The following is a 72,089-nucleotide window of genomic DNA, read 5'->3' on the forward strand; positions in this document are numbered from 1 at the left end:
TAAGAACTAAACCAAGCGAGCACGGTGCCTGTAAGCCCAACATCATTTTCTAGCCTGTGCAGTAAAATAGAATGGTCAATGGTGTCAAATGCTGCACTTAAGTCTAACAACATAATTACAGTGGAGTTTCCTTCATCAGAGGATATCAGAATGTCATTTACAACCCGCGTTAGTGCCGTTTCTGTACTATGACCAGTGCGGAAACCAGACTGGAATTTCTCAAATAAATTGTAATGTGTAAGGTGTGACTGAAGCTGATTGGCAACGACTTTTTCTAGTATTTTAGAGAGAAATGGTAAATTTGAAATAGGCCTATAATTATTTAGTATGTGTGGGTCTAGGTCTGACTTTTTAAGTAATGGTTTAATGACTGACACTTTTAGTGCATCAGGTACTGTGCCATGCAATAATGAACTATTGATAATGTTTAGAATAGGCTGCAAGAACATCCATTGCACTTTTACTAGTTTTGTTGGCACTGGATCTAGGGAACAAGTAGTGGGCTTCATTTTAGAAATTAAAGTTAAGACTTCCTGCTCAGTTACAGGATTAAAATTACTAAAGTGCTGAATGCAATGTGAGACAGGGTCTGCTAAGCTAGTATTTGGTTTGTACTGTGATGCTGAGATCTGGGATCTTATATTTTTAATTTTCTCATTGAAGAAGTTCATAAAGTCTGTACTGCTAATATCTGTTGGTATTTTGCACTGTTGATCTGAATTCCCATTTGTTAATTTAGCCACTGTTCTAAACAGTACCCAAGGATTTTTATTATTGCTATCTATTATTGTAGAATAGTATTCTGAGTGAGCTTTAAAGAGGGCTTTTTATATTTATTAACACTTACTGTCCATGCAGTTTGAAAGACATGTAGCTTTGTTGTTCTCCATCTGCGCTCCAGTTTTCGACACTCTAATTTAAGAGCAAATGTTTTCATTAAACCAGGGAGAGTTTCTATGCGCTTTGATCACTTTTGTTTTAAGAAAAGCCACTGTGTCCAGAGCATCTCTCAAGGTCACATTATAATATGATGTTTGCTGATCTAAACTGTTTTCTCTAAATGACACGGGTAATCAATGTAACAACAGTAAAACTGAAGACATATGCTCAAATTTTCTTTTTATGGTTAAGATTCTGCTGCATTCTGCACCAATTGCAGTCAATTAATGTCTTTCTTATGTAGTTCTGTTAGGAGTGCATTATGATAATTTAGTTGACTGAAAACAGAAGTATGAATTAATTTTTCAGCGTCTTGTAAGTTTACAAGAAGTCAAACTTTAGCTATATTCCGTAAATGAAAAAATGCAGTCCTAGTAATCTAGTTAATATGTGATTTAAAGTTTAGGTCAGAGTCAATGATAACCCTTAAATTCTTTACCTCTGTCTTGACTTTATATTAAAGGGATCATGTTATTTTTAATGCGCTCACCATATCCACATTTGCCATTCTCTAAGATTTCTGTGTTTTCCTTATTTACTTTGAGAAAGTTACTAAACATCAATTCAGAAAATACTGCTATGACATTGGATCAGAGAGCCAAGAGCACCAGGGCCATCAGGTGCTATCAGTAAAACAGCTGTGTGTCATCTGCATAGCTGTGGTAGGCCACCTTGTGCTTTGAGATAATCTGACCTAATGGACGCAAGTAGATTGAAAAGAGCAGCCGATACAGAATAAATCCTTGTGGTAAACCATATACCATATCATGGGTCTCCAAAGCACAATTACCATAAATTACAAATAATTTTCTATCTGTGAAGTAAAATTAAAAAAATTAGATGCTGCCAGGAGGTCCACCCATTGTCTGAGGCAATGTATATTAAAACTGTGGTCTATGGTGTCAAATGCTGCACTCAAGAGAACAAGAACAGATATACGGTCACATTAACCCACAAATCATTTACTACTTTAACCAGTGCAGATTCTGTTTGTTCTATAACCTGAATGAAACTTCTGAAGAATAGAAAGTTTATTCAAGTAATAATTAACCTGTTTAATAACTGAACCAACGGCACATGATGGTTTAGGCTCAGCAATGCACACACTCACACTCAGTCAGTCACGTAATTTCACAGCAGCTAATACTATTTACTACAGCGCTGTGCAGCCAGCTTTACTTAATTAACTTAACTTTACTTAATTAACTTAACTTAGCTTAACTTTAATTCTGTGTGCCCGTCCATTTCTCCATTCTATACTGCTCTTTTTAGAAAGGACTCTTACCACTTCTCCATTGGAGGGCAAGATCTCTGTGGAACCGACAGAAACAATTTCACAGCGAAAAAGTATTGCTTACCCTCTATTCAGGTGGACAGCATTTGGACCAGCACTTGGCCTTCTTCTATCAACATCGGGGTCACCAATATATCTGTTGAAGCAAATTAGGCAGCACAGGCACCCTCAGCCCAAAAGAAGGCACACACAGTCTCAGGGCAGACAGCAGAATCAAGCTTTATTATGTGACCCCTACTTTTGACACCCACTGCACGCCCAACCTACCTGGAAAGGGGTCTCTCTTTAAACTGCCTTTCCGAGGTTTCTTCCATTTTCCCTACAAGGTTTTATTGGGAGTTTTTCCTTGTCTTCTCAGAGAGTCAAGGCTGGGGGGCTGTCAAAAGGCAGGGCCTGTTAAAGCCCATTGCGGCACTTCCTGTGTGATTTTGGGCTATACAAAAATAAACTGTATTGTATTGTATTGTATTGATGCAGACACGGTCCCAATTTAGATGAACTGAGCCCTGAGCATTCAGTGAGCTTCAGGTTTATTGCAATTCTTACCACAAAATACCCCACTTCACACAGTTTCCCATCATCTGCTTTGCAGGGTTTCTAATAATAATGACCTTATTCAGTATCTTTTCTCATAACAATCACCAGGTCTTGCAGACTTTCTCATAACAATTCACCCTTCACTCTCTGTTTCTTCATTAAAATCCCTTTGGCTCACAGGACGTATTTGCCGCCTGGAGGTGATCATCACCTAACCACTCCTCCCTAATCCTGAGCTGTTAAAATTGAGGGCCTTTAGTTAATTAGTTCTCACCAATACTTTGGTCAGTTGAACCAACTTGTGAAAACTGGACTGCTTAATTAATAATTCAATTAATATTTACTCATTGCACTAGCATCTCTTAAGGCTGACATAATAGACAGCTGTGCCACTTTGGCGGCAGCATGCAGCTTCACTGATAATGGCTAAGCTGCAGACAGCTTGGCATGGTGCCTCTTGACTTATTGAAATAAAAGTACAGGTTCCTTAACATTTAACTTTTACATAGTTTAAAACTGGTTTAGTATACTCTTCTGTAACTTTATTATTATTACTCATAAAGAGACACAAACATATGAACTTAAATGCACCTTTAACCTATTGTTTTGTCTTGGTAGGGTAATATATTGCTCTACTTTCCCTTTTGTATTATTAATAAGTAGCCTTTGTCAGAATGCCTCAAATCTCACAGACGTACCACTGTTTATAAGGTATTATAGTATATAACTTCTCCCTCCTTCCCTTCTACATCTATAACCTCAGGCTGTTAGATGTAGTAAAAGACAAGTAAGAGTTAAGTTACACATAAAATAATGTATTATTGATAATATTCATAAATAATAACAAAATGCAAAGTACATTTGAATATTGACAACCATGCAACCTGATAAATGGTGATGTTTAATTTCAGGCGGCACACAGACTTGTTAGTTGCTTAAAATGTCTCTAGTTAAGGCATCACTTGTGGTCAGCTTTCTTTAGAACAGGCCGTATGCCTGTCTCAATATGGCTTTCGAGCTGTGCTCTTCATTGTGTTGTCCTTTAAGTTCATGGATCTGTATGGTAAGAGAGAGATGCTCTTTCACCAGATGTTAGTAAGAGAGACAGAGTGTGAGGTTAAGCAAGTAAATTCATAGAGGTCCAACCCCTAGGGCCAATAGGACATCATGGTACTTAAAAGCTTTTGATACAAGCCAATTCCAAACAGCCATACTTCAGACCAATGGGGAATAGAACACCTCCACACCTGCCCTCCTAAAGGGGGGTAAACATGAATGCTTCTCACTAATGTAACACTACATTATATTGCTTTACCTAAATTACAAATAAAGACATACAAAATATTTATCAACATGTATGCAAAATCTCACATCACAACACCTATATAAATTTGAAAGCTTGCCTATAGTGTTCCCATAATTAAGCCATGAATGCTAAGAGAATCTTGTTTAATCTATTTCAGGCAACAGACCCACCACCTCTGTTTCTAAAACAAAATCTAGCTGCTTACTAGCTCACCTCCCTCAAAAACACAACATCCTTGATTCAAAGAAATTCAAAACAAAGCAAGTAAAAGAGACAGGCTTTTCTTTTATGCTAAAATCAATTGTGACCTTTCTTATTTAACTCCTTCATGGTCTAAGACTAACTGTAACTCTTACTATTTTAAAGTGCACCATGATAAAATGCTTATTTTAATATATGCTCATGATTCTCTTTGAATATATACAAATCATCAACTTTAAGAATATAGTTTTCTATACCATCAATCAAATCATTAACTTCAGAAAAAACAGCAATTTGCTTTAGTATTACCTCATGTTGAAAGGAGTGGAAATGTTTAATTCTGCATATTACTTGTTGTAAAGGCATTCAAAGTTTGGTGCAAAATTCAAGAAATGGTTGGTTGTGACATGCCCAAATCCTTGCTATTGAAGCTGCCTTTTTCCCATGAGCAAAAATGTAATGTTACCAACACTTTAATTTTGGCTAATAGTGCATGTCTTGTTATCATAGATGGAACATATTACTGTACATTTGTTAGATATTTTACTGTAACTCAATCAAATTGATTTTGTGTTATGAGTTCCTTCTTGTCCTTGTCCAGCATTTCCACAACATTCCACCATTCCCAGAATGTGTGTGTCAATCACTGCCTGAATGCCATCTTCTGACAGCTCCTAACAGATTAGGACAAAGCATGAGCTCTTCTAAATACTGACAAACTTAGGAGAAGTTTTGTAAATTAAACAAAATAAGGATAAAATGCTTTTTACTCCTATCATAAGAGTAGGACTAAATTCACATGACTCTGAAGTTTTTGACCCAGATAGGACCATTTTCATACTCTGAGATGCTTGTTAAATACAGACACAAGTTCAAAAATCACAAAGAATCTCTTAAAATATGGGTCAAGCTCCACAATAAGGAGGATGACTGTAAACCCCAGTTTGTAGATGAAGGAAAGAATTTTTTAAAGAGAATATGTATTAACAAAAGACAAAGTACTACAAAATGCTCAAAAGATAAAAAGGAGTTTCCAGAATAGAAGTTGTAAAATGAACAACTCTCAAAAACAAAATCCAATAGAATAGTCAAAAAGCAGAGCAAAAATAGTCAAAAGAACAGAAAATCTAAACCAATGAAAATACAGCAATACTTTTGTTATCCAAAAACTCACTCAATGAATCACAATCTCACTTTCCTACCTGCCTTTTATGGACTGGGGAAGTCCCTAGCAGTGATGCAAGAAGTGGCCCCTCCCTCACGGGTCCACCCACAAAATATAAAGAACATAGTAGAACAAAATGAATCACACAGAAACCAAATAATAAATAAATTAAATAAAATTGATTGAGAATGCAAAATTGGCAATTGTAATTAATTGTATATTTATATAATCACATTGATATATTATTGATATATATTGATATAGTCATTGTAATAAATGAATCAAACATGAACAAAAAGACATAAAAAGAAATTTAAGCATAACCTGTGTTTTGTATCTAGCAGTCAAGTTTTTGGAGTGGTTGGCTAAGAAAGTGCTAGAGAAAACAATCAGGTATTACTGGAGGTGAAAGTAAAATACAATTTGGTTTCATGCCCGATAAATAACTAAAATGCAAGGTGTTAGGAGGCATGGAAAAGGTGAGTGCATATGTGGCATGTGCCATAGAAGTGTTGGGATAAATTCAATTCACTGCACAGACTGTTGGAAGATTGTGTATAAACACTGCAGTGACGTAAAGGGCAGTCTGAAGGTACTGAGGTTATATAAAGTGTTTTCTTTTTCATATTTATTATTTATATATTTAATTATTTATTAATGACTCAATTGACACATAGTGAATCCCTGAGATATCACAACATCAATTTTCAATTGATTATTACAAATTGCTCTTTACTGGCAATTGTTTTTCTGTCATGATTATTGAAAGATGGTCAAAACTTGGGTCATCTTTACAAGATGCTCTGCCACGAGCAGATTCTTTGCCTCACCTCTTGACTGTGGTATATAATTTACTGATCCTAAAAAAAAAAAAGACTAAGCAAGAATAAATCTTCAAAGATGTATTATTTTCTACCTTTACAAACCTAGTGATAACATGATACTTTATTTTGCATTGTTTAACATTCATGATGACTTTGTTATGAAAAAACACACACACCAACTATATGTGTACAAATCTGTCAATACAAAAGGAAATGGTAAATGTGATTTAATTTTGGTGCATTCATGTTTTAAAGCTAATTTCTTTGTGTATAGACATGTGTGTGAATGGTGCGTAATAAGTGAGCCTACCCTCTAAGAATCTTATTCAAAGTGAGGCTCCATCCACTTCTGCTACCACTATAATAAAGAAACTACAATAATATGGGATGATTATAGAGAAATAACTGAGTCCTGTTTTTCTTTATATTGTAAATGTGCAAACAGGGTTGATGGAAAGTGAAGACATTTGTTCCAATATGAGGTCTCAATTCATATTTTTTCCTTACACCATCACAAATTAGCCTTAACTGTCTCTCGATTCATCACAGCATAACTATTCACAGTTAATTTTGCAATGTCATGTTTCTTTTATCAGTTATCTTTTTACACCACACCTATTTGTGAAGGTTGCTTCTGAACATTTCCAGCTGTCTCTTTAAATTATAATTTCTATACAAAAAGGGTGTCCAGCATTTAACAAAGTGTTTACACACCACTATGAATTTCAAAGTGTCCCAGTATGGCACGTGTGACTCAGCTGACCATCTAAAGGAACTGAATATCTCGTCTTCTACTTAACATATTTTCATGTCTGAAATGAAACAGCTTTATATATCCATCCATTATCCAGCCTGCTATATCCTAACTACAGGGGGTACTTCTGGAGCCAATCTCCGCCAACACAGGGTGCAAAGCAGGAAACAAACCCGGGCAGGGCGCCAGCCACGCAGAGCTTTATATATGTCTTTCCTAAATAGTATTTCCTTAAATACACAACTAAAGCTAAATTCAGATTTAACTGAGGTATAGATAAAATTCTACTTTAAAAATTAGAGACAAAAAGAAGAGCAAACTTAAATTTCTTCAGATTCTCCATAATGATAAATATACATTATATTTATACCAGCTACAATCTTTACGTGTGCTGATGAAGTGAACAACCTAAATACTAATATACAAAAGAAAGAATTTTAACTTAAAATAAAATGTTAGCTATTATAAAGATAAAAGCATTTTAATCACTCCCTCTCTCATTAAGAACTTTTTTTTACAGAACAGCTACAAGAAGGTTCCAAAAAGAACTTTTTCTTTAAATCCATAACAGATTCAATGAATACCCAGGAAGAGATGATTACAGATCTGTGAAATACCAAAGGGTTTCCTAAATTTAAAAGGACTCTTGCTGCATTCAGGTTTTCTTGATCTGTCATATCCTGCCTGGTAGCCTTCTATTAATTAAAGATTTCTGTTTTGTGCAGAATTGTTTCAATCCCCAAATATCATGTTTTTTCATATTTTAAAACCCTCCCAGAATGAAATAGTTCGATATCAACCAATGGTTCTAGGAGAAATAACACAACTCAATAAAATGCCATTAAAGTACCAGTTTAGGTGTGTGTGTGTGTGCAGGTGACCTGATCAGAATTAGAGACCTAATTCTGACTATAAAACTGTAAAGTCAGTTAATCACAAGTATGCTTTGCATGAAACTCTGTAAAACATATGGGTGTGCACATTCAATACATGACACATCTGGAGCCTAGATGGTGGCATAAAGAAAGCATGAAAGAAATCTGTAAAATAAATTTTCAGATGGAACTGATTTCACAAATAGGCATAACAATCCAATTCATCCATTCATTATCCAACCGCTATATCCTAACTGCAGGGTAGCGGGGTCTTCTAGAGCCAATCCCAAACAACACACGGCGCAAGGCAGGAAACAAACCCGGCAGGCGCCAGCCACCGCAGGGCACACACACACTCACACTTCAAGCACACTAAGGGACAATGTAGAATTGCCAATGCACCTAACCTGCATGTGTTTGGACTGTGGGAGGAAACTGGAGTACCCAGAAGAAACCCACGCAGACACGGGGAGAACATGCAAACTCCTCATCAGTGAACCCAGGTCTCTAACTGTGAGGCAGCAGCGCTACCACTGCGCCACCGTGCTGCCCTAACCATCCAATATTCAAGGAAAAAAGGTTAGAGGTACACTAGACTTGTATGTCCATGTTGTCGTTTTTCCAGTTTTCATGTAATCGCTTTTTGGTTTTTTTTTTACCCTTGTAAATACATTGTGTTCCATCTCTTCACTAAATCTAATACGCATGTTAAGCGCCACTTTTAAAATAAAATCCCCGTAAACCAAAGTGTCAATCATCAGGTAATCTTTACTAAGCTGATGACGCCATTACAAAACTGTCACAAGGAACCGATTGCCGAAATGAATAAATTAACTCTAAAACGGTAGATATTTTACGAGTATTTAAAAAAGGTTTAAAGCACACCTTTTTACGTTTATTAGTCATTGACTGATTCTGAGAATGTTATGACTACTGTTCAAACTTTAATTTCTCCATTCAGTCTTTAATTTATACATAGCCTTTAATATCGCAGGGCTATAATAATAATAATAATAATAATAATAATAATAATAATAATAATAACAGACGTGTTCGACAAGCTTAATTCTAATCACATCGCTCGCACTTGGAGCCTTTTCAAAGTAAACACACAAAAATACAAAACCTTACATTCGCAACTAAACATACTACATACTAAAACACCGTAATTAAAAACAAGTCCGCATTTTTTCAGATCTGATGGTGGCTCTTCCGTGTTTTTCCACTTCCCCCCCTGCCGTGTTACTTTCACTTCTTAGAAGTCACCGCTGCAGCTACCAGTTGCCGGTCCGAGATGGAGTTGCGAATAAAAGCCGCAGTCTGTGCTGTTCTGTCCGTGGCTCTCCATTCAAGTAAGAAGACGTTTATAATTGATCCATGTGCTCCGTTTACACTTTTAGTCACACTGTGCCAACTTATTGTAAAACTTATTTTAAGTATTACTTTTTTCCTTTCCCACAGGCTGCTCCAGTTTGAGTCTCACTATTCCCACAAGCCCCGTTTTCGGACGGGTAGGCGGCGATGTGACATTAAACTTTTACTTAATCCTTCAAATGTCGTGTTACAGGCTGTGACCTGGAGGTTAAACAATACTAACAATGTGGCGACTTGTGTGGGTGGTGCAGTTTCATACGGAGTGGGGTATGAAGGAGAGCCCATCTGAACACAATGACGGGATCTCTGTCGCTCTTTAGACTGACACTACATGACTCGGGACAGTACAGCGTGAGCATCACTACTGAGGGAGGGAGTGCAAGTGGAAGTGGAAGTGTCACACTTCAAGTGTTAGGTAAGTAAAGTGCAGTTTTAATTTGACGGCAGATCATCCCTAACACACTGTAGCTAAACATTATTTTAATTGAATTTGTTTTTGTCACGAAGCTGTGAAATCTGCGGAAGAGTATTAGGGCCATGGAGAAGATAAAAATTAGGGACATATTTAGGAAAATAAAAGTTGTGTTTAGTGATTAAAAGTCTAAATTTCATCTTTAAAGTGAGAACTTCGAGATTAATCTTGTAGTTTATTTCGGCATTAAAGACGAAATTTCGTCTTAATCTCGAAATTTCCACTTTGATCTTGTACTGTTGTTTATTTCATGATTAAAGTAGAACGTCGAAAACTTCTTCCTAAAATCGACATTTAATTTAGTAGAGTTTTGCAAAGCCTATTGTAATTAAAGCAGCACGTGCTCCCCGACCTAGTCTACAATCGCTATGTGCTTCTTAAACGGGTTTCCTCTTGCCCCGAAAGGAGCCACATGCAGCGATTGCCACACAAAGTAACATTAACTTCATGATATAACAGGATTTCAAAGGTTCAGAGAGCTAAGCCTTGGTATTATTTTCATGATGAACTGAATTAAAGTATATGTTGTACATTTTAAAGATAAATTGTTAACTTCATCTAAATTGGTGATTCAGTGGTAGAGCTGCTGCCTCTCAGTAAGGGGTCATGTCCCTGGTGTACCCTGCCTGGAGTTTACATGTTTTCATGTTGGGTTTCCTTCTTGGTGGGCTTTCTTAATTGCAACTGTTCTGTCCCTATGAAACTTACCGATTTCTACTTCCTATCTTTCCATTTTCTTTCTCCACTATCACCATAAGATAAATGTGGACTGTAAAACCAGTTGCAAACTTAGAACAATGATTCTTCAAAACCTTGAAGGAACATTGAAAAATCTTTGTTATACATGTTTGATTATTCCAACCATGAATGCAGGGTTGTGCCGTTCCCAGCAAGCTTAGTCTGCTAGACAGGAGCAATCCTGGACATGGAGCCAGCTCATCACAGGGAGCAATATGTACACACACATAGACTTGTGTCAATATTGCATCGACAGATCCCCTAATAAGCATGACTTTGGGTGGAAACTAAAGCTAACTGGAGAAAATCACCAGGAGAACATGCAAAATCCAGGCAGGGAACACCTGGGACTTGACTCCATTACTGCGAGACAGCAGCACTACTACTGCACCACCGTACACCCCAAATGATTAATTATTAACAGTATAAATTATTTAAAAGAAGTTAACAATTTAACTGTAAAATGTAATATATGATACCTAGTATAAATGTAAGGATTCTAAGATTAAAGTGGAAATTTTGAAGTTAATGTGGAAATGTCATCTTTAATAACAAAATAAACAACAGGATTAAAGTTGACATTTCGACTTTTAATCAAAAATAAACTTTTTTCCCTCACTGTTTCCCTTTTTCTGTCTGTGACCCAAATACCCTTCCCTAGAAATCAGTACCTATTACCATCATATCGTATTTAATCACGATGTAGGTTTGCTCCGTAGTATGTGATGAAAGCAATCACAGACATACATTTAGAAAAAAAAAGTTTAAAGTTGTGTTTATCACCCAGAAGAGACTGCGTTTGTGTTTAAATAATAGATGAATTCTATACCCTGGCAGAGCGAGTTTAGATTTATTTATTTATTTGTTTGTTTGTTTGTTTATGTTGTGCTGTATGTAAATGAACCATATCGTGTCATATTTTAGATATGCTAACTTTGCGTATTTTTGACAATATATATAATAATAAATATACCTTTATATTTTCAATATTTTGACAATATAAAGGTAAAGGCGAAAATAAGCGCCAAGAGTACAATACAGTTTATTTTTTGTATAGCCCAAAATCACACAGGAAGTGCCGCAATGGGCTTTAACAGGCCCTGCCTCTTGACAGCCCCAGCCTTGACTCTCTGAGAAGACAATGAAAAACTCCCAATAAAAACCTTGTAGGGAAAAATGGAAGAAACCTCAGGAAAGGCAGTTCAAAGAGAGACCCCTTTCCAGGTAGGTTGGGCGTTCAGTGGGTGTCAAAAGTAGGGGCCAATACAACACAATATACAGAACAGAACAAATCCTTAATACAGCATAATAATAAAAATTTTAGAAGTACGGTTTAACAGTAGATGATATGACATAATTAGGTTTAGAGTGAGACAAGATCCATGAGGGAAATAGAAATATCAAAACCTGTTTTCAGCTTGGGTTAAAAACAAAGCATCACTACTAAGTAAGTGTTTTGGTTACGCAGTACTAGTAATATCAGTCATAATTCTTGTTTTTATATTAATATGCAATACATCACAACTCTGCCGCAATATTTTATTTTATTGAGCTGAATTGAATGCACAAATGTGCTTAACAGAGGTTCTGCTTGGCTCTAAAATTTTTAGTCCACTCTGGGTGTAATACTACATGTTTCTTTATGTCACTGTATCTGGACAGTACTGTTATGAGTTTTATTCACATGTGCATGTTAACTGTGGCACACAGAGGCTCAGCAGTTAGAATTGCTGACCAAGCATTGGATTAGATAGCCAAAGACAACTGGAGGCTTGTATAGTCAGCTTAAACACAGGTTAGGGTATTTCTGTCCTCTATCAGCACAAACCTTCTTTCCTTCTTGGGAGAATGAGAATCGACATGTAAGCACTATGATATTTCTGTATTTTGTGGGAGAGGAATTCAGCCCTTGTTTGGAAACGAGAAGACCAGCAAATGAAGCAAGAACCATATAAAAGGTCTGGACAGTGGCCAGACCCTTCGAGGCTGTGCCAACATAGGTGTTGAAACCTCCCAGCGTAGGGACGGAAAAAATGGCTGACTGTGTTGATCCAGATTCCCACCTGGATAAAGTCTGTCCATATGCCTCCCCGTCTGTAACTGCGTAAAACGTCAGTAAATGTAAGCTAAAAGATATTTTGTCTCATGTGATTCTTGTACCGTAATCACTATGGGAGGGATATCGCCTTTTCTGGTATATTATGATATTGTTTAATTATTTAATAAGCCACAATATTAAAAGAACACATTTCCAAGAGAGCTAATGCCTCTGCAGGAAACATAATGGCGTAGTCGGCAGGATTGTGGCTACATTAATAATTATTATTATATATTAATTATAATATTTTATATATATATTAAACATATGCTTACACTGATGAATGGGAGGCTCGGTAATAATATTTGATATATATATTTCGGATTGGTTGCGCGACGGTCATGGACTCCGGCCGAGAATTAAAAACTGCCTTAACATGCCTGGCCTGATTAATTTATCCCATCAAAAGACAAGAGGCGGACTTGTCAAACTCGGCACAGTGCATGAGGCTGGAAAGAAAGCCCGACATCTGTCGGCGAATCGTGTAGCGTCTGCTACCTACGGTATGAGAGTGAACTTTAAGGTTGGACTTTTAAGTTTAACGCATAAGTGGGACTAAAATTGGACAAAATAAATGGAATACAACAAGATTGAAACTGATGGCACGAGACTGGCTGTCCAGTAAAATGAAACGGCACTCACAGGGGCAGCACAGATTAATTAATGGCCGTCGAAGCCCAAAATCTACCTAGAAAAGTAAATGCCGTGTTGGGAAACACGTATTTACAATAAATTACATCGCTAGCCTTTAGAAAACAATATTGAAGGCTATAAAGAACGGCGCGTTATTGTATATTAGTTGCGGCAGGCAGACAAGACATGCAGGCATTGCACTCACCTTGCCGTTTGCGTGGTAATTCAGCGGAGCTGAAAAAACTTAAAGATGAAATCAAAGCAACAGCGATAGAATCCATAACGTCTCAATCACGATCGCTAAAATAATTTGTAGAAATCTTTAATGGCATCCAAGCAGCTCGATGCAAAAATACAAGCTTCGTCCACGTGTTACAAGCAGTCTAAAAGACGCCAGCTGTTTCTATCAGTCTACCTACAAGGGTAAAGGTTAAAGGTTTTGGCAAAACCCCACCTATTTTGGTACTTTTAAGAAATTGCCGTGTGTTTAAACACACAGAAATAATTAAATTACCTTTTAAATATAGCTTAAATAACGAACATACTTTATAAGCTAATGTTTAAAAAGAATTTGTAAAACGGTGTACACATATAGCTAAAATGCAAAAGAGCTCGAACAACAAAGTGGAAAAGAATAAATACATTTGGGGTTAAAACTTACAATAAGAACAATTGGTTTAAAGCAAATCAAAAAGAATGTCTCCACTTTTGTTTAAAACTTATAAACGTGCAAAACATTTTTTCTTTTAAACCCTGATCAAGTTTAAAGGAAAAATACTCTTTAATAATACTAAATAATAAGGAGACAAGTTCTCACGGATATGTAGCATGTGCCCGATTGTGCATGAATGGAGGTTATGTATTTTGGGAACTCTTAAGGGAATGTATGGTGGCGCAGTGGTTAGCACACTTGCCCGGTGATATGAGATAAAGGTTCAAGCATGTATGTTTTCCTTGTTAAGTCAGAATATTCTTTGTGACCGCATAACTTTTTCTGGGAACACTTTCTTGTTGTGGAATTGTGCTGCGTGATTTCCTCGCGTGGATTTTCTTGTTGTCGCAGAATTTACGGATCGCCAACGGGTAATACGTTACCCTCGTTTGACGCTGAGTCGTATGTTCGCCACGAAAATTCCATGATCTGGAAAATAGCGTATGAAACTGAGGTAAGAAGCATTCCTAATATTTTCAGTAATATCAGCTTGCGGCCTGAGATGTTGTTTGATTAATAATAAGCATGAAGGAAAAGACGTGCTTAAGTATGTTGCATGGTGAAACCCTATAGATAAACAAAAAAGCACAACCTCGAGTGAGTTTATAGCACGTGTGCTAGAAATCGAGAACTTTATTCTGTGAATGAAGTATTGTTGTAAAGAGAACGTGAGTATGTGAATACATGTGAAAGAATGAAGCAATTGCCAAATACTGTGTGTAGAAATGACTGAAACGAGTGAAGGTTGATTGTCTGTTCTCTAGTGAACGAATTTCTGCTTTAGCTAAGTAATTCTACTTGGACATGAAGCAGAGTTTAGAATCTAGAAAAGAAAATAAAAGACGAATAAATTATTTTTATTCAGAGTCTGGGGTGGCAGATGCGTGTTTATGTCATTTGTAAGTCTGTCTTTCTATGTTCGTCAGCTGACTAAGAATGTTAAACTGTAGAAATGGGAGACGTCCCATATAAGAATATTCAAAGTTAAATGTAATACATGTGAATATCAATAGTGATCATGACTGGTGATTGATAACACAATCTGTGCCTGGTCTGTGTTTTGAAGCCTGCAAACAGATGCAGAGTTTAAATAACGCCATGACTTATTGACCTCGACGAATCTCAGAATAGCTTGTAACATGGTCAGTTAAAGAGAAGAATTTTCAAATCTGAATTTCATGAAAAGTGTTATAAGCATAAAAGTTGCATTTAAAATCTATAGATGTTCTTGTTCTCCAGATTCAGCAAATCCAGTGACCAACGGATGGAAAACAAACTATGTTTTATACAAGTTGCAAAAAAAATAGCTTAATAGCAAGTTTGGGCATAGCAATTAGAAATAATCTAATCGTAGGATAGTGAATATTTATCAATCATAAATTAATGAATAGCAGCTATTAGAATAATTTTCTTGCATGCTGATTTAGTGCAAGTGTTAAATGTTTTAATGAAATATGCAAACAAATGAACACTAGACTGATTTCATTCTTTGAAAGAACAGTATAGAGGGTTTACATATTTTGATGTATGACAAATGATTATTATTATTGTCACTTCAGTAATTACAGACTGTATTAGAATTGAAATACATTTATTGATTTGTCTCTGTAAGTGATTAATTTTAGGAAGAGTTGTTATTGCATCAATGTATTAGGTTAATGCTCAGTGATAATGCACATAGCAAAATGGATTATTCAGTTATACATTAGAACCATTGTATATAACATCCTGTTATAAGTTAAGACACTTGGATAACTGAGGCAATGTGTTAATTTTGTGTAATGTATGATCCTACTGAAGAAACATTGTCACTAGCATAGTTTAAATGTATTACTCTATTTCTTACTGTTATTTTATGAGACTGAACTGCGGGTCTAGAATTGTCATTTATAATGCTGCATTTGTATGATACATATGATTGGGAAATAATTGCTTTATGTTATGTATTTGCTCTACCTTCCACCCTTCGCTAGTTTAGCATAGCAAGTAGCTTAAGTTTATCCACTAAATTTAGTGGTTAAAGCCTCTCCATTCAGTGGTAAAGTTTCATGAATGAAGTAACAGGTGGTGTATACACAAACGAAGATTTACAGAGACTGTACTGCGCTAATGACTTTTAATCTGTTGCACATACCTGAGAATAGCTGGTGAAGAAACACTTGCTTTCCAGAGGAACGGAGTAAAGAACTAAAGAAAGATTGCAAGTCCAGCTACTCAGATTTGATGCCATGAACTAAGACAAGTTTTATGGACTGTGGCAGGGACAGGCTGTAGCCACTGAGGTGATGTGACAGCTGTTGAAGGCTCCCATGAATGACCACTGAATACAGTGCAAGCTTAGAGGGAAGTGCACCTCTGCTAAAAGGGACAGTCACCATGTGTTCATCTTATGAGCTCCCTAATGATAAAAGGACTGTTTACTTTCTGTTCCAGTAACAACAAACTTTAGTGCCTTGAAGCAGTCACACTTTGTTCAGACGGATCTGCAAAGTTACCAATCTGCAAAGCCACCAAGAAAGAGACTTTGTTAACAAACCACTGAGTTGGACAAGGCATATATATAGCAAGTCTAGGAATATACTTGAAACTATTATAAGAAGGGCTCAAAGGTATGAGGATATGCATGATTTATCAATGATGTGAACTTGTAAATTGGTAACTTGGAATAGAACATCTGATAGTGAAGTTGGGGAGGATAACAGATAGTGAATGAACAATTATGCAATAATACTAGTTAAGAACAATTAATAATCATAGCAATGAAGCTAGAATAGCATCTGAGTTATGTTACAACTATTGTAACTCATAAAGGGATCAGACATCAAAGGGTGGGCACATCTAGCAACATATTGAAGCTAGAAATGATAGAAGTGCCAAAGAATAGTGTAATCCATCAAGATGCTATATAGGATTGTAATATAATCTGATGCTATGACACCCACTGCATGAATTCAGTAATATGTAGACACAACACAGACTATGTAAGAAATAACAGGGCAAAAATCTCCACTAACACCATTGATGAGATATCACTACTTGATAACAGCATGTTAAATGTAACTGTTTGTCCATGTTTACGCTGGTTTTAGATGAATGGTACAGAAGCTATAGTGATACTACATCTCACATGTCCAAAATGACTTGAAATATTGACACTGTGATGGGGGATCAAGTACCTTTTGTTTTGTGGATATGACTTTCAAATATTGTTTTTTGTCACAGATCCAGTGACAAAGGGTGGCTTGTAATACTACATTTTCTTTATGTCACTGTATCTGGACAGTACTGTTATGAGTTTTATTCACATGTGCATGTTAACTGTGGCACACAGAGGCTCAGCAGTTAGAATTGCTGACCAAGCATTGGATTAGATAGCCAAAGACAACTGGAGGCTTGTATAGTCAGCTTAAACACAGGTTAGGGTATTTCTGTCCTCTATCAGCACAAACCTTCTTTCCTTCTTGGGAGAATGAGAATCGACATGTAAGCACTATGATATTTCTGTATTTTGTGGGAGAGGAATTCAGCCCTTGTTTGGAACGAGAAGACCAGCAAATGAAGCAAGAACCATATAAAAGGTCTGGACAGTGGCCAGACCCTTCGAGGCTGTGCCAACACAGGTGTTGAAACCTCCCAGCGTAGGGACGGAAAAATGGCTGACTGTGTTGATCCAGATTCCCACCTGGATAAAGTCTGTCCATATGCCTCCCGTCTGTAACTGCGTAAAACGTCAGTAAATGTAAGCTAAAAGATATTTTGTCTCATGTGATTCTTGTACCGCGTAATCACTATGGGAGGGATATCGCCTTTTCTGGTATATTATGATATTGTTTAATTATTTAATAAGCCACAATATTAAAAGAACACATTTCCAAGAGAGCTAATGCCTCTGCAGGAAACACTGGGTGACATTCAGGTGGAAATATTAAGGTGAGTAGTTTAAAAATCAGAAAATCCCGGGTTTAGTGAGAAGGTGAACAAGTTGGGTTGAACGGTTTCCATTTTTTCTAGACATTCTTGAGGTCAAAGAACACATTATGAAATTTATTATCTTGGCCACATAACCCAATTTATTTATTTATGTAGCTAATGCCTTTTGGTGATTGTAGCAATGAATCAATTTCAGTTTGGGATCAACTACTTTTGCATAAGCAGTAAATCCAGTTATTTTCCCTGGTATTTCTTGTGCTCCATCTATTTTGATACCTATACATTTCCCCATTTCATATTGTTTTAATGAATTGACCACTCAACGCCTGAAACATTTTTTGTTTAATATGCCTCAAAACCTAAAACAGCAAATAAATCCTTATTTACCTGAATTTTCAACAGATTCTGCACAAATGCTAACCTTTCTTTGCTTGCTTTATCAAATTTGAGCTTTCATGAAGCTACACAGCACAGAAAGTTGCACATTTGTTTCCCAAAATGAAAATTGCTTGAATATTTAGTGATCCTCCCTTTACAGTAGATGAGAATAAGAACAGAATTAGAGGAAATCAGTGACTGTTTTTATTATTATTAAATATTCATTTTTAATACATTATGTTAAAGCATCAACAAGAGGAAAACTTTCTCTGGATTTAACATTTTGCAGGAAAAATTCAGTTGGTAGAAGTGATCAAACCATCACAATATGATGATCATTACATAACGTACTTCACAGTGTTTTGAGATGGTGTTCAAAAACTAAAACTGTGAAAAACTAATTTTAGTAGGATTATTATTATTATTTGTGAGAAAGACTGAAAAAGATAAACTTGGACAAACTTCTAACTGAGGTGACAGTTGAGGAGCAGTGGATCAGGATTAAAAGCATTTTACCTGCTCTGCAGTGCAAGTCCATCCCAAAATTAAAAATAACTCTGAAATGCATGAATTTAAAGGTGGAATGGAAGTCACAAAGGTAAAAAAATGTGTGAAGTTTACAAGGTAAATAATTTCAACTGTGACTTTTGGGCTTATAAGAGTAGTAGTCAAAAGGATACAAAATGATCTCTTCCACAGACAATTTATCAATTCTAAACATTTTGCTTTCTTTTTAAACACACTTTGTCGTTTAACTTTCTTGACTACATGTTTTTACAAACATTATATATACAACTTTGTAAAATTCAGCAGTTAATACTAAAATCATTCCATTTATTTTAGAAAAACATGCAATTATTTTCAGTGCCCACTCAAAAACCTCAACTAGCTAACAGCCTGGTTTCCCAAATCTTTTAACAATGTGTTTGGCTCAACTAGTTTTCCATTTATATTAGTAGGTGGGGACTACTTCTTTTTCTCTTGAAGTCTATGATTATCTAGACTATCTTATTACTTTTCTTCACATTTACTTTGGGAAGGTTATCAAAAGGTTATTTATTAAATAAATATGACACCTGATTGTTAAAACATTCGTAGCATAAGGTGTTGGATTTTAAAACTCCACCAGTGCAAAATTATCAGCATATTTGCAAATAGGCCAGATGTACAGGGTAGTGCAGATGTACTTCTGGTGAAATCTCAGCACGCTCAGTCACTTCCATTTTCCATACTGCAGTTGTAATTTTTGTTTAGTGGTGAGAATGTCAGAGAAAAGAAGCTTAAATTTCAAAGTACAGATAGCTCTACAGCTAAACATTGATGTGCACATTTGTGTTCAGCTTCCAGTGCATACGACAAGGTAGTTAGTATTCATACATTTGCCTCTAATGCAGAATCCTGATCTAAATGGATCATCACTTTCAGAGAGAGAGCTTTACAGTTTGTCATCATCCTGAGTTTGTAGTCTGCATTTTACAAAAGAGAATTTCCACGAGCCACAGTGTGAGACAGAGCAGCTATTGTTGAAGAAGGGAGCGGTTTCTGTGTAAGTTGGATGGACCAATTTCTCCATTCCACTTTCAAGACCAGGGGTTTGGGAGAGGAGATAGCGACCGATGGATGACACACCAGAGAGGAGGAGGAGGTGGATAATAAATTTCCCCAGGACCACAACTGTGTGTTTTATGCTTTTAGATCAAACAATTTACAGAAACTTGATTTGATGAACATGAACCTGTCTCATGAACAAGCCTGTACTGAACCTGCAGGATAACTTACTAACTGTGAGGCTTTTGGTTTTCCAGTGGCCTGTAGCCCTGAGCCCTAATGGTAAGCTCTCCATTCTCCAAATCCTTGTTTGAAACTGAATTTGACAAGTTAAATTGTAACAGGGATTGACACACGTTAAGCGGTATCACTACGTTAACCTTGGCTTGTACACAAACATGTTAATATGTCCGGATCTTACCTTCATAATTGTGGGCGTAGCTTGAAACATATCGTTTGAAGCCATTCACCGCTCGTGGCGGGTGGCATAATGTTTGAGTAATGTGACTTACATCGTTTACTGTAAGTCTGGCACATCTTGAGGTGATTGGGTGAAAAACTCCATAGCTGTTCTGTTTTGATTTTAGCGTTGAAAGTGAAGTAGCAGGCTTACATGGAATCTGGAAGAGAGTGTGCATGTAGTCCATTGCATGAATCAAAAATGTATATGAAATACAGTATGTGGTACTGGTAATGGAATATAACCTTATAGGACACAAGATTAATAACAAAAAAAAATACTTTGAACTGCTGTACTTTATATACTTTATATTTTTGTTTAGTTTAAGCATAATTGCTTTACTGATTGTAATCTTTGATTGTAAATGTATGAGTTATTACATCTTTTTACTTATGGCAATCAACTGTGGTTCCCTGTCCCACTACCTTTGCTGAACAAAACAGACCGTAGCCTAATGTTACTCTTTTGTAAGTCGCTTTGTATAAAAGTGTGTGCTTAGCAAATAAATGTAAATGTATTTTTAGGGATGATGGAGGAGAATTAAATCTTACTTGTTGACTACAATTTACATTAATGTTGAACAACCACTGAATAATTTTCACACTGATCCAAAGTTCAACTAACTTTCCAATCTGAATATACTGCTAAAGAATTTTTTGTGAATTCTCTATGTAATAAACTTAATAAGTTATAGCGTAATGAAAATTGCATAATTGCATAATTAGATCTGGACCACCCTGTATAAATAATAATTGACTAGAGTGGCTTCAGATATTTGAAGATATTGTTTGCCATAACAAATGTGGTGTTTTTATCCACCCTTATTTGATAAACGTACTGATTTGGAACTATGAAATGAATGATATCAATGAGAGAAGATTTTCAAGTAGATCCAATGGTAAAGCTAACAAAGAAAAATAATTCCTTTTTCGTAATCCACTGTTCATGGGCGTCTGCATGATCACAGTTCTTTTCTACAGGCCATGCACCACCTTACTGTCTACTAATAACAGAAACAGTTTAACAGGATGTCCTGTACTTGCTTGTCTACTCCAGCTTGTGAGGTCTTGCAGCTGATTAAGTGAAGAAGACCACTGAGCTTTACCTGGCGTAACAAGTTTAATGTGATTTTACATTATAAACATTCTCAGTCAAGTTTCAAATGGACATAACATGATTGATGTGATAAATAAACTACTCCAACCAATGTGTCGCACCACCTGTCATTGGAGACCCCACTGTTAGTCAAGTTCCCTGACAGTTCTTGTTTTCGGCTGGCCCCATAAGGAGGTGATGGTGGGATTTCACCCGTCTGGTGGGATTTTGCGCAGCTTCATTAATTAGCATATAAAATAGTTTTTTTTTCAGATGTTATAAAATCTAAATAATGGCACTAAAGATTAAGTGCTTCATGACAAAAGCACTTTCATAAGAATAGAGACACATGCGTATTCAGACCAACTGCATGGCGACTCACTACATACCAGTCTTCAAAACTATTTTCATTTCCTGACCCTTAAAACACTGAATCAGAGTGAACTTGTCCAGGAAATATTCTCAGTTGATAGTCAAATTTAAAATCGGGATGAAATATATGTTTTTCAAATGCATTTAAAGTATTATCATTGATAAATTTGGACTAACATCATCATGACTGATAGTTATGGGATTAAAGATGCCTGGAAGAAGTACATGGAGAAATTGTGAAATGAAAAGAATAAATGGGTAATGATGCTCATTGGAAGAAAACAGACGGATCAAGCAGTAATGTTTTGAAAATGAGGGTCACAAAAGTGATGATAAAATTTAAAGATAAAAGTGGTGATGGTGATGATGATGGCAATGATCTGCAGACTAATCTTGTTGTAGGACAAGACACTCTCTTAATCTTCATTGTTTGAGCATAACAGTCATGTTTAAAAGCAAGATAGAGCAAGAATGCCAGTAATAATAATGCAGAGAAACAACAAATTAAAAATGAAAAAATAAATCTGTGTATGCTTGTTTAAACAACTTTGAAGATCTGCAAATTATTTATTCAGGAGACGCTCACTCAGTGTATTGAATGAAATCCCTACATAGGCTGTGGGGTTTCAGTGTCATTCTGTTTTATGTGATATGCGGGTACTCAAAAGAGACTTCTCACCTCAGTATTATTAAAGTTCAGTGTCCCACATAAATAACAACAGCATTAATTATTTCAATTTCTGTATCAATGTATTCCAGTAATCAGTAGCAAGGTCTATGCTGGCAGCATCAGTGGTAGGAACAAACCCAGTATGAGCCGGCTGTCCATTGCAAGGCACATTCATATACACAACCACAGAACAAAGTTAAAGTTACCAGTCAGCCTAATGTACACGTCTTTGGGGTATGGAGAAACTGAAACAAAAGAGAAAACAATGTAAAAGTACAGAAATTGTGCAATCTCAACATGGAGAGTGTCTGGGCCATGGACGAACTCTGGACTCGAGTTATAAAGAAGCAACTCTAACCAAAATATCTCTGAATGTAATAGCAACTAGTAAATGATTTACGGATTTCATGATGTTTATTGTGCACAATAATACAAATAGGGAAATAGAGAGCAGAAAATAGTTTGAAACAAAAGAATTACTTTGCACAAATTCTCATCTACTTTGTCTGACCATGGCTTTTATTCTTGGAGTGTAGTTTGGTAGAGTGGACTAGACCATTGTTAGTTTCATACAATTTGAATGCTCCTCCAAAGGTAAGGAATCCAAACCAAATACCTTCTTTGTTCTCGTGCAAAGCTGTGTTATCTCTATTTGGAGGTGCTCCTAAATCATTGAATAAGTGTAGATTGTGATAGTAAAGTGCATCTGGGAAAATGTTGTCTTTTGTCTACCAAGAACCCTATTAACTTCATTATAGCACAGAGCTCAATGGCCAACTTAAAAAGAGAAAATATTTTAGACATAAAAATAAATCCAGAGATTTGTCTGAGGGGTGTCCTCTGGTATTTATTAAACTATTGCAGCGCCCACAAGTCAATTAATTCTGCAAAGATTGCCAGCTATCGTCAGGCCTAGTTTAGAAAATGCACTGTAGATACGCTTTATCTACTTGTAGCTACTGGGTTTTAGCTGAGTGTAGACTAATTACCAGTTTTAATGTTTTTAATATCACAACTTTTTTTTACACTTTCTCTACAGATCCAGTTTCTGTACCCACAATCCAGTCCAATGTGACTAATCCTGTAGAGTTCAATGACACAGTGACTTTGACCTGCACAGCCTCTGGCTCAGACATCTCTTGCTGGTGGTTCAATGGCAGCTCAGAGGTGTCGGATACTCAGAGGATTCACTTGAGTGCTGATAAGAGAACTCTAACGATATCAGGCGTGTTGAGATCAGATGATGGGCCCTTCTACTGTTACGTGTATAACCATGTCAGTAACGGCACCAGCAAGCCCTTTAGCCTTAATGTAAAATGTAAGTATGGATGAAAATCGATCTTTTGTATTATATTATACTTTTGTATATTTATAAATGAAGGAAATGATTAGGTGAAGTCATTCATAAAATATCTTAAAAGATTGTATATCAAGACAAACAATATTTTAGCACAGTAAAAATGCTGTATTAGTAATGTATGCTTTACAAAATTAATTACATAGAAATGAAGAGAAAAAAAGAGTTAGAACATTTAATGTGTTCAAACTTACTGTGTGTGTATTTTAGATGGACCGGACTTGCCCACTTTGTCTGTCAGTCCTAATAAACCAGTCTATGCTGCTGGATCTTCCCTTATTTTACAATGTTCAGCACAGTCCAATCCTACTGCTCAGTTTCAATGGTTCTTAAATGGAATTTCTCTTAACAAAAGAGGCCAGGAGCTCGAAATAAGGAACATTCAGGTGGATCAGGCGGGTAACTACACATGTTGGGCTTTCAATGATGTTACACTCAGGTATGCTGCTGTCCACAAAGTGATTGATGTCATAGGTGAGTAAAAAGGCGAGTGTTATTGTGTGCATTTTTTAATTGATAAATTATCTACAGAAGACTGATTATTGTTAAATTGTAATATTAAAAAAACATTTTTTGCCTATCTTTAATTTTAATATTATTAATTCAATGATAATTTGATGTAGATTATACTATTGCTACTTCCATTAGTAAAGGTATTTATGTTGATAAGAAATTTAAGTCATGCAAATACTTGCCAATAACACTATATTCGAAGCAAATGTGACAAACATACAGGTATGTGTCCAGTCTGAACATAATAACAGAATATACAGAATAAATGGGTCACAGGAGATTTGTGGCTGTGCTGGCAGTGTTGGGTACAATGCTAGAACTAAACGTAGATAAGATGCCAATTTATTGTTGAACACACTTAACTCCCACACGCACACTAACTCCAAGTACATTCAGACTCGTAACATGTCACCTCTTTAGATTGTGTGAACAATATCCATTTAAACTTATTTATTGATGAAGTATAGTTTTCAATCAAACCATTGCTACCGCCTCACTGTTCAACTTGAAAACTTTTACAGTCTGCATCTAGGCTGTAAAAGTAAGTGAAAATGTTATAATACTCCTCAAACATGATAATAATGATGCAATACCTAATAGTCTTTAAATATATTGCATTTAAATGCAAGCACTAGGTCATCTCAATGTGAAAAACTGACCTTGAATAATGCTTATAGCTGAAACTTCATAAATGTGAAGGTATTTGCACTTAGTGATATTTGTGCTACACTGTGAAAAAATGAAACTGTTGTCCGTAATATAAAAACAGCCATTTTATAGGCAGCATTTTTAAAACTGAAATAATTAATGGTATGCAAATATCATTCACTGAGAGTAAAAAACAAAAAGTATGAACTAGAGCTGTCACATATACAGTGCAATAAAAGGATTCACACTCTTAGAGGTTTTAACATTTAGTTATAAAACATTGAATCACAGCCAGTTTAATTTGGCTTTTTGACACTTATCAATAGAAAAATACTATTTAATGTTAAAAAAACAGATCTCTGCAAAAGTAAATTACAAATTTAATACAGAAAATAATTGATCACGTAGGTATTCACACCCTTCAGGGCAACATTTAGTCAGTGCACTCATTGGCACCATGACAGCCTTGAGTCTGTGTGCACATCTGCCATTTTCCAGTACTTTTTTCCTAAACTGCCCAAGCCCTGTCAGGTTGCACAGGGATCATGAATAAACAGCCTTTATCAAATCCAGCCACACATTCTCAGTTGGTTTGAAATCTGGACTCTGACTACATGACAATAACACTATTGTTTTAAGCCTTTCCCATATATCTTTGACTTTATGATTGTGGTTGTCATCTTGCTGAAAAACAGATTTCCACCCACAGCGTTGGTTTCTTGCAGACTGAGACAGGTTTTCCTCTAGAATTTTTCTCCTGGTTTATTTATTTATTTTTCTCCAGGTGTTCATCTAGAATTTATTTTCCACTAGAAATTATTTTTCTGTTTTTGCTGCACTCATGTTCTCCACTACCCTCACAAACCTTCCAGGGTCCAGAGACCCTCATGTGCCTTCTGACAAAGTCTTTGTGTGTTTTTTCTAACAGTTGGTTTCTATTTTCTTGCCTCTCATTAATTTACAACTGGTGTAGCACCCACACAATAGTTGTTACATGAAAGTCTCTCCAGTGTCAGTTACTGTTTCTTGTAAGTCCTTCTGAGCTATAAGGGGTCTCTTGGTGGTCTCCCTCACTAGTCTTTACATGCTCACTCTCTGGCAGATTCCCAGCTGTGCTATTCTCTTTCCATTTCTTAATGACTGATTTAACTGGACCCCAAGGGATATTCAGGGACTTGGATGTTTATTTGACTCCATCCTTTGACTTGTGCTTTTCAATCACCTTTTATGGAGTTGTTTAGGGTGTTCTTTTGCCTTCGTTGTCTAATTAGTCCACCACACTGATGGTCCTTACAGGTCAGGTGACTTTATTGTACAGTCAGCTGAATCATCAGAGAGGTGATCTGCTATGACCAGATGATGAGATTTTTAAAACCTATTGGCTGCACCAGTGATGATTTAGGTGTGTCATGTTAGAGAGAGTAAATACTTTGTGATTAATTACAATAATTTTAATTTTGCTTTTTATATTTGTAATTAATTTAGACCGCTTTGCAGAGATTTGTTTTCACTTTGACATTTAAGTCTTTTCTGTTGATCAGTGTCAAAAAGTCAAATTAAATTCCCTGTGATTCACTGTTATGTAATATTAAAATGTGAATTCTTCCAAGGACGAAAAAGCATTTTATAGGCACTGCATTACATATAGAAATAAGTAGTAGAACTGATCATTTGTTCATAAAACTTGCAGTTGGGTTGTCAGTAATTCAAAAGTACAGAAAAAATTCCTTAAAAGAGCCCATGACTGTATAAATTGCTGATTTTAGTACTTTTACCTTAATTAGTAGAAAATTCTTTTAAAACCTGGCAACATCTTTGACAATAAATTAAAAATGATAGTAGTTTAATATATTATGTTACAAAATGTATTTCTTGAAAACATATGATAAAAAGTAAGTATGAAAATATAGTGAAATAAAATTTCACTGAAATACATTCAAAGTACATATGAAATATGCAATTTAGATCCCAGAAATGCTTTCCTTCTGTTCTGCCAATTACATCAAACACTTCAATAAAAGGGTTTTGAATATGAGTTTACCCAAGTTAAAGTAAATAATTATGATTTATCAGTAAATATCATTTAGCACTTTTGAAAGTACAAAATTATCAATTTTACGCTACAGAAAGGGGAACACATGAAAAATAAAATATAAATAGCAAAATACATACAGATTCACTCTCAAACTCACATCTAATTCATGGTGATATGGCGTCAAAGCCAATGCTAGCAGTACCGAGTACAAGACAGGTATTATCCCTACAAATTGTGGATGTCAAGTAATGGTCCTAATCACACACAAACAATTTCACACTTACAAGAACTACACAGTTACTAATTAACTTAAAATACAAGTTATGGTGTCTCTCAGAATCTCCATCTTATCTTGCTGAAGAGGTTTGTGTGCGCTGTGACCCTTGGAGCTGTGTTGTCCAGAGCAGAAGCTCCTGTTAGAACATCCCAAGGCTAATTGGTTCCAGATGAGGTGTTAGACAAAGAACAATTCAAATGCCCTCACTGATCAATACATAAAAGTTTTACCTTGCCCAGTATGGGGTTGCTGGGGCCTCTTCCTATAGCCAGGCCTGATGGTGAGTGTCTGCAAGCTAGTAGGTGGCTGTTGGGCCTGTCACAGGGCCCATTGGAATAGTACAAAATCATGATGTGAGTCTGCTTTTGTGTAAGCCGATTGTCTGCAGGAGGAATAAAGGCCGGGTGCAATGTGACCTGGGTGGTGGTTGAAGACAGAGGGCTTATTGGACTGGTACCTTAACACTCTCCACAGCTCTCGACATTGCTTAATTCAAATCAGGATCATGGAAAGGTGAACTGGACTGAAGGCAGGAGACTGCTCTGCACAGCAAAAAGTTAATTGTAGGACCCACCCATATAGAAACCCTTCAGTGATTATAATTGTCAGTCATCTCCATAGAAACAACAACAAAGCATGGGATTTGAACGGAGGATCTATGAAATGGTGGCAGTAATTATTACATTATCTTGCTAATCAGTATAGTATATCATCAACGTCTATAACACTGTAGCAACAAGGCCAGTCAATTATGCATTTGTATTCCATGATCATCAAAGTTATATTAAGTTAATTTTTATAATAATATTTTTAAGGGCTTTTAATAAGCTTATTATTTGTACATTTCTCTTCATTGTCATGAATTTCATCTACTTATTGGTAAAGAAGCATTTAAAGTGAAGTAGTTACAATAAAACACATTTTTCCAATTGTTTTACAAATATGGAAACTGAACTGTTTATTATATCTCAATGAAACATTGCTGCATAAAATGAATTTGCTTTATCTATTGAGGTTACATAGAGAATAATTTTTAGTATCTGATTTCAGTTGTCTGTAAAACTATTTGAAAATAAACTGAATTACTTATTAATACTGTGACCTTTTATTTGGAAATATTTGTAATATTTACAGTATACTCATAATTAATTTCAGAATAAGATACATGAAAGTTCCATAATTGCATAAACCCTTTTTAGTGTGTATGAACATTGTTATCATTTATTTAATGACTGATGACTTCATATTCTAAATAGTTCAGAAGGCACCCATTTCTCCTTTTCCATATTTATACTGAGAATTTATAACACTGATAACAAACACGTCACAGCTGCCAGAAGGGTCATTTGTTTTACTGACATTTGGTATTCTCCAAGCATCTGATTTGCTCAGCAGTTTCCTGAATTATTGCGGATTGAATTTATTTTGTATAACTCCATTTAGATGTCAGCTCAGATGGCTTTATTAAGATTAGTTCCGCAAATGACCTTGAATGTTTCGTCTTACAAGAGAAAGAAGTAAAGTTGAAAAGGCTGAAATGAGGAAGATTAGATTTGTTTGGTGTTGTATCATGACAGATGAAAGCATATTTTACTTGTGTGATGTATGACAACTGTTTAAAATTCTTCTTATAAACACTTATGTACTGCACAAATAGGCAGGCCATTTCTTATGTTACTAATACCATGAATGATTGTTTTCAGTATATGGGCTTGGCCCTTGGGAGACCCGTTCTCCCCTTTATGCTCTTTATTACTTAGAGCTAAGCAGATACCCCAAATCCCAAATATAGACCTCATAATGTATACTTACACATAGCTGGAGAGAAAGTTTCTACTTTTATTCATTCACAGATTAGCTTACGGTTTCCAAATGTGTCCAGAATATAAGCACAGTAAAATGGGTGTTTGAGTTACAACTATAATCTAGTAAAAGTAAAACGTATACATTGCATTTCATTTTCTACAAATTAAGAGCTGATTCATAAGAATTGCCTTATTTACAGTAAAATATCCTCTTTTATCATATTATCTGCCAAGACTGAGTAGCATCACCCAGATCCTCTCAATGTCATGACTTGCCACCTCATCTTTTAAATCTTTAAACAGGACATTCTGAAATACAGAAATTAATTTATCTTTATTCTGACCTGTCTCATCTAACTAGATTTTAAAATCATTTATAAAACCTCAAATGGAACAGTTAACCTATTTAAGATATAGAAGTTTGAACTGACTGATACCCCACCTGAGTAGAATCCTTACTCACAAGACCTTGAACATGTTGAAATGAGTTCATTAATGGACTGAAAATTATTACTGATTTTTTCTTGATACTTCTAAAAGAAAACATTTTACTTTGCAAATTATTGCACATGGGAGAGGAATACAAACCATTGTCTTCATCTTGAAGAACTGATAGATGTCACACTGGACTTCTCAGAGAAAATTCAATTGATTGCAACCTAATAAATAAACTCTTATACCCTGTTGTTTTGATGGTCCATCTTCAGAAAAAGCAGTAGTAGCAGTAGTAGTAGTAGAAGTAGTAGTATTATCACCAAGTGTACAGTGCGGTATGTGCTTTCCAACTTGTAACTTGAAGAGCAGCATCTTCTTTAACTGCAATATCACTGTGCTTCTCCATTTTAACATACAAACCTAAAACAAAGCATTAAGCAATAACTAAATGGTCCTTCTATGATAATGTAAAACAAAATTGTCTTTTTGTTTCTTTAGCATGCAGTGAATATCACCCCATGTAATAAAGACAAAGAGAAGCATAAAAAGATTTAATGTTCATAATGGTGTATAAAAACTATTTCATTGCTAAATACTTACTGTTGTTTTCTTTTAACTATTAGAGTTGAATACCACACTGTGTATTAATAATATACTTCTTCTCTTTTCTTTAGATAAATGGCTTGTACTCATAATCCAGTATCATGATATGCTTAAATGGTATGATTGTTTAATGTCCGTTCTTTTCACAGAACCTGTCTCTGATGTTGAAATAAGACCCAGCCCGCCAGAGCCTATTAAAAATCACACCTTCTCTTTGACTTGTGAGGCAGCACACACTCAGTCCTTTCTCTGGCTTAAAGATGGTAAACCTCTTGTCTTTAATGGTAGAATATCATTGACAGAAAATGATCAGACGGTGTTCTTCCAGCAGGTATTGCACTCAGATGAGGGTGTTTATCAATGCACAGCATCTAACATGGTCAGTAATATGGCCAGCAAAGGATTCACGCTGATACTCAACAGTAAGTAAACACCCAACTTGTCTTAAAGCATAATGTTGATATCTGTTCGTCTGCTTTTCCTGTGATAAGCTGGTGATCCTTTTAGCTTGGTTCTTGCAGCTGATAAGCTCTAGCCCCCATCATGCTAAAATGGACTAAGCAGGTCTGTGCATATCATGATGCATGTTCTGCTCTCTAGTTTGGTATGTATAGCAGATGAAGTACAGAAGGCACCCATCACAGTGCCATACTGTGTAGACACTGGATCATCTGGAGCCTTTACATATTCGGTTCTTTCCAGACAAAATGATAGCATATACTAGCTATTCTAGTGAACACCAGATTCACAGGTATTGTACTTACGTGATGAGAGCTGCAAGTTTGGCTGATAATTGAATTTCCAATTGCACAATGATACACCTGGCAGCCCACAAGGAGCACACAGATGCTAAATGATTGGTTGTGAATTTTAGGCTGTGTACATGATTTGGATTGCTTTACAAATAAAAATAGGATATGTAAATGTTGTTTACTTTTTAATTAACAGTTGCACAAAACAATGAAAATGCTAAGGTGTTCACAGCATGTAAATGGATTTTTAAATTTGGTGATGGAAAGAAAGAAGGAGAGACAAAATTCAGTAAAAATATATACACACTGGGTCAGGAAAACAGGAAGTCAAGAATATCTGCATCAAGCTAAAACAAAAGTTAAAAAGAAAAAATATCCAAAGATGTTTCTTAAATAGCAAAGCCTTGTAGCCATTATCCCAAAGCTAAGATGCCAGAAGCTGAATCTTTAATGGGGTCAGAATGATGATGCAATATGTCACATGACTTTGGCTTTGTGCAACAGGCATAGTAACTGTAAATAATACGATGGCACTCATCCAAGGATAGTCACATATTCATGGTGACCATAGTAAAAACAGAATACAAAATGACACTGCGAGAATAACATTATAACTAAACAACAATTTAAATAGGAAACACTAACCAAAAATAAAATCTCTGAAAGCAAAAAGAGTGAATTGTAACAAATAGCTTGGTGGCTTAATTTCATATATAGTTAGATTTTCCTCTCACGTGTCAAAGATGTACATTTTATGTTGACAAACATACTTTAAAGTGGCTCAGGCGGTCAAGTTTAGGTGTGGGTCTACGTATGCCCTGTGGTAGATTGGCTTTCTATTGAGGGTTGGTTCCTGGTTTCCTCCAAGAATTTCCAGCAAAATCTTTCCCAGTTTATACTGAAGATTCACAGCACAACATGTATTTTACTACACAACAATGAGTCCGTTAGCTCTACATTACAATCTTATTCTTAGGCCGGGTTAATAAAGTTCTTTTTAGGTCCCAGGTTGAATTCCAAAGTGGCAGTACTAAGCATCTCATAATTAAACATTATTTTTTATAGTACATTCACAAATGTATTAAAGTTTCCTTTATATGGGCTGTTCACAAACTAGTGTAGTCATCTCCTTTTTCTTTGCTTTTAGAATGTGTTGTTTTCATAATTAAATATGGCTATGATAAAAACGCAATACAGGGGTAACAGAAAAACAACTTCATTAATCATACTTCCTTTAAAGGAATTGTCCACAAGCCTTACAAAGGCCATTATTTTTATGCTCATTTAATCCCATATCTTCTTTTTCTGCACTTTGTTAGTTTGTTCTTTCTTTTCTCAGACAGGTCACTTGCATTCTGAAAGGAATGGTTTATATTGTACTGTAAGTGTCACCCTTTCTAACAACAGGAGCAATTCTAACTTAGTTCTTTAAAAGAAGTAATAAAATAATAATAATAATAATAATAATAATAATAATAATAATAATAATAATAAAACTCCTTGAAGTAGCAGCCGCTTGTCCACCTGTGTAACCTGGAAGTCTCCTAAACAATCAGTATGGTGGTGCGCCTTAAAGCAGGGTGTCTCCATCAGCTACCACAAAAGACATTGGAATTCAGCAAAACAAGATACTTTTTTGTACTGGAAAAATATGCAAACCTAAGTTTGGTTCTCCAGCTTAAACAATGGCCACTGGCTGCTCTCTGTACCTCAGTATGGGAGTAAATGATTTGCACCTTTCATTATCTTACTACACAAATAGAAAGAGATTCAGGGACAATTTTAATGATAAAGAAACAGGAAAAAAGATGTGATCAAGAATTGTGATGAGTTCATATTAGTAGCCCAAAGATTGGACACCAAAGCCCAAAATGCTAGTCAAAACCCAAGGTTCACAGCAAGGGCCAGAATTCAAGTCATAGATTCAAAAAGAAAATAAAGGTTTCACAGAATCCTAACCTTGGATAATCTGAGAATGCAAGCACCAGTTCTTTTTATTATAACCACCAGGGGCTCTTCTGAGCCCCAAACTGCAGACACAGTGATATCCAACACAATTCTGGGTTTAAATGAAAGATAATTATTTATCCGCCATACCTTTTCAATAATCACCCATGCAAAAGATCAATAACCAGTACAGAGTTCTGTTGATTTCTTCCTCATTCCTTCTTCCAAGTGTCACCCTGCCCTTCCCCATCCCACCGCCCCGACTTTGATTCTCCGATGTTAGGGTTCCTTTTCGAGCAAAATCTGGGACTGTATCCAGTGTCACTGGTTGAAGGTATAAATATAATGCATGGTCTCGAAATTCTAACATTAATTTATTATCAAGAATGTTTGTTCTTTAGTGATTATAATAGAATGAAGAATAAGGACAAATAATTTTCTTTTTCTTCCAGCTACTATTAACTTTAATTAAGTGTGTTCACATAAATAGATGGATGAATAATGTGCTAGAGAAGCACTTGTTAAACCTTGGGGGCAGCAGCCTCAGGCAACAAAATCGCAAACAGTCCATGCCAAGCCAATGAGCCAATAACAGTATTGGTCTAATCTCCCATGTAGGCATTTCTTAAAAAAGAAAAATGTACTAAAATATTTTTGTTATGTTCTCTCTTTTTCCATTAAGTGGAATCATTTAAGTGCCACCTATTCACTTGTTCCCACACATGCATAATCTGTAAAATAAAGCCATCATCGCATTACACAGCTTTAAGTAGGAGGAGATGTCAGACATGACGACTGCTGTTGCCGAGCTTGTCTTCTGAGGATGTCAAGTTACATAACATGTTTCCAGAATATTTCCACTTTTCCAAACTATAGTAAGCTTACCTCTTTTCCTGGCTGCTAATAACATGCTGCCTAACTATGGTTTTGCAGTTTGTTGCTTTTTCCTATTTTGTCATGGTACATTAAACACAAAACATCAGACAAAGCCCTCTTCTGTTTGTGAGGTGCTAAACACACACTTGCTTGTTTCCTTGTTGCTTCTTTACATACATTGCACTTCTGTGTGATCAATCATTGGTTGTCAGTTCTCACACACACAGAGCCAGCCTATCATTTAAGGCAAAATCAAATCTGGGTCAGAATAAGTCACTGTTTCAGATGACACAATTGGTGGTCACAGGAGTCTGTCATGACTGCACCAAACTCACTAAGTTATGTCTGTGACTGAATACTGCTGGAGAAATCACATAGAGACATAGCCTTAAGGTGCATTGTTGCTATATAACTGTTTAGTCAAACTATTTTGTTACTACATTTTGTACTTGGTTACTTAACAAATTTTGCTCTTTCCTAAGAACAGTGTAGTTAAATAAAATTGTCATAAAGTTTTTAAAGTAGGCGTTAGGAAGACCTGGGGAACCAGGTTTACTAGCAAGCAAAGTTTTCCTTTCAGTTTTGCATAGTAAAGTAATTGTTCATATTCAGTAAGTCAGGTGTTCCTCAAGATTTAATAGGGTTTATCAGATTTTGTTAAGCCATTAAACAAGTAATGTTAACAGTTATGATAAGAGCATGTGCAGGTTTCTTGTTCCTGAAAAGCTGACCACTCTTGTAAATGGCCATGCCACTCTCCCATCTGTTGTGCCTTAAGGGTTGGTGGAAGATGGAGGAGAAACAAAAAACAAGCATCTCGATTCATGGCAAGTGATAGTATCAAAAGCATAGTTGCACCTCATCAAAGGACAACCTAATCTGATCCTAATGATTTAAATGATTAAAGGTAAACCTCAAAAGCCAGTTTAAAAATCTTCCACACTGGTGGTAGTAAAAGTTGCTTTAGCATTGCTTGGTGCCAGTCCTGGCTGTGGCTTCAATATTCTATGGAACACCAGGTTTGATTCTGTTTCCTCTTTTGGTATTGGTGCTGTTTCTGTAGACAAGTTCATCTTTTAATGACAAAGCCAAAAATAAAATAAACTCCTATGACCCATCCTGAGTCATAGAGTTGGAGCTAGTCCTAATGGAGTAGTTATGATGGATTATTTTACCCCTTCATACAGCATATAATTATTAGAGATTTCTGTTATTGTCAAGGAAAGTTCATACTCATATAGTTTTGGAAACTGCAGGTAAACATATCCAAATGCTGGCTAATGCTGACTACCTCATAAACAATGTCCATGGACCATTCAGCTGTTTGAGGTACAAAGGATGCTCAATTAGCAAATGTTTTTAAAAAATAATATATAAAAAATAATTTGACAATGAAAACCCCAACATCTATCACAAGTATAAGACAAGGCAGTAGATGAAAATTAATTCTCATTGTCTTTTGAAACAATACAGACTCAAAATACACAGAAATGGTAGGTGAGATAGAATTTGCCTTGCTGTCAGATGCATCTTAAACAGTGATCAGCAATCCCTGCTTTGCCTCGAGTTCTGCAAAAACACAGAAAGGACTGGGAATTTCAGCAAATGCATAATAGTGCAATGGTCACTTAAGTGTCACTGAGGGCCGGGGAGGAATCTGTCAGCTTTATTAGACCAATTATTGTGGCTAAAATTGTTGCCTGAGCTGTGAGGCAGTAGTGCTAACCATTGCACCACCATGCCTCTCTAAGATAAAATTATATTACAAATCAGGCTATACTTTCAAGGGCTGGTTCAGTTACAAAGAAACACACACTTTCATACAGACAGAGGTCAGAGCAATGCTTAATCAACTGTATGTAACTGTAATCTTATATGCTTGTCTCAGGCATCATGCAGCCCATCTTCTGTAATGGGGAACAGCTCTCTAAAGCAGTGGCTCTCCAACTTTGAGCTGCCACATCTGAAAGAGGCACCACAAGAAGTAGAGCGGAAAATAAGTCAACACTAGAAGTGTCGGGAGGAATGCCAATGTTATGTTTTAAATCTCTAATTATTTCATCAGTGTGTATGTCACACTCCTTGACTTTTCCTAAATTACTACACTTCAAACGACCATGTTTTAAAATTATATTCAGAAAATGTGATTATTGATATTTGTCTTTGCTTTTCTACACAAAAGACCCACTTTTACCATCAAAAGCAACATAGAGAACATTGGTACCCAGGTATGAATTACTGTCTGTTTACTTTGCTACCACTTCAGTACATTTGCATATCCTTTATACATCAAAAATCCTCTCCTGCCACTATTACTAAACTGTAAAGCTGTTGGCACTTCACTCATTTCCATTAGCCAAAAAAAAAATTACTTTGCAATCATTTGAAAATGTATCAAAATGCTTTTCACATAGCATGAAGTTACAAGGTACACAGCCAACAACAACATTTATTTAAAGAGCATGTTTTCATACAAACAATGTAGCTCAAAGTGCTTTACAGGATGAAGAAAGAAAAAATAACAAATGAAAAGCTAGCATTAATTTGATTAATTAGGGAGGGAAGAACATGCAAGTGGCAAATACTGGGTCAGTGATCGAGCTATGAGTGGAAAGTGCAGCGCACCTGAAAAGTCTTCACAGAAACAGTAGACCTCATAATGAATGTAAATGCAAGAATAAATGGTGGGATTTCTTTGTGAAATGGAAGTGCTGATGCAACAAGGTACTCAACCATAAATGAGGCTCTGTTTAGGAGCAAAAATATAATTTGAGTATAGCTATCTTGATATGCTGGCACAAGTATTGAATTACACACACACATTCACATATTGAATCATATACATGATTTGATGGCAAATGTGTACACACATAAAAATGACTGTTTATTCTCATATTTGTATACAGTGCCAGGTCTGCCATGACTGTGAAAGCATTCCAAAGTGAGCTGCATTCACTCACAGACTGCTCCTTTTACATTGTGCCATCTCGCATGTTCTCCTTTCCACACATCAAACTGATGCTGGTGCTCTTGCTGCTTCCTGAGCAGCTCTTCTTTCTCCACCCTGCGGCCCGCTGCTTCTCTTCTTTAAATCGGCATCTTTTCTTGTTAAAACTTATTAAGTTAGTTTTTGTGTTGCAATTACTTAGTGCGTTTTCTTTATATTTTAACTTAGCCGGCACTTAAGTCTTCAATCTGCCTCAAGAATGATTAGCGAAGCTGGTAGGAATGAGAACGGCGCCCATACACATGTGCCGTATGGCTTCCTGCTGTGCGCTGCCAAGAGTTGATTTTACAATAAAATCAAATAAAAAGAGTAATAAAAATCATAACTGTGAAAGCGGATAGTAGACGTCATGTAGTATATGTGTACCAAGTTTCAAGTCAATAGATAAAACGGTTTTGCGGTACAGGTGATATAAAATCCTGGATAGACAAGCGAACAGCCACAGTAGCTTTTATATAAGGAGATAAGTAAGAGCAGAAACACCCATTGATGGACAAGGGATCAGCAATTTATAATCAGGTGGCTGTCCTGATCAAAATGACTGTTGCAGGTGTGTGATGTTACAGTAATCAGACAAGGTCACCAGTGAACCCAGCAAATTTGCTGAATTTTTGCTGATCAATACTAGTGAGGATACAAATTTCTTGGTTTCTTTACTTTCTATATACTAATCAGAATAGTTCATTGCTTCTTTAAATTATAAGAGATTAGTTACCATGAGCAGTACTGATATGGGCTGATTCATTTACAATGTATATTATGGCCTCATCTCAAATTAAAAGTATATTTGATTTCTCTTGTATTTGTGTTGTATGTGGGAGTCATCAGTGCTTAACAAATGCTATTCTGTTCACATATTCAAAGGTATCCTTTCTGAAACCAGAATCTTAATACTCTTTCATGCTCATAGCTCTTTGCAGGCATGTCTAGTCCAACAATATGACGCTACACAAACTGGGTATTTAAATCAGCAGGAAAAGGCTATTGCATTCAATTCTGTTAATTTTTCCTACTTGTGATGAAAATTTCACCAGTTGTCATTGAAATTCAGTTACAGGAATGATCATACTCGTATTATTTATTAATTTCATGTGACTAGCAATCTAAAGTCTCCTGAACAGTTTGTTTAAAATCATTAAAGTTGTTTAATTGTATGTTTTGGTTTCATTAAAAGATGATGGTCCAGTTGTATTTCTGAATTTAATGATATCTCAACTCAGAAACCATGATAGTGTTTTGTATTTTAACAGCACCTTTACCAGGAGCAGTTTTCACAACAGAAAAACTAGCTGGAATGATCATCGGTTCATTTCTAGGAGGAGTTCTTCTAGCAGTGATTGCATTTCTTGTTGCAAACAGCATTAGGTGAGTGCAGTGAATGATTATCTTACTTCTGTTCCTTTATTCCAGATAATTGGCATATCTGAAAATTACATGAGACATTTGATTTTACATGTAACACTGCACAACAAAGTTTTTGCTTCTTGAACACTGTAGGGTGTTTCTTAATAGATTTTGGGTGCTGATCACGAATATCACATCAAAATTTACCCATCACATAACATTTTACAGAAATCTTCAGTTTTGTCATGCTTTTTTCTTATATTTGTATCCAAACATTCTCACTCCCTTAAGTGACTTATCAACATACGGTTTGTACAGCCTGGGCATGTCCAGGCATGGAATCAGGCCGGGTTGGAAGCTGTTTGGTGGAAGTTGACATCAAGTTGTTTCAGTATGCTATAAAGGAGGCTTGCATACACCGATCCTGCTCATTTGGTTAATATTGATAGTCAGTGTGTATGTATAGTAAAGTATAGTATCTGTAGCAATATAGCAGTAAGTAAGCTTGATGCTATAGATGTTTCGTGTCGGCACTCGAAAGACGATGCCGCTTGCTGTTTCGATGATATGAACAGAAAGACATGTGATGGACTGTTACTTCTGTTTGACTAATGTGTCTGGTTTTCTGCCAAAAACAAGAAGTCAATTGAATATCCTAATCTGCCTTCAGCAATGAGACCCGTGCAACATGAGACAGTCTTCCAATTCTGAAACCACCACAGGATTGGACCTTAGACCAGCGCTTCCTGATTGGGGGTGCTCAAAGCGAGCAACTGTTGCTGGGGTGCCAGAATCCATCGTGGAAGAAAATGAAAACATTATTTGTACAAAATCTTAATTTATCTATCCAATCCATAATTAAATGGGCAGGCTATTTCGTATCAGTGCAATACGCTGCTTGTTAAAACGAATGACTTCGCTCTTACACGCACTTAATGCTGCGTGGGTATTATGAACTATCGTATCTGTTCAAGTGTTATTTAAATTTTAAATATAAGTAAGTTTTATTTAGTCGACGGAAATATCTTTGGTAGGAGTGTAAGTTAAATGTAGTCATCATTGCATAAATTTTTCTTCACCATAGAAATTTAAAGACTAAATTCAACTTACATTCCTACCAAAGATATTTCTGTCAACTAAATAGAACCTACTTATATCCAAATAGAACTTGAAAAGATATATTTTTTCAAATCTGACCGCGCATTTTAGATCGACTTGACGCGCACTACATCGAGCCTGCGTGCTATTGTGCTCTCGCTTGCCTGCCTCAATAAGTCACCGCCGCTTGCCTGCCTCAATAAGTCACCGCCGCCGCTCTTACTTTACCATTCATTTAATCATGGCTAGTCATGAAAAAATTAGAAAATGGAAGGAGGATTACACTGAGTATGGCTTTACCAAAACAATTATTGATGGAGAATAAAGTATCCATTATTCATAAAGCTTCAATTGGTGATCTCTTTTCTGCGTTAACCTCATATTTTTTCATACTTCTTCTCAAACCAAGGGGGTGCGAAATCGGCCTCGTCCGTCACAGGGGGTGCGAGGGTAAAATGAATCGGAAGCGCTGCCTTAGGCGAACCAGATGAAGAAACTGCAATGCAGAGTACTGACAGTGACACCCAGATCAAAGAGAACATTTTTATTGGCCCCAGATCAGACATGTTATGAGTGACAAGCGGTTTGAACATCTGTCAGTTGAGCTGGAAAAAATTTCCTGGAAAGCCTTCAAAGATTTTGTTGACAATTTTCTGGGCAATTACAGAGCCCCAAACTCCATTCAGCTGGTAGACAAACTTCTCAAAGCATACAAGACAATGAAGTGCAGCTGGAATCCATCAATGCTTGGTGACTACTGTTGGACAGTGCAACGTGATGCACCAGAAATTGAATACAAAAGAAAATCAGGAGCTAAACATTTTTAATTCTGTTGAATTTAATAGCTTATGTGAAACATAAACGTGACTAAATACGTTAATTTCAGTAAACATATAAATGTTTACATGATGCAGTAAAACCAAAACTATATTTGTGCATACCCAGTAGGTTTCAGGAAGCAAGAATTTTCAAAAAAATTGTTGTGCAGTGTAACCTAAGATTGAAAATAATAATTTATGTAAGTGTATTAATTTATTTTACATTCAAAAGTCCTTTATAACAGATTGTTATGCTGTGCTGTTATTTATCTCCTTTGTGTTTACTGGGAGACTAGTAACAATTCATCTAGTTAAAATCACACATGTTGAAGTTCATTGGTTAATTGTGATCAATCTGCAAGGGTAATAACAGTGTGTTTATATCTCCAGGAGGGGCCCACTTTGCAGAAAAGTTTCAAATATTAAAGCAGACATTAACGGTATGTAATCTCTCCCTTATGATTAATCAGCTCCACACTCCAGTGCTGTATACTGATAAGTTTGGTAACCTGTTGTTAGGCACATTCTTGTCTTTATTTGTCAGGCTGATATCAATGTTTCCTTCCATTTTGTAGATTTTTGTGTGCTTTACTCTTAACACCATAACCCTCAGCCAACTGTGTAACATATGTAAGGGTGCTTCCATAGTGACACTTTCAACACAGATTAATATTAAGGAGGACAAATATATAAAATATCATATTGTCAAGAAAAAAACCAGGTGATCTAAAAAGAACACTTAAGTACATAATATATTAAAGGATCGTCTTTGCATCTACATTAAAGGGTTCTTCTGCTCCCTATCTGCTCGCATTTTGTTCTCTTGCTTACATACTCCCAGCCCCTTACATACTGCTGTTAGTATGAAGGAGACCCAGTAGCATTTGCACTTCTTGTTATCTGAAAGTCCTCAATAGTATTGTGTCAAAGGGGGATGAGCTTCTTTCCTTGAAACCTAATAAAAAAGAACTATGGGATATCATAGCTGACAGCAGTTAACCTTTAAATTGCTATCACAAAATACCCACATTATCCAAAATGCCATATAAAGGATGGTTATACCAGAAAAGACATAGTCAGATTTTGTATAATGTCTTTTAGCCACAATTACAAACTGCCATTAATATTGCCCTTAATTATTAATTATTTTATTCCTAGAAAGTAATACCACTTTTAGAGAACACCTATATTAAGGAAAAGCTGAGACACTGAGTTACTGCTAAACTGCTGCTTTCATTAAGATCCAATACTGCCCTCTTTATATGACAGAAGTGTTTGGCTTTGCTCATTTGTTTCATTTGTCTAAAATTAGTCCATCAGGGCTAATAAAAATTTGACTGACCAGATCTTGCCCTTTTTATTTGTTTCTTTAGCAGATATTTGTATAGGTTGTTTCTAAATTACAAGTGAATTAAACAAGTGCCTGTGCAGTGTAATGAATTTCATGGGCTGGCCAGAATGATTGAAAACACAACATTTCAGGCTATCTCTAGGAGTTTGGTGTGAGATGCTATCAATATGAAAGATATGCTGGTATCCTGGTTGAAAAGCAGGGACATTCTGTGGGGCCACAAGGAGAGTTGCCAGGTTTGATGATTCCTACTTTTGGGGATTTCTATTTGACCCGAAGTACTTCCAGTGGGCTAGGCTGCAGCACCTGAAGTACACCGGGAATCCTTTGAAAACAAAGCATCACTCAGCTCCTGTAGTTATGCACTGTGATAGGTGTGACTGACCCTCAACATGGTAGCAGGAATCACGTTCACCAGTTTCCTCGTGGATGTCTGTACAAGCTACACAAATGCATGGTTTTGAACTTTGGTGTTTGCTCTCATTATAAACAGACTGGAAAATTCAAACTATAAGACACTTAAAAATAATGTTTTCCATTGTCTATCTGCAGAGTTAACCTGATAAGAAACAATGGCACCTTACATAGCCTTATACTGACAGTCTGTGCATGCGTTCCACTTCTGTTTAATGCCAAATGGTTTTTCAGATCACTTTATTGCATTAACAGGAGATTTTCAATAATACTGTACATTGTATTATGAATGTGGTACACATTATTTTTTTCCATATTCATATAAACATTCCTCTTTTAAATGGCATACTGTGTAAATATTTGATGGATTGTTCAATGGGCAGGGGATTCACATGGAAAAAGTGTAGTAGTTGAGGACAAAACCAGAATCTACCAAGGCTGAGAAGGAGAGAAAGAGAGAGACATGGCAGTGATGACACAGATCATTGTGTCAGTGTAAAGCAGAATGCTCCACTAGCAAAACACATGTTATGGAAGTGCTGTGTATACCTCCAGAAGACAGTAGTCAAAGACGCTGATTTACTAAGTAGGAATTTTGACCTGGAAACATAAAGATTTCCTTGAGACATCAAGAACAGCCAAAGCAGGTTGGCAGGATTCCTTTTCCTCATTGTAATAACAGAAGTTAGACAGAAGGCTAAAGTAGCAACTTGCAATTTAATGTCATCATCCATCCATCCATTATCCAACCCACTATATCCTAACTACAGGGTCACAGGGGTCTGCTGGAGCCAATCCCAGCCAACACAGGGCATAAGGCAGGAAACAAAACCCAGGCAGGGCACCAGCCCACCGCAGGGAACACACACACAACATCTTAGAATTGCCAATGCACCTAAACCGGATGTCTTTGGACTGTGGGAGGAAACCCACATAGAAACGGGGAGAACATGCAAACTCCACACAGGGAAGGACCCGAGAAGTGAACCCGGGTCTCCTAACTGTGAGGCAGAAGCGCTACCACAGCGCCACCATGCCGCCCTAATGTCAACATGTTTACCCAATTTTAAATTTGGAGAATTTTATTCTTTTAAAGATGAGATTTTGGAAGAAAGACTACAGGCTATTGCTTTTCTCCATGATACCATTCATGACTGGAAACCGTGGGAGTGTGTGGCCTTTTAAATGATACACCATACAGACTGTTTGATCTTTCATGACCATGGAAGGCATGCGTTGCAATGGCATCAGTGAATATCAAAGAGTCCTGTGGGGTGCTGTATCAGGATCATTGGCGTATCATTGGTGGCTACAAGGCTTGACAGACTCACCCTGATCCTGGCTTCAAGAGACCCCATCAGGGATTCAAAGCCATCTAAGGCCAGAGGTCCAATGACACTAGAGTCTGGAAATTAGTTGAGCAAGGGCAAATCAGCAGATTAAGAAAGTCAAGAAAAGAGAGATGATAACAGAGAGACTGAAGGAGGTGAAGTGGAGGTGGAGTGTTTAATCCTAGTACTGGTGGTCTAGGGAGATGGGAAAATAGTTAAATAAATAAGTCAACCTGTATCACATCTGCAAGAACTATGTTGAGTATCTTATATTGTATAACATTGATAACAATGATCATTCAAAATTTTAAACTTGACTTACAAAGTATTTAATTTCTTTTTTTTTTTTGGTTTCCATTAATAAATTGATCCTCTGTTACAGAGAGCCCATCCAGCACTTATGAAAATGTGCTCAACACAAATAGAATGGTGAGTCTCCTTATCAGTCTTTTCACTCTACATTCATTCTGACATCACCTTATTATAATTAATTGCACTTTTTAACTCATTAACTTTATCTCTACTGTATAAACCAGTTTTAACTATTGAATTACAAAGTCTGTCTTTAACAATACAGTATATGTAGTGGTGAGATTAATCAGTATCCAAAACTACAGTCCACTCAAGATGTCACACCTAACCTGTTCTTTCCAGTAGCTGTTACTAAATATTTCACAACTTTAATTTTAGGATAAAATCCTTCTCTTCAAAGCCCTCCACAGATCACCTCTACATGGTAAGGAATTTAATCTGTGTTTTGTTTTGTTTAATTTTTCCCAAATGATTCACAAAGTGTTATAAATAATAAGAAAAGAAGGAAAATTGGTTCTTGATGCTGATTAACAGGAAAGTCAAAGTTAAAATGCAGAAAATGATGACATTATTAACAGAGGAGTTATGGTCCTTTAGGTTGTCAAAAGCTGAAACAACTAAATAGACACAACTGAATGGATGCAAGAAACAAAATGATTAATTTAAAGAACGAGATAATTTTAGGACTGCCTGTAGTGATTGTGATGTGGTGTTTCCAGTATTTATATTATTATGTTTCCTCTCTTGTTTTGTCGTTAATGCTTGATATTTAATTCAATTAATTTTAGTCTTGTTTAGAGCTCTTCACTGAGTGCAGGCTCACAGTGCTGTGATAGGATCACAGGTTAATGCAATTAAAACTTTACAAATTACTGATTGTGTAATAAATACACATAAAGACCTAGATTTGTTTAAATACACAGCAAAACAAAGCAGGTTTAAAATGAATAACTCACATGGAGTCTAACAGTATTTGTTAACACAATTGTTGACCATGACAAACTGACAATGGAAGACAGGAAAAGAAAACTCCAGGCAGCAGCATCCCTGTTGAAAGTAAACCTCTGGAGGAGTCCACAGTTAGTTAGAACATACAAAGTCAAAAGACTCAGATGCAGTCACAGTACTGGAGACCTTTGCCAAATGACCACCAAGTCCCTCCTGGAAAGTCTACAGTATAAGTCTATGCTGGGCCATCTAATATCACAATAACATCCGTCCATTGACTCCATGGCCCCTAGTATCTCAGGCAGGTTTCTATGATCAGGGAAATAGCTTGGCAGTAGAGAAGTGTCACCAAGTGCCTCAAAAACACCAATTAGACGAATAGAATACAGGAGATTTAGTAACAGTTCATAATTATTGTTTTACTTGTATTTTTATACAAAGGACACAAAAACATTAAAAATATCAAAGTGTTTCCCAGAAGTGATTTATGAAATGATGAACATTATTTTAATAAAAGTACAAATGTTTGTGAACATCCCATCAGATCACTTTAAATGTGGATTATACAACACAACTACTTTGAAATTTTTCATGGACATTTTATAATGTTTGCGATTCTCCAGCATTGGTCACCATAGATTTCTGTTCTATCCGAAATATTTTTGTCTCTGTTCTGCATAAAAACATGAGAGTAACAATTTGACTGATCAAGAACTACAAACAATATGGGGTAAGTAACATAAAAGAGATCACTTTTGTTTGCAGTACTGCCTTAAAGAATACTGCCCATTACACTGATCTGGAACAATTTGAAAACAAAAGATTGAAAGAAATGACATTAAACAAAAAAGACAAAGTCCATTTTACCTCTCTTTCTAAATATATATATTAACACAATTTTAATAGTCACAAGACAGGTCAAGTCAGACACTCTACTCCCTTGTAAACTCATGCTTTTAGGAATACTTTATTAATAATGATTTTCATCTTTCACAGGGTCTGCAGCCTCGACAGCAGTCAGTCTACCACTCCCACCAAGGAAAAATGCTTGCTTAGCATAAGATGGAGAAATGTTTATATTGGGACAGTCATTTGTGATCACTAGACAGCGTCTTCAGTAGCAGTTAAAAAAAAAGCAATATTGCTATGTTTTATTATTGTGTTTTAAAAGATAACAAACCATAATTATGAGATATTTTTCTAAAGCTTAAACATACTTGTAAATCTTAGCAAATTAATCGAGTCACATTTGTGGTGAATTCCATTCCAGCTTCATGTGTTTTCAATGCCTGCATTTCTTTAAACAGCAGTCATGATGTTGATACTGCTATTTAATACTTTAGTGGTTACAAAGTTTAAGGCCATTGTAAAATATGTGTTTATATTTGGTAAAACACATTACTGCCTATATGTTAGGCGCCTGAGGGGCACATAAACTTTGTTTTAGGATACCTTGAAGATCTGGTTTGGAATCAGACAATCCAACTGCTGTTTGTGTTTGATGTGCTTCTCTTTGTATCAGACCACAGAGGATACTCAGGCTCTTCTTCAAATGCAAGCTTTTAAAACAATTAATCTCATATTTTCTAAAAGTTGTTTTTCAATGGAAACAGATTTTCAAATATGACTCATCTACTACAAAACATTTATATCCAGTACAGCAAAACCCAAGATTTCTATATTTTGCTGGGACCTCTTAATGTGAACATTAAAGATTTGTAATGATGGTGTAACTTTTGAAATTAAAGCAGCTGCTGAAATAAGCTACATATGCTCATCATCATCTTCTTCTTCAGAACAAGAATCTCTTTTCAAACTGTCGTTTTCACTCTTCTGGAATTCTTATTTTGTACCACATAAGACATACAGTAAGTCCTTATTCAATAAATGCCACAACCCCAGGTTGGAGATCACACAACAAAGAGTAACATGAATTCAGTATTGTTATTTTACATGCTTTGTGTTAATTTAGTTTTGTAGCTTTTAACAAGGCACTAAACAAATGAAGGTATCTTTGCTGTCAATAGTGATGATAACACAGGCGATGCTCCTCTTCCAGTTGAAATGGTCATCTGGTTTTCATTAAATATTGAGTTAATTCAAAAATTGATTCTAGTTCAATTAAAATGAATAAGCTATGAAGATGGAGAGATCCGTAAAAGTCTTCTAATGTGACTGACGGCATTGCAGTAAAAAGTCTCACCAGTTACTGATTTAATCAAAATTGCTGACAGGCTATTATTTACTAATAGTCAAGATATGGGGAGATACCAAATACCACTGACACTTTTTTTATTAATTTAGACCACTTTGTGCAGATCTCTTGTCACTTTGACTTTAAGGAGTCTTTTTCTGTTGATCAATGTCAAAAATGAAAAATAAATTGACTGTGAATGTTGTATAACAATAAAATTTGAAAACTTGCAAATGGTGTGGATTCCTTTCAGAGTCAATGTACTTGTTTTAAGATAAAATGAAAAAAGATCATCAATGACCCACGTAATCATTTAAAAATGTGAATAAGTAAATTGTTTTTTATTGTAAACAGTATGTAAATTGCTTTGATACAGTGTCCAGTGTTAAAGACGTTAACTCATAGGAAACTCATGTGTGACTCTGCTGAGATCTCTGCTGAAATTCAAAAGGAGACACTTGAGAGATTACCGAGGTAAAGTGTTCAGGAGAAACATCTGAGAAGCAGGAATAAAAGAAAATGTATCAATTTTATTTCTTTCTTACCTCATTGTTGTCTAGGGAAAACCAAAAAGTTATTAAGGAGATATCTTTTTCATTTTTCATTCCTATGGGAATTTAACATTAACATTAATTGATCAAATAAATGGCTATATAATTGGCCCAGATGGCACTTCACTGCACAATTTACATGTGTTTACTGTTTGTCTGCATTTTTTATTTGTTAGACCTTTAAAACAACAATTGATCTCAAATAACAATGAAGTACAAACCTCTGATTTTCTTCCATGTGTCTTTAGAAATGAAAATTTAACCAAATGATAATATTTCTAATACTATTTAATTTATTTTGCACAAATTTGTTTTAATATTAATCATGCAATATTCAATATCAATCATCTAACCTGGTTGTCTTGATCAGGGCATGAAGAAGCAGTGATTATCATGGCAGCATTAATAAAAAAGGCAGAAACTGACCATAGACAGAGTGCCATGCTGTTGACTGGCACACACACACACACTTTCACTCATACTCGGACAATCTGCAGTCACTAATGAACCTAACACACAATATCTGCAATATTTTCATAACAAACCAAATATATAAGGAGAGGGACCAACTAGTTCATGTGAATGAAAACAGCAATGTACACAGTTAAACCAATAAAGCAAGCATGTAGTGTGAGTCAAAAGAGAATTCTCATAAATAGCATAACCATATAAACCAATTGCAAACATACTATAAATATGTAATTTACGGTTTGTCTGGCCTAAGCTTGCTGCTTTGAGGAAAATGTATAATAAACTCTAGACAAGGTGCGTAAAAATTTTAATTCAATCAAAAAATTAGACCTGGCAAGATAATGTTTATAATTTACCAAAAAACAGTTTTTTAATTTAATATCAATGAGCCCTGAATGGACTCGGTTCTGCTGTTTAAACTTAAGTGTGGTGAGAAGACACACCATGAAAAGTCAGTTCTTCTACTCTAAAGTGAAATTCTCCTCGATTCATCTCAAAATACTGCCCTCGTTTCAGCAGGGTAGTCCAATATGGAAACTCCTTTTAAGCTTTGTATCTACAGTATACTACACTAGAAATTAAATTATCATGCTTTTCCAAAAGAACTATAGAATCCACTATTATGACATTTCTGCTGTGTTTGATCATGTTTTAATTTAATGCAGTTATTCTAGATCATAAAATTGTTATTTTTAACTAAAGACTGTCTCTATTATAATTTTTTTTAATTCTGCACAAATGAACTACAATGAATTATGAAGGATCTAACTAATTTATAAAAACAATGTACAGGACTCTTGAAAGCAACTTACCAAACTAACATACAAAGGCATTTATAGGACCCTTGAAAGAAACTTATCTAACTACATCTGTATTCTTTCTTTTGATTAATAACTGTACATTTGGTGACCAATAATTTACCAATAGTTTATACGTTAATGCATGTCTAAGTAAATTAAGTACTCTTAGTTTGATATAGCCAGACAATTTATATATATATAGCTTAATAGTTAAAAAACATGAAACTTTGCACAGATAAATATGAGGATCAAAGCTTCTGGGAGAGCCATCCATTATCAGTGTAGCTAACCAATGTTAAATGTGTAAAAATAATAATAATAATACGTAATTTCACATAGTCTGGACGTGTATGTTTGATATAAATAAAGGCCCAATCGAGGGACCAAAATTAGCAACGTCAAAGACAGGCATACATCAGAGAAAGAGGCACCATTTCATCTTGGCTTTGAAAATTACAACTCCAGCATCAGCCCAACATTCCTGAAACTAAAAGCTGCCCAAAACAACATCCTCTTATGGCACTGCTGTTAATTTTGGTAAGCTTTCTAAGACTATCTATACCCAGACTTTTCTATATTTTCTTGTACTTATTATTATAGTTTAACAAGACAAAGTGAACCTCACGGTAATTGTTTGGTAAGTGGTTTTAACTAAATGTGTGTAACTTTTTTAGGATCAAAGTGTGTCAGCCTTAGGTTTAGGATATATTTGGGAGGTTAGTAAAGATGTGTCTTGGGGACCAAGGTAGCCTTAGAGCTAGGTTACAGTATATCTGAGACACCCATGTGTTGTTCATGCAGTACCTGGTGAGGTCCAATGTGGAGTACTGAAGAGCGACAGGCTGAACAAACATTACTCCTAATCAGTGCTTGTGTGGATGGGAGTGTGTGTGCTTTTTATGTATGAAGTTTAGGGTTTGAAAGTAAGCCAACCCAATAACAAACTTTATGAGTTCCACTCATCCAATGATAATGCAACAATACAGATACTTCACTACAGTAAAACCTTGGTGCGTAGCAGTTCACAATACAAACACATAAAATTACTGTTTCTCTGCCACCGTTTGTCTCTCTTGCCAACATGTGGAACATTCTCCTGCATTGTGGGATCTCGGTTTTTTCTTGAACATGACAGCCTTGTGCCTGCTGAGCAGCTTTCATTCTATAATTGTAATAAACTGTTCAAAAATTAGATATTTACTTTAATTCTTTCGGATTAGGCGTTATTATTGACACTGATCTGTCCTTTAATACTCATATTACTGCTTGGTCCAAACTATCAATGGGATATTTGAAAATCAAGGCTATTTCTCCATAACAATAATAAAAATAATAATAATCATAATAATACATTATATGAATATAGCATCTTTCTTGTCCAAGGCACTTAACTCACTTCTGACTTAATTTTTCCAAGTAATTAGGTTGGCTTGAACTTCAGTATCCTTTAGCAAAGTTCCTTTAATGAAGATAGTTCTGTTTATTGGCCTGTTTCACATCATCTTATACCCACTACATGTACGAGTTATTTCTCTAAGGCCCGTCTATTCACTTACTCTACTGTGTGAACACTAGAGGGCACTGTCGCTCCTCTAACCCAACAGACATACATCCATCCATCCATTATCCAACCCGCTATATCCTGACTCAGTGGTTCTCAAACTGTGGGGCAGGCACCCTAGGGTGCCAAGCAACAAAAAGGGGTGAAGATGTGAAAAAAGAAAACAAGAATCAAAAATATGAAAAATACATCTATTGAAACCAAAACAAATTAACTTAAACTACAATCTGATACTAGAAAAATAAATATAGAGTTAGATAAATGTCGATAAAAGTGAAGTAGGTATAATAAAATTTGCATCTATGATATTTCATTGATTAAAAAGAACAAATTGATATTAGTGGGCTCCTTTAAAAAACATTAGGGGGCATGATTAAAACTGTTATGAAAACTCAGGTCACAAATAACAACAACAACAACATTTATTTATATAGCACATTTTCATACAAAAGTAGCTCAAAGTGCTTTACATAATGAAGAAAAGAAAAATAAAAGACAAAATAAGAAATCAAAATAAGACAACATTAGTTAACATAGAAAAGGAGTAAGGTCCGATGCCCAGGGTGGACAGAAAAACAAAAAACTCCAGACGGCTGGAGAAAAAAATAAAATCTAGGGGTTCCAGGCCACGGACCGCCTAGTCCCCTCTGGGCATTCTACCTAACATAAATGAAATAGTCCTCTATGTAGATAGGGTTCTCACGGTGTCACTTGATGTTGATGGTCATACAGACTTCTGGCTTTTAATCCATCCATCATTGTTGGAACATCACGGTGCTTTGAGTAGAAAGGACCAAAAAGGACACCGGAAAAGGAAACAGAAGAGAGTAGGGGTTAGTACAGATTTTAGAGCCACCATAAATAGTTATTATGATGAGTTGGATATACAGAGTATGAGGATTTTAATTACAGTGAAGTTATGAGAATGCCATTTTAAAGTAATGTGCTTTCAGCAGTGTTTTAAAGTGCTCCACTATATTAGCCTGGCAAATTCCTATTGGCAGGCTATTCCAGATTTTAGTTGCAGAGCAGCAGAAGGCCACCTCACCACTTCTTTTAAGTTTTGTTCTTGGAATTCTAAGGAGACACTCATTTGAGGATCTGAGGTTATGATTTGGAATATAGGGTGTCAGACATTCCGATATATAAGATGGAGCGAGATTATTTAAGGCTTTATAAACCATAAGCAGAATTTTAAAGTCAATCCTGAATAACACAGGTAACCAGTGTAGCAACATCAAAACTGGAGTAATGTGCTCGGATTTTCTTTTCCTAGTTAGAATTCTAGCAGCTGCATTCTGCACTCGTTGTAAACGATTTATGTCTTTTTTGGGTAGTCCTGAGAAAAGTGCGTTACAGTAATCTAGTCGACTGAATACAAACGTGTGAACTAATTTCTCTGCATCTTTCAATGATATAAGAGGTCTAACTTTACTTATGTTTCTTAAGTGAAAAAATGCTGTCCTAGTGATCTTATTAATATGAGATTTAAAATTTAGATTACAGTAAAAGCTTTTACCTCCATCTTGACTTTTAATCCTAATGTATCCAGTTTATTTCTAATAGCCTCATTGTATCCATTATTGCCAATCACTAAGATTTTAGTTTTCTCTTTATTAATCTTGAGGAAGTTTTTTTTTTTTAAGTATCTTTCATAGTTTGGCAAACATGTATTCCAATCTTTTATAAATGCAGTAATGGGAAAATTAAGTCAGATAAAGTTTACATAATATTGAAAATTTAACATGTCAAAGTCATAAATGTAAATCAGATAATGACCACAGAATTGTATTTAACATTTTTTTTACTTTGTATCATATCTTAAGTTACACTGGGATATTAGGCATGATTTACTTCTAAAACCCTTTATTTTCTTGGTAATTATTTCATCTTTATTTAAGAGCTTAAGAGTTCATGGCAGAGCCATTGGTGATTGGCTACTACTACTACTACCTTGACCCTACTGTATGTGTGTGTTCACCCTGTAATGGACTGGTGTCCACTTAATTGTGATTATTCGTACCTAAAACTTATTTCTAAACTTTATGAACAAGATATATTATTATTTAATACCTTTCCAGATGTTTATGTTCTGTGCATGGTGACACAATAACAGCGCTGCTGCCTCACAATATGGAGACAAGGGTTCACATTCTGGTTGCTCCTGTGTAAAGTTTGCATGTTTTTCCTGTGGGTGTATTCCAGGTGTTCTGGTATCTTTCCACATTCCAAAGACATGTAGGTTAGGAGGACAAGGTGGCTCTAAATTGACCCGTGTTTGTGTGTGTCTGTGTGTAACCTGTGATGGATTGGTACCCTGTCCAAGAGTTGATCCTGCTTGTGTCCTATGCTTGCTGTGATGGGTTTCAGTTGCCCTGCAACCTTGTCTTGGATAAACAAATTTAAAAATGGATGGTTCTAGCATAAAGTATTAATCTCTTAAATAAAGCTGATATAATTGCCTACAAAATGAAGGTGTTTAGAAGTAAACATTGCCTAATATCTTAAAGTAATTTATCATATGATACAAAATAAAAATGTAATAAATTCAGCAGTCTTTACCTGATGTATCCTTGTGACTTTGACTTGCTAAATTTGCATTAGGCAGACTTTATCCAATTTATTTGGATGTGTTTAACACACTTGATTTGGGTTTTCTTAACTCATTAAAACATGGGGCCAAATTTACCCAAGTTGTTCTTCTGTTTCTTCAGGGTAAACCACATACTGTAGCTTATTTTTTGATTGTTTAACTCTTTCAGCTTTAAAATTGAAAATTTCACTTCCTTGGTCATAACCAAAAGGCAGAGAATGGATATTTATGTGGTTCATAATGCAAAAAAATTAATTACTTATTTTACTAATAAAAAGGAAGCACTGTCACAATTCCTTTCCATTTCTCTTTTTCTTTCAGTATATCACCATAGATATGATCCACTGCTACTTTTGGCATCAGGCCATACCTTTTCTCAGATTGATTTCTACTACATTTATTAGATTTTTCCATTAAAAACAGTGAGAGAAATTTAACTAGCATACCCTGGAGCAGCATCACTTATTTAACGTTAAGCATTTGCTCACTAAAAGGTAGTGTGCTGAGTCCCTTGTTCAGCTGTGACTTTATGACCAAACACATTGTCACCTCTGTCTTTAAAATTTCTAATGATATATCACCAGTGTAGGTTTGATCAGCAGCAATGATAAGATGCCTTACGGAGAAGAGCTTTACCTTCTGACAGAATGGTGCCAAGACAACAATCTCTTCACTAACATTAGCAAAATCAAGGAGCTTGATGTAGACTTTAGGAAGAAGTAGGAACACCACACATCCATTTACATCATAGGGGTGCTGTAAAGAGGCTCAGAAATTTTAAATTACTTGGGACCCATCATGGATAACCTGAAGTGAGCACAATACATCTCAGCTATAGTAAATGAGGCTCATCATTGCCTGTACTTGTTCAGATGTCTTTACCTACAGTATGTTCTCTAAATTATATATGTGTACAATAAAGTCCTTTTTCACTGGATACGTTATATCCTGATATGCCATCTGTTCCATTCAGGACTGCAAATCACTGCTGTGAGTAGTGATGTCAGCTGAAAATACAACAACAACATTTACTTATATATCATGTTTTCATACAAATGATGTAGCTCAAAATGCTTTGCAAGATGAAGAAACAAAAGTTTATTAAAAAGAAAAGTATAAAAATAGGATTAGGCGATAGTACATAACAAAGAATAAAGTAAGGTCCGATGGCCAGGAGGACAGAAAACACAACAACACCAAAAAAAAAAATCCAGAGGGCTGAAGAGAAACAACAAAATCTGTAGAGATTCTGAGGCCACGAGACCTCCCAGTCCCTACTGAGCATTCTACCTAACATAAAAGATCTAAATCTTTAGTTCAATTCTATTTAGGAGATTTATAATGCATATTGCTTTGAAAAACAATCCTCATTTTTGAAGACTTAAGTTTCCTACATTTTACTTTTCTCCTTCCAGCCATTTAAAAAATGTTTATTAACCATTAACACACATCAATAGATTTAGGGACAGTTCTTATCCAAAGTTCATAAAATAATCCAGCAACTCACAACAACAACAACAATGCATCAGTGGCCCTGACATGTGTTTCTTTGTGTATATCTTGGCTGATTTGTATTTTTTGTCTGTCTACTTACATTGTACTGCAACTCAGAACAATAAATTTGAATTTGAGACTGGATTTTTACTTTTCATTTAAACAAATATGTTTGCTTAGATTATGTGGAGGCAATTTTAAAAATCCAGGGTTGAGTACAGCAATTCAGCATTTATTCAAAGTGGTATACAGGAGAAGCAAACACAAGTCTCATAACCTTCACAAGCTTTTACAATTAACTTTTACAGGGAAGAAGCAATAATCCTTCAAAAGAAAAGAGAAGCTGAGTATAAACAAGGTTGAAGTCTGTTTATAAGAATAAAGAGTCATTCAACTGTTCTTGCAGCTGTTGTGGCTCGTTGTAGGAATGACAGCTCCATGAACTACAAAATTTGAAGTTGTCCCATTTATTGTCCAAGCAAAACAAAGACCATCAAGTGCTGTTTGGGGTGTGTGTCCAACTAAGCAGGAAATCAAAAGAAAACAAGATATTTAGGCTTGTTAGCCAATAGTCAGGTCACTTTGATAGCAGAGCTCCATCTGGTGGGTTGTTCTTGCTAGAAATGACTCCTTTCAGGAAGTTCAGGCTTTTATGGAGGCTAAACCAGAATGGGTAGAGTCAGTTGTTCTCACTGGGCAGTTTCTTTACACTATGGGGAGAGAAGGAGATGACACAGTTAGCAATAGCACCATCTCTCATCTTGGCAGGTTATTACATACTTCAACAGAGCCTGTAAGGAGGTCCTCTAATGTCTGATGCACTTGAGTGAGACTAATAAAGTTCAATGTACAGTAAAGTAAATGAGAAATCACATCTGAATCCAACATCATTCGATGCACCTTAAATTCTGGTGAAGAACAAAATAGCAGAAAAAGGTAATGTCAACTTAAATAGAAAATATTCACATTTTCATAATGAGATCCACCATGATCTCCTTTTGGTCCAAGATGACCATTCTACAAAAGTGATGCAAAATCACAGTTAAAGATGGAACGGGAGTTTCATAAGAGATAAAGTATGTGGTAGTGAGAAAAACAAAGGGACATGGGAAGTTGACACAGTCATTTGAAACAATATAAATTACAGATTTTACAGAATGTGAACCAGTAAATGTGAGACAATGGAGGATCAACAATAACACAATCAATACAAATAGTCTAACCATAATAATTCTTACAAGTTTTTAACCCTAATCAATAAGCTAGTTTGTAAGTCAGGATAACTCTGTGACCGAGATAAGCTGACCATTCTCCTTAACAGCACCACTAATTTGTTGAGCTAAAGAGGACAATTTATGCGAGGTATCTAAAATATATGTACAGCACTGGAAACCAATAACAGCACAACTGCCACCTTGGGAGGCCAAGAGCATATCCATATCCATATGATTTTTGGCTCACGTGGTAACTGATTTAGCAAATACCCTGTATGTAGCATCAGCAGTCAGACAGTCAAAGCAAGCTCAATATTTTGTGCCTACGGTCAAGGGAAGTAACCTGGGATAATAGAATACTTAGGCCTCTGCCTGAGTTGAATGCACAACTGATTACATCAACTTCTGTATGGACATTGTAGTTCCAGTAAGAACAGTATGCTGCTATGCTAACAACAAGCCATGGATTACAAGTGACATCAAGGGCCTTTTGAACCAGAAGAAAAGGGCTTTTAAAGGTGGTGATAAGCATGAGCTGAAGTGCGTGCAGAAGGAACTCCGAGTCCAGCTCAGGGCGTGAAAGAGCAGTACAGGAGAAAGCTGGAGCAGAAGTTGCAGAACAACAGCATGAAGGAAGTGTGGGATGGGATGAAGATTATCACTGGCTGCAGCTCGAAGCGGGTGCCGCCATTGAGACAGACGTGGAGAGAGCAAACCAAATGAACAACTTCTTTAATAGGTTTGATCACAGTAACCCACTCTCACCTCGGAGTACTGCATCCTCCAACCATCCTTCTGCTGATACCAGCATAGGTGAGACATCCCCACCCACAATTACAGCAGCCCAGGTGAGCAGAGAGCTGAAAAGACTTTGTGCCAGCAAAGCAGCGGGTCCAGATGGTGTATCGCCACGATTGCTGAAGGCCTGTGCGTTGGAACTGGGGAGTCCTCTACAGCGCATCTTCAACCTGAGCCTGGAACAGGGAGAGTCCCAAGGCTTTGGAAAACATCTTGTATCACCTGTCCCAAAGGTATCACGTCCTAGTGAGCTGAATGACTTCTGGCCTGTTGCTCTGACGTCACATCTGATGAAGACCATGGAGCGGCTGCTGCTTCACCACCTGAGGCCACAGGTCCGCCACGCCCTCGACCCTCTGCAGTTCGCATACCAGGAGAAGGTGGGAGCGGAGGATGCCATCATCTATATGCTACACCGATCCCTCTCCCACCTGGACAGAGGCAGTGGTGCTGTAAGAATTATGTTTTGGACTTCTCTAGCGCCTTCAACACCATCCAACCTCTGCTCCTTAGAGACAAGCTGACTGAGATGGGAGTAGACTCACACCTTGTGGCATGGATTGTGGACTATCTTACAGACAGACCTCAATATGTGCGCCTTGGGAAGCTGCAGGACTGACATTGTGTGCAGCAATACAGGGTCACCGCAGGGGACTGTACTTTCTCCGTCCTGTTCAATCTATATACATCAGACTTCCAATATGACTCGAGTCCTGCCACGTGCAAAAGTTCGCTGATGACACTGCTATTGTGGGCTGCATCAGGAGTGGGCAGGAGGAGGAGTACAGAAAGTTAATCAAAGACTTTGTTAAATGGTGCGACTCAAACCACTTACACCTTAACACCAGCAAGACCAAGGAGCTGGTGGTGGATTTTAGGAGGCCCAGGCCCCTCATGGACCCTGTGATCATCAGAGGTGACTGTGTGCAGAGGGTGCAGACCTATAAATATCTGGGAGTGCAGCTGGATGACAAATTGGACTGGACTGCCAATACTGATGCTCTATGTAAGAAAGGTCAGAGCAGACTATACTTTCTGAGAAGGTTGGCATCCTTCAACATCTGCAGTAAGATGCTGCAGATGTTCTACCAGACGGTTGTGGCGAGTGCCCTCTTCTACGCTGTGGTGTGCTGGGGTGGCAGCATAAAGATGAAAGACGCCTCACGCCTGGACAAACTTGTTAAGAAGGCAGGCTCCATTGTAGGATTAAAGTTGGACAGTTTAACATCTGTGGCAGAGCGACGGGCACTAAGCAAACTCCTGTCAATCATGAAGAATCCACTGCATCCACTTAACAGTGTCATCTCCAGACAGAGGAGTAGCTTCAGTGACAGACTTTTGTCACTGTCCTGCTCCACTGACAGACTGAGGAGATCGTTCCTCCCCCACACTATGTGACTCTTCAATTCCACCTGGGGGAGTAAATGCTAACATTAATTTTATTTTAATTTTTTCATGTTATTACTATTTAATTTAATATTGTTTCTTTGTATCAGTATACTGCTGCTGGATTATGTGAATTTCCCCTTGGGATTAATAAAGTATCTATCTATCTATCTATCTATCTATCTATCTATCTATCTATCTATCTATCTATCTATCTATCTATCTATCTATCTATCTATCTATCTATCTATCTATCTATCTATCTATCTATCTAATTTAGATATGCTAACATTGCATGCATTTTTGACAATATAAAGGTAAAGGCGAAGTTTGCACCAAGAGTTCAGTACTAGTAATATCAGTAATAATTCTTGCTTTTATATCAACATGCAATTCGTTGCAGCTCTCCGCTGAATTGAATTGAAAGCACAAATGTGCTTAACAAAGGTTCTGCTTGGCTCTAAAATTTTGTAGTCCACTCTGGGTGACATTCAAGTAGAAATATGGTGAGGAGATCAGGTAGCGACAGTTTAAAATCAGAAAATCACAGGGGTTTTGTGAGAAGCTGAGTAAGTGGGGTTGAGTGGTTTCATTTTTGTAGACATTCTTGAGGTCAAAGAACACATTATGAAATTTATCTTGGCTACATAACCCAATGTATTTTTCAACATCTTGGGTATTTAGTTATTTATTTGAATGCCTTTCGGTGAATACAGCTGTCAGAGGGGGACATTTTTGTACACTGGGTCATCCCATTTCTCTCTTAGGAAAAGAAACATGCAAATATTACATTTAAAGCCCAGCAGATGAACAAGCAATAGGCACCCATTATTGGCAGTGGGGGTGAGAAGTTAAAAGGCTGTCTGTAGATTGTAGGTATTTGTTGTATTGCAAAGGAATCACCACTTTGAAGTTTTGGCTGGTTGAGATTACAAACAATACCAAGTTGTGATAACAGAACTGCTCCTTCCTTGGAGGATGTCTGTATTTACCTGACTTGGCAATTAACATGTTTGACAATATTGGTTGCTAAACAGCAGATCTGTACTCATTGGTAACAATACATTTTGTTAACTTGTGTTTTCATTAATTGTTAAACCCAGGAAATGTAGATGTGCCATTGTCTAATCTGATTGTCCAGAACTGATAATGGCAGGGGATTTAAGCTCTGGACAGGAGAAGGCAAGAGGAGGGACAGTCCACTGAGAACACTGCCAAGACATTCAGACAGAGCACAGGGGCTCGTAGGCAGAAAAGGGTACCTGGCTGGCACAACGTGAGACACAAGGACGCCAACACTTACTTCCAGGGAGGAAGAGACAGCTCCACAAGGAGACGCCAGTTGTGGGCCCAGCGAGAGAGGAAGCGCATGAAAGGACCGAGCAAAGCTGGCAGATGAGAAGTGAGGTGTGCCTAGATCACAGCAATACAAGGAGCCCAGAGTGGAGAAAAGACGACGAGGAGACGCTAACATGGATTCCACGATTGGACAAAACTTCTGTTGTGAAGCGAGTGTCCGATGAACAGAGTGCATCCGTGGACAGTTGAATGATTTAAGGTTGGGGTAACCCACAGAACAAACTGGACTCTGCACCAGTAAAGGTTGTATCCTCGCATTTTTGTTTTTTCATGGACTTTATAGTGTGGACTGTGTGTTTTCCTTTCTAAAAAAGGAATTTTCTTACTGATACTGTTAGATTTTGTTTATGTTTATTTATCTTTTTAATGTACTTATTATTGTCTGGTGTAATAGAAGTTACTGTTGCTTTTCCTGAAATTACTGTTGTGTCTTTCATTGTGTGTTTACTCACCGCCCAATTTAAAGAAACCTGTGTGCTATTATTGGTAAATTTCAGGAGTTCCCAGTCTCTTGATAAAACTGGGTGGCGTACTCGAATATTTGGATGGTGTCTAAGTTAGATTACCTGTAAGGTGACCAGACACCTGTCACACAGCAGTGAATCAATTTCATTTTGGGATTAACTACTTTTCCATAAGCAGTATATCGAGTTATTTTCCCAGGTATTGCTTGTGCTCCATCTATTTTGATACCTATACATTTCCTCATTTCATATTGTTTTAGTGAACTGACCACTAAACTCCTGAAACATGTATTGTTTTATATGCCTTATCACCCAAAACAACAAAAAATACTTATTTACCTGAATTTCCCACAGATTCTGCACAAATTGTAGCCTTTTTGCTTGCTTTATCAAATTTGAGCTTTCATTGAGCTACACAGCAAAGACAGTTGCACATCTGTCGTCCAAAAATGAAAATTGCTTCAATATTTATTGATACTTCCTTTACGGTAGATGAGAATAAGAACAGAATTAGAGGAAATCAGTGACTGTTTTAAATTATTATTATTAATTAGTTTTTAATACATTACGATAAAGCACCAACAAGAGCAAAACGTTCTCTGGATTTAACATTTTTCAGGGTAAAATTCAGGTGGTAGAAGTGATCAAACCATCACAATATGATGATCATTACATAACGTACTTCACAGTGTTTTGACATGTGTTCAAAACTAAAACTGTTAAAAGCTCAGATAGATAGACAGATAGATAGATACTTTATTAATCCCAAGGGAAATTCACATACTCCAGCAGCAGCATACTGACAAAGAACAATATTAAATTAAATAGTGATAAAAATGAAGGTATAACAGACAGACAATTTTGTATAATATTAATGTTTACACCACCGGGTGGAATTGAAGAGTCGCATAGTGTGGGGTAGGAACGATCTCCTCAGTCTGTCATTGAGCAAGGCGGTGACAGCAGTCTGTCGCTGAAGCTGCTCCTCTGTCGGGAGATGATCCTGTTCAGTGGATGCAGTGGATTTTCCATTTCCATCAATTAGTCGGCTAATTATCAGATGTGAGAAAGATTAAAAAGATAAACTTGAACAAACTTCTAACCGAGGAGACAGTTGAGGAGCAGTGGATCAGGATTAAAAGCATTTTACCTGCTATGCAGTGCAAGTTCATCCCAAAATTAAAACAACTTTGAAATGAATGAATGAAAAGGTGGAATGGAAGTCACAAAGATAAAAATGTGTGAAGTTTACAAGGTAAATAACAACAACAACAACAACATTTATTTATATAGCACATTTTCATACAAACAGTAGCTCAAAGTGCTTTACATATTAAAGAATAGAAAAATGAAAGACATAATTATAAAAATAAATCAACATTAACATCGAATAAGAGTAAGGTTCAATGGCCAGGGGACAGAAAAACAAAAAACTCCAGACGGCTGGAGAAAAATAAAATCTGTAGGGATTCCAGACCATGAGACCGCCCAGTCCCTCTGGGCATTCTACCTAACATAAATGAAACAGTCCTCTTTGGATTTAGGGTTCTCACGGAAGGGCTTGATGATGATGATGGTCACGTAGACTTCTTCCTTTTAATCCGTCCATCATTGTTGGAGCATCATGAAGCTTTGAGTAGGTGGAGGTGGCGCAGGCCACCACCACAAAGAAACCGGAAAAAGAAACAGAAAAGAGAGTAGGGGTCAGTACCGATTTTAGAGCCACCATGAATAGTTGTTATGATGAATTGAACATACAGAGTATCAGGATTAAGTTAAATTACGATTAAAATGAAGTTATAAAAGGCCATGTTAAAGTAATGTGTTTTCAGCAGTGTTTTAAAGTGCTCTACTGTATCAGCCTGGCGAATTCCTATTGGCAGGCTATTCCAGATTTTAGGTGCATAACAGCAGAAGGCCGCCTCACCACTTCTTTTAAGTTTTGTTCTTGGAATTCTAAGGAGACACTCATTTGAGGATCTGAGGTTACGATTTGGAATATAAGGTGTCAGACATTCCGATATATAAGATGGGGGAGATTATTTAAGGCTTTATAAACCATAAGCAGAATTTTAAAGTCAATTCTGAATGACACAGGTAACCAGTGTAGTGACATCAAAACTGGAGTAATGTGTTCTGATTTTCTTTTCCTAGTTAGGATTCTAGCAGCTGCATTCTGCACTAGTTGCAAACGATTTATATCTTTTTGGGTAGTCCTGAGAGGAGTGCATTACAGTAATCTAGTCGACTGAAAACAAACGCGTGAACTAATTTCTCAGCATCTTTCAGTGATATAAGAGGTCTAACTTTACTTATGTTTCTTAAGTGAAAAATGCTGTCCTAATGATCTGATTAATATGTGATTTAAAATTCAGATTACAGTCAACAATCACCCCTAAGCTTTTTACCTCCGTCTTGACTTTTAATCCTAATGTATCCAGTTTATTTCTAATAGCCTCATTGTATCCATTATTGCTGATCACTAAAATTTCAGTTTTCTCTTTATTTAACTTGAGAAAATTACTATTCATCCATTCTGAGATACTAGTCAGACATTGTGTTAGTGAATCAATAGAATCGGGTCATCAGGTGCTATTGATAAGTACAGCTGTGTGTCATCAGCATAGCTGTGGTAGCTCACGTTGTGCCCTGAGATAATCTGACCTAACGGAAGCATGTAGATTGAGAATAACAGCGGACCCAGGATAGAGCCTTGTGGAACACCATATTGGATATCATGTGTCTTCGAGTTGTAATTCCCACAACTAACAAAATATTTTCTCCCTGTCAGGTAGGATTCAAACCAATTTAAGACACTGCCAGAGAGGCCCACCCATTGACTAAGGCGATTTCTAAGAATGTTGTGATCAATGGTGTCAAATGCAGCACTCAGATCTAAGAGGATGAGAACAGATAAATGGCCTCTGTCTGCATTTACCCAAGTCATTTACTACTTTAACGAGTGCAGTTTCTGTGCTGTGATTTGTTCTAAAACCTGACTGAAATTTATCAAGAATAGCATGTTTATTTAGGTGGTCATTTAACTGCATAATGACTGCCTTCTCTAGAACTTTACTTAAGAAGGGCAAGTTAGAGATGGGTCTAAAATTTTCAAGAGCGAGGGGTCAAGATTATGTTTCTTAAGTAGGGGTTTAACTACAGCAGTCTTAAGACAGTCTGGGAAGACCCCAGTATCTAGTGACGAATTTACTATGTCAAGAACATTATCAATTAGCACGCCTGATACTTCTTTGAAAAACCTTGTTGGTATCGGGTCAAGGACGCAGGTGGAGGGTTTTAATTGAGATATTATTTTTGTAAATCAGGTAAATCTATCCTAGTGAAAGAGTTTAATTTGTTTATAACAGGATGTTGGGGTTTAGGGTGATCCTTAGTGTTGGGGAGATATACTATGTTATTTCTAATATCATTAATTTTTTTGATATTTGATATTTTGATATTTGATTTTTGAAATAACTCCAACTCTGACTTTTGGGCTTATGAGAGCAGTAGTTAAAAGGATACAAAATGGTCTCTAGTGCCCGCTAGTGCTGGGCGGTATGACCAAAATTCTATATCACGGTATTTTTCTAAATTATCCCGGTTTCATGGTATTTTTTCCCATGCATGAGTGGATGTTAACCACATATTCCACTGCAATTACTGCAGTAGACTGGATAAGAATAACCAATTCCACTGTCATGAGAATTGAACATTGTACAAAAACATTTTAATGTGCACACAAGTATTAATACAGGTTTGCATGGCCCCAGAAAGTGATAGTTTTCAAGGGGTGGCACTAAGGAAGAGAAGGAATCACATTGTGTGACAGATGCAGTCAAAATATAGAACCTTTTTATTGGAAAAATTTTGCAAACAACTTAAACAAAAATTTTGACAACATATTTTCAACCATCCAAAGAGTCATTTAGACTTAGTAAAATATCCAGAGGTGCTTGTCAAAAGTTGTATTGCACTGAACATGTCTTAGAAAAGGAATAAATAGTAAATATTTTTTGTAAACCAACTACACTTTCTATTAATGTTAACAATCTGTGTCCACTGACACCTTAAATTGACTTTTTAAACAACTTTACCATAATTAAACTGCATAATATTTACACTAATAAATAATAACAATAAAATAAATAATAGTGCAACTCCCAGTAATAATACTGTTACTTCAAGACTTCAAGCCCAGGTGTATTACACAGTATTTACCAAATAAAAATAAAATAAAACGAAAGCATCTTGGTGATGGCATCTGAACTGAACCATCATTTAGGCAAATTGCATTAATATGGACCTTGCTTCAAGCTAACCTATATACATAAATAATAATACTGCAACTTGCATTTATTATGGCCACGGTGAAGAAAACAAAATATGGATACAGGAAGAAAAAATGATATGTAGAATAAAGTCGGCATTTCCACTTTATTCTCACCATTTATGTCGAGATTAAAGTCGACATTTCCACTTTATTCTCATAGTTTATTTTATAATTAAAGTAGAATGTCGTAAACTGAACTTCATCCTTAAATTTATGTTTAACTTACTAGATTTTCTCAAACCCTGTCATGAGTTAATGTAGTACATTAAATACTTTGTATTAAGTGTTCCCAGACCCAGTTGTTAATCACTACGCTTTTTAAACTGACTTCCTCCGTACTAAGAGGAGGCCAGCTGCGATGACCGACAGAATTCATTCATTTCATGATATTTCTGCTCTCTGAAAATTTAGAAAGCTAAGATATATACTTGATATCTTTTTCAGGATGAAATGCATTAAAACAGGTATTAAACATGCACGTAGTGTGGCAGTAATGCTGTTTCCTCAGTAAGGTGCCCCCAGGTGTATGCTCAGTGTAGAGAACTAGAGAGCTCCAAAAACTGGATGTATGAATGGGTATTGCACAGGTTTAACTTAAATATTGTGTAAATACTGGGTTCGTAATCTGGTGGTCAGAGCCACAAACACAGAATTCAATGGACGCTCTTCTGAGTGGGCTTTATTTATTGCATGCGTGCTGTCTCTGTCTGACGACGATAAGCATATTTGTGAAATTAAAACTAGTTATAAACTTAGACCACAGTGTGCTCAGAACTTAAAAAATCTTCGTTATACATGTTTAATTATGCCATCCATTCAGGGTTGTGCTCATCCCAGCAAGCATTGTGTGCAAGGCAGGAGCAAATCCTGAGTGACAGGATATAATATATAGAGGGGCTGGGCGGTGTTGTGGCCTGGAACCCCCTGGATTCTATTTTTCTCTGCAGCCGTCTACAGTTTTTTTTTTTCTGTCCTCCCTGGCCATCGAACCTTACTCTTATTCTATGTTAATTAGTGTTGTCTTATTCTAATTCTTACTTTGTCTTTTATTTCTCTTTTCTTCATCATGTAAAGCACTTTGAGCTACATTATTTGTATGAAAATGTGCTATATAAATAAATGTTGTTGTTATAGCATAACAAAACCCCACATCCTACATTACAGTAATCCCTCCTCAATCGTGGGTTTATGTTCCAGAACTCCAGCGATAGATGAAAATCTGCTAAGTAGAAACCATATGGTTGTATGGTTATTTTTTATATATTTTAAGCCCTTATAAGCTCTCCCACACTGTTAACATTATTAGAGCCCTCTAGATATGAAATAACACCCTTTAGTCAAAGTTTAAACTGTGCTCCATGACAAGACAGAGATGACAGATTACATCTTGCCTGAAGAAGGGGTCTGAGTTGCCTCGAAAGCTTACATACTGTAATCTTTTTAGTTAGCTAATAAAAGGTGTCATTTTCTTGGCTTTTGTCTACATTCATAATGGCTAACACGGTACAACAACCTAGTACTAGTCACAATTAAAAGAATGCAAATATATCTTCTCTTCAAAGGGCCTTCAGGAGCAGAGAATGTCAGAGAGAGAGAGAGAGAGCAAACAATCAAAAATCAATACGTGCTTTTAAGTATGCCAAGCACCCGCGATAAAGCTGCATTTTATAGAGGAGCATCGGTATCCTCTAGGCAAGCAGCCTCTGTGCAAACATAGATAGATACATAGATAGAGTGAAGCCCGAAAGTCGGCTGATATAGCGAGGATTACTGTACTTTGAAAGGAAACTGAAGCATGTCGAGTAAACCCACCAGAAAACATGCAAATTCAAGGCAGGGTACACCGAGACCCCCTTGCTGTGAGGCAGCAGTGCAACCTCCACGCCACCATGTCCCTATATGATTAGTACAGTACATCCCCAAAATTGTGGGGGTTATGTTCCTAGACTACCCACGAATTGTGAAAACCACAAATTTTGGGCGTGGTTAAAAATGCCTATTTTAATAGTTTAAACCCTAAATATGCCCCCAAAACACTTTAATTTAATTTCAAACTCAGCTTAATACATTACCTAAAACTAAAGAATGTAAAGGTAAACCCGTATACTGCATAGTACTGTACTGCTATGTCTCCCGCAGTGCTAGAATGTAAAATACCAATGTTACTGCTATATATACTGTAATTCAGGCAAGTGCGTTTACATTGCCAGAAGCCTTAGACAGTGCAGGTCATTTCAGCGTCATCTTGGGGCTTTAACCTTAAACTGCCTCATACTCGGGGTTAATGCATCCCTAGATGCCAAATTCTTTTGCTGCACTTTAAGTAAACGCCATAATTCACAAAGCAAAAGTAACATTTTAATGGAACACATTTTTTCTTGGAAAGAGCATCACAATTACCGAAACACTAATCATTATACACACTGCTAATGAACTGTAAAAACTATTTAAAAAACTACTGGAACAATATGTACAAAGTGCAACTGATGCCATGGATGTAAATCACCGAGCCAACTGCGCTTAAACTGGCTGCACTCAAGCAAACAGAGGCCAACGCCGACGCTACCAGGCTAGTCTAGTGCAGCAGCTCAATCCCAGGGACAGTGAGGCTGCAGGGTGTCATGCTTGGGTTACAGAATTGCACAGAAACACAGGAGATTATAGAGACAGGAACTTTATTCAAACACTTCAAACAAACATGTCTCTTTCAGAAGTAAAAGGAGCTCAGTAAGCAGTTAGTTATTGATTAAAGAATAAACAAACATCATAGGGAGCACAACCCCAACAGGAGCAGAGAATGTCTGGGGAAGGAGAGAGAAACAAAGCAATCAGCCAAAATGACACGCATACAGTTCAGGCTTTTAAGTAAGCATAGCGTCACATGAAGCGCAATCGAGAAGACGGATTTATTTATTTTTATCGTGGAGATTCCAAAGACGCACCCAACCTGCGCTGTACTCAGAAACAGAGACAAAAACAAAAGCAAACTGGTAATCAAACAGCAATTAAAGAATGTAATGAAAACAAATGAAATAAGAAAACAACAATACCACCCTGTTCCCCTTATGGCAATTACGCATTAAATACAACAAAGCACAAACAAAACACACAAAGTAAAAAGTTCATGAAAAACAGCAACGGATGAAATGTAATGATGAAAATAGTCCAGAGATCTGTACATTAAGTGGGAATGTAAAGATTGTCCACCGGTAGTTCCTGAAATGGTGAAGACGGGTGGACGGGTTCAGGAGCACTCCTTTCTTTGCAGGATGGCCATGAATCCACTTACAGTCCTCATGTACACAGGTAGACAGAAGACAATCCAGACACACAAAATGATCCAGGACAAAATGAATAAGTACAGGTAACCCAACAGAAGGCACACAAACAGGAACTTGAAACACAAATTGCAAAAAGTTTTTTTTGTGTTTTGTCACCAGCCTCCTTTTTAAAAGCCACTCTGATATCCTTTGACCTCAACAGCCCCAGCACCCTCAGCAGAAGACCAATCAAAGTTGCAGTTTCAAATTCTATTGGCTACTTTCACCATTCCAAGTCATGATTTTCTCTGCAGTTACTTCCTGTTCTTTCTACAATACAGTATTGCCACAAAAAAAGCCATAAAAATTGCGGAGGATATTTGCAGTTTCCGCTAACAATTATTAGTTAGGTTCTAAGGAAAAATCCGCGAATGACTGAGGCCGCAAACTCTGAACCACGACTTCACGGGATTTACTGTACATGCTTTAATGCATTTCATCATGAAAATTGTATCAAGAATTTATCTTAGCATTCTAAATGTTCAGGAGCAGGAATATCATTAAGTGAATGTATTATGTGCAGTGATCACTGATGGCACCTCCTCAGTACAAGAGGAAGTCAGTTTAAGAAGCACGTACCGATTTAACATGGCTTGGGGAACACTTAACACAAAGCATTTAATGTGCTACATAACTTATGACGGGGTTTGAGAAAATCTAGTAAACTAAATATTCATTTTGATGAAGCTTAGTCTACGATGTTCTACTTTAATGACAAATTACGAGAAAAAGTCAACATGTCGACTTTAATCTCAACATAATCGGTGAGTATAAAGTAGAAATGTCGTGAATAAAGTCAACATGCGTAGAATTCACACTAAAACATGGTGTAAAGACAAAAGCACAAATGTACGTATGCACAAAAAATCCAGATGCATAAATCTGTTCTGTAAGTACGCAAACTTCCACGTTCTTCCGCTACATAAATCCCAGTCAGCGTGAAAATTAACGCACGTGCAAGTGCAATGGGCTAGAATTCAGTATTCTAAAGAAAATGACATTTCTGTGTGTTGCTTAGTGTAATGGGCTATAAACTAGCATTTTAAATAAAAGGCAGACAATTCTGCTCCAGGTTATTGTTGATGGTTATCTATCACCTGCTTTGATTGAGTATCTCATCCACACACAATGTGGTGATAACAGAACTGTTCTGCTTCCTTTGGCCACAATACCATTGTTGCCAAAGTGAATGTGTTTACACTACTTGTTCTAGAGGAGGAAATTTTGCTTGCACCGTTGATTCACTGATTGTCATGTTGATTTATGCAGAAACTGAAGCATATATATATTTCTGGTAAAAGGAGAATACAAAAAACAGAAGTATGGTCTGAACTCTGGGACTGCTGCCTGTTTCTTTTATGCTTTGCACCATATAGCTGTGGCTACTCCCTTTAACTACAGTGGATTGTACCTGGCTCAGGTTCCCCTTAGACCGTGAGGCGGTAACACATGCGCCTGCCGCCACTCCCCAACTCCTCCCAGAATTGAATACAAATTGGAGGCAAGGAAAAACATACTATTTGTTGGTTTAAACAATGGTATAAACAACAAAAGGAAGTTGATCGAGGACATAGAGTGTCGGAGAAACTCAAACGTCAGGTTCACAAAATCACACTGTAGCTGTGTTTTCCAAAATTACCAAAGTTCAGCATCTCTAACTCAAAAAGGGATTCAACAAAATCCTGACGCGCAGAAATGGTTCCACACACAAAATACCTTTGTTTTTAACAGTTTTGTTAAAATTCAAAAGTAAAACAGTTCACACAAAAAAGAAAATTAAAATAGCAAAAAAGGGAAAAATTCTTATTAAGAAGAAGTTCTGTTCGAAGCTTAAATCTTGTTACATGTCAAATTGTTACTATTTACTTAACATTTCTGAACCATTTCAAAGTGGTCAAAAACTGTATGCCTATCCCATCTCTGGGTCTTTTAAGTCCATGTGTACTGGGACCTGTTCTAAACACAACTGAAACAATTATTACACTGTATCTCAGTTATAGCAAGAAAGTTCTATCTCTTACTAATTATAGGGGAAAAGACTATACCATTGTCTATGACTATGAAAATGTATATTCTATTCAAATTAAGCAAACACTAATATGAGTTTAACTCAAAACTTTAAGTTTCTTAGATTGGCTCTTACATTTCCGGCCCCTAATTTTCCATGCAGGAGCAGATACAATTATTATACTTTACTTCAATATGAACCACTAACTTTACTTTTACATTAGCTATTGTTTTTAAATCATTAGCAATAACACTGCAAACAAACAGTTTAAAAAATGTCTTATTTCAAATTGGCTGTTTCTTGAAGCAGGAACAGTTTATTCACGGGTCTGTCCAGTGTGCTGGTTTTGGTCTGCACACAAACTCTTCTGACTGCACCTTTGGCATCTGGCATTGTCTTGATGACTCGACCCATTACCCAGGAATTTCAGGGTGTAGCTTTATCTACAATTAAAACAATGTCCCCGGTTCAAAATTTCTTCTTGGTACAAGCCATTTTGAGTTCTTGAAGTATTGGCAAATACTCTTTGTGCATCTTTTCCAAAACAAATCTGCCATGTATTGAATTTGTTTCCAGCGAATTCTTGGGTATGGTTCATTTTCTGAAATGAGTTCAGGTGGTATTTCAGGTTTTGTCTTCAATAACAACAAGTGATTGTGTGTGAGTGGTTCCAAATCATTTGGGTCATCTGATGTCTTTGTAAGAGGTCTGTTATTGAGTATTGATTCCACTTCATACATCATAGTAGGAAGGTTTTCATCATCGAGTGTTTGTTGGTTTAGTGTTGAATTTAAGATCTTTCTTATGCTTCTGATTTGTCTTTCCCACACTCCACCTTGATGAGAGGCTGATGGTGGATTGAAAATCCATTTGATTTCTTTCTGCATCATAGCATTGCTGATTTTTTGTGTTCCAATTTTTAGTAACTTCTCATATCTCTCTTTCTGCTCCAACAAAATTTGTTCCATTGTCTGAGAGCATGATTTTAACTTGTCCTCTTCTGCTCATAAATCGGAGTATGGCTTGGATACAAGAATCAGTGTCTAAGCTATGTGCAATCTCTATGTGCGCAGCTCTGGTTGTTAAACAAGTGAAGATTACTCCATACCTCTTGACCAGACTTCTTCCTCTTTTGACTAGAAAGGGCCAAAATAATCAACTCAACATTAGTGAACGGTGGTTGGTTTGGTGCTAGGCGATCTTCTGGCAAATCTGCCATTTTTTGCTCACCTGCTTTCGCATTGTATCTTCTGCATGTTGTGCACTTTGAAATTATTTTTCTGATAGCTGAATTTGCTTGAGGTATCCAGTATTTCTGGCGTAACTGTGCGAGCACATAGTTGCGCCCACAATGACCGATTTGTTTATGAATGTGCTGCAATATGAGAGAAGCAACATGTGAATGCTTGTGAAGAATTGCAGGATGTTTAGCTTCTTCTGGCATTGCAGCTTTGCAGAGTCTTCCTCCAACTCTCAGTTTATAGATTTGACTGTTCTTTTTACACAAGTCTTTTTCTTTAAAGCCTTTAATTCTTCTGGACATTCTTGCTGTTGACTGAGGCAGATAAACTCTGTTTCAGCTTTAACTAAGTCATCTAGAGATACTGACTTGGTTTTAAGGTCTGTTTATACCTTTTCATGTGCTTTGTGATGAGTGATTTTTGTTCTTCTGGATTACTTTTAGTCTGACTGACTTCTAGTTGAAATGTTTTTCTTTCATTTCTTAAGTGCAGCAGTATGTCTTTAAACTTGAGGAACCAAGCCACTGCTTTCTTCAAGCGATGCCAATCTGAAAAGTAAGTGATTAGTTTGTTGATGGGTTCGGTCGCCTCTTTTATTATTGTCATGTTAACTGTACAAATTTTAAAAAGTGAATCATTCAGTTGATCTGGTCTTTTGGCCACTCCTGTTCAGGACTTCAATAAGAAACTTGGACCTTGTGACCATGTGGTGCTTTTGAGAAAGTTTTCTATGCTTAGCCCTCTAGATGCTTGATCAGCTGGATTAAGGGCAGATGTGACATACCTCCACTGTGAAGGTTGTGAATGATCTCTGATCACAGAGATTCTGTTGGCAACAAAGGTCTTGAATCGAGTGCTTTCATTTGAAATGTATTTTAGCACCATGGTGCTGTCAGTCCAAAATGTAGATTCTTGTAAGGGCATTTGAAGCTCACCTTTAAGCATTTTGTCCATTTTACTGCCACAACGGCTGCTGTCAGCTCCAATCTTGGAATTGTGACCTATTTCAATGGTGCAACTCTTGACTTGCCCATCAGGAATGAACAATGCTTTTTGCCCTCTTCATTGGTTAAGACAAGGTAAGTGACAGTGCCATATCCATCTTCACTAGCATCTGCAAAATGGTGCATTTGAGCTGTCTTTATGGTTCCAAACCCGGTAGGTTTGAAGCATCTGTTCACTTTATAGTCTGTAAGTAACTTCAAATCATCCATCCATTTTTTTCCATTTCTGAATGTGTTTGACTTCTACTTCTTCATCCCACCCAAATTTCTCTTTGCATAAGTCTCTTAGAATAAGCTTTGCTGGCAGTAAGGAGGGTGCTAGAAAACCAAGTGGATCATAAACTGAGCTAACAACAGACAGATACCACGCCTTGTAGTAGGCTTGTTTTGTAACTTAATCTGAAATTTGAAACTTGAAATGTGTCATTTCTGTGCACCACTGGACGCCCAGGGCACGTGCTGTGGGAATGAGACTGTGGCTCAAATCTAAGTCCTTTTGTTCATGAGCTCTGTCTTCTTCAGGTATGGACAATACAACTGCTCTGTTGTTACTCACCCACTTAGTCAAATGGAATCCCCCTTTGAGGCATAGAGCTTGGAGGTCCTTTGCCAGCTTTATTGCTTGTTCTTCTGTTGTCACCGACCTTAATCCACATAGAAATTATTGAGAATGGTGTTAACTGCATCCTCGGGAAATGTATCTCTGGCATCTTCGACTGTTCTGCGCAAAGCATAAGAAGCACAACTGGGTGAAGAAGTAGCACCAAAAGATGTACTGTCATTTTGAATTCTTCTAGGTCTTTACTTAGATTTACCTTCAGGCCACCATAAGAAGCGTAAAAGATCAGTGTCTTTATCTGGTATCTTAACTTGGTAGAACATTGACTTAATGTCTGCCATTAAGGCTACTGGCTCCTTTCTGAATCTTGTAAGGACGCCAATGAGTGTGTTAGTTAGGTCAGGGCCTTTTAATAATTGTTCATGAAGTGAAATCCCTGGTAGGTGGCAGTGCAGTCAAAGACCACTCGAATCTTATTTTTCTTTGGATGATA

At 36.5% G+C, this 72,089-nt stretch overlaps 1 protein-coding gene and 1 long non-coding RNA gene across 2 annotated transcripts; both read left to right on the top strand.

Moving 5' to 3' along the window:
• Window positions 1-9,549: 9,549 nt before the first annotated feature.
• LOC120522120 (carcinoembryonic antigen-related cell adhesion molecule 5-like) lies at window positions 9,550-43,528 on the top strand. Its single transcript, XM_039743279.1, has 8 exons — window positions 9,550-9,684; window positions 23,415-23,693; window positions 24,027-24,206; window positions 30,198-30,470; window positions 37,881-37,995; window positions 40,281-40,330; window positions 43,369-43,415; window positions 43,523-43,528. The coding sequence occupies exons 1-8, from the start codon at window positions 9,564-9,566 to the stop codon at window positions 43,526-43,528; spliced, it is 1,071 nt and encodes a 356-aa protein (XP_039599213.1). The 5' UTR covers window positions 9,550-9,563.
• A 151-nt stretch (window positions 43,529-43,679) lies between these two features.
• LOC120522118 lies at window positions 43,680-45,369 on the top strand. The gene is made up of 2 exons (XR_005632289.1): window positions 43,680-43,722; window positions 45,243-45,369. It is a non-coding gene; the product is annotated as an uncharacterized LOC120522118 (long non-coding RNA).
• The last annotated feature ends 26,720 nt before the right edge of the window (window positions 45,370-72,089 follow it).

This window comes from Polypterus senegalus, unplaced genomic scaffold (assembly GCF_016835505.1).
Source record: "Polypterus senegalus isolate Bchr_013 unplaced genomic scaffold, ASM1683550v1 scaffold_2770, whole genome shotgun sequence".
Classification (NCBI taxonomy): Eukaryota; Metazoa; Chordata; class Cladistia; order Polypteriformes; family Polypteridae; genus Polypterus; species Polypterus senegalus.

Excerpts from the sequence above, each read along its gene's own strand:
- LOC120522120 (XM_039743279.1), top strand. The coding sequence starts at position 9,564 with ATGACGGGATCTCTGTCGCTCTTTAGACTGACACTACATGACTCGGGA. Across the intron at positions 23,694-24,026 it reads CTTTAGCCTTAATGTAAAAT|CACAGTCCAATCCTACTGCT; the intron begins GTAAGTATGGAT and ends TACAATGTTCAG. Across the intron at positions 30,471-37,880 it reads ATTCACGCTGATACTCAACA|CACCTTTACCAGGAGCAGTT; the intron begins GTAAGTAAACAC and ends GTATTTTAACAG.